Below are 70,916 nucleotides of genomic sequence, written 5' to 3' on the forward strand. Positions count from 1 at the left end.
GAGTGGCTGACACGCCAGAAGGCTGTGCTGCCATTCAGCGAGACCTGGACAGGCTGGAGAGTTGGGCGGGGAGAAACTTGATGAAATTTAACAAGGGCAAGTGTAGAGTCTTGCATCTGGGGAAGAACAACCCCATGTACCAGTACAGGTTGGGGGTTGACCTGCTGGAAAGTAGCGAAGGGGAAAGGGACCTGGGGGTCCTGGTGGATAGGAGGATGACCATGAGCCAGCAATGTGCTCTTGTGGCCAAGAAGGCAAATGGCATCTTAGGGTGCATTAGAAAGGGAGTGGTTAGTAGGTCAAGAGAGGTTCTCCTCCCCCTCTACTCAGCCTTGGTGAGGCCGCATCTGGAATATTGCGTCCAGTTCTGGGCCCCTCTGTTCAAGAAGGACAGGGAATTGCTTGAAGGAGTCCAGCGCAGAGCCACAAAGATGATTAAGGGAGTGGAACACCTCCCTTATGAGGAGAGGCTGAGGGAGCTGGGTCTCTTTAGCTTGGAGAAGAGGAGACTGAGGGGTGACCTCATCAGTGTTTACAAATATGTAAAGGGTGGGTGTCAGGATGATGGAGCTAGGCTTTTTTTCAGTGATATCCAGTGATAGGACAAGGGGCAATGGGTGTAAACTGGAGCATAGGAAGTTCCACGTTAACATCAGGAAGAACTTCTTTACTGTAAGAGTGACAGAGCACTGGAACAGGTTGCCCAGGGGGGTTGTGGAGTCTCCTACACTGGAGATATTCAAGGCCCGCCTGGACAAGTTCCTGTGTGATGTACTGTAGGTTACCCTGCTCTTGCAGGGGGGTTGGACTAGATGATCTTTTGAGGTCCCTTCCAATCCTTGGGATTCTGTGATTCTGTGATTCTGTGATTTTTATTCTGCAGGCTATTTAATATTAAAAAACTAAAACTGAAAAGAAAATGGTCTTCCTACCTTCTTGTGCTTGAAATAACACATACACTAGCGATTCCAAAGAATAAAGCTAAAAAAAAATGGCAAATGTGAGATGTGCTTTAATAAAATGCATGTGCTTTGTTTTAGTAAGTCTGGGAGAAAGTCCTGTTCTCCAGTGCAAGTGTATTAATGCCAGGGATGTCTTTCTATGCAGTATTATGGTGTACCTGTTTTTTTTTTTTTGCGATTAATTTGATTGGTATAGTTGATTTATTGGTGTGTTGTCTATAAAATATTCTGTTTAAAGTGTCATTAAGGAAACTGTATGTCTTAAATAGTGTTATTTCCTTAGGCTCTTTTTTGTCTGATCTGACTTCTTTAAATCATAATCATAGTCTTTTGAATGACAGTAATAAGACAATATTTCATAAAATTGGGTAATGAAGTCTCACACATACTTTACTCTTTATTACTTTTAGGAAAATTTTTTTTTACAAAAAGTTGTGTTACTGTTGTGAGGTTTAATTTTTTTGTCTTTGTGTCTTTAAAATAAGCCAAATTGTATTATACTTTAAAACTCAGAGCTAATATATATGTTTTTAAAGATGTTGAAAAGTATTAAAACTAAAATCAGTTGGGACTACTCTAAATCCAGTTTCTAAACTGTAGTATAATAAACATCCGTGTACATCCTGCAACTGGCTTCATGGAGGTGCACCCTGATGTGAAGTTCATGCATTTTAAGGTTGATACAAAATGAGCTCTACCTGGGTGCAAAACCTGCTTACATCTAGACATGAATCCATGATGTAATGCAGGATAACTGAGTGCTGTGACAGAATGTCCTGGTTTTTATATTCTCTTCCCTTGATATTTCCCTTATCATTATTATTATTGGTGGTGGTAGTAGTAGTGGTTTTGTATTATACCTTAGTTACTGGACTGTTCTTAACCAGTGGGATTTTGATTCTCCTCCCCATTCCTCCGGGTGTGTGGGGGGGTGTGGTGTGTGTGTGTTAGTGAGCGAGCGTGTGAGCGGCTGTGTGGTTTTGAGTTACTGACTTGGGCTTAAACCACAACACAGAAAATTACTGTTCTTGGAACAATTTAAAGAAACTCAACTCCTCCCTTACAGTGTTACACAAACTATATCTCTCCGTAATGGAGATGCTGTCCATTGAAGACAGTTTTTATTTCTGTTTTTTTGATTTACCTTGACTTTGTTTAAAAAGAAAAGTTGTTTCTTAACTGTGCATTTAACTAGTAAATTACTTTGGGTTGTAGTTTCTTCTGCAATGTTTATATTTCACCAAGTAATGTTTGTTTCTAATGTTTGTAAAAATAATATCACCAATAATTCAACATTAATGTTTTATAATAATGCCTTGTAATTTACCTAGCCTTGCAGTATTTCAGATGATTTTCCACTAAAACCACATCTAGTCACTGGTTGTCACAATTATTAAAAAATATATTTATAAACCGGTAGATTCTAGATGTCATGAAAGATTAATGATACAAATTGTGAGCATGTGGTGAATATAAACCTTTTTTTTTTTAACTGCCAAACCATGAGATCTTTTTTGTTGAGGATCTGAAACAATTATGTTCTATTCATCCATAGTGCATGTGTGAAGACATGTGATGTACCTGCACTTTTGAAGAAAAATATCCAGTATTTGGGCCTGATTTTCCAACTGATTTCAGGCAGTCTCCATTGAGAGTGTTCTCTGTGAAAGGTGCAGTATGCTGAGTTATGTTGGCAATCTGGTCTTCTGAAGTGTAACCATCTTTCAAGAAGATGAGATTATCAGTGAGCGTAGATGTATGGAGCTGTCTTTACAGTCTTGTATCTTTTCAGACATAGTTTAGCAGTCTGGAGTTCAGAAAGGGATATCTATACTTCAGTTGGCTTTACTCCTTCCCAGCTTTGCTTTGTGATGGTCACTAGTAACAATTGAAACATTCTTAAGTGCAATTCAACATTTAGCTGCCAAAAGCCAGTGTTAGAATGTACAGGAACACCAGTCTTTCCAGAGAGGAGGGAGGGATATATGTGAGGGAAGATGTGGGATATGTGAAAAGAACTGTGATATTTATTAAAAACAAAACAACAAAAAACAACAGAACAAAACCAAAAAAAACCAGTTTAAATTTTACAGTGCTGAAGGACTAGGAGGAAGGTTCCTAAACCCCATGTATATGCAGGAGAAACTGTGGGGAATCTGTTTCGTTAACAAGCACGTCTTCCTCCAGTGGTGAGGCAGAATTGAGTCTCCCTAGGTATTAGCTAGATGAATTGTAAGGACTCTTTCAAATATTCTTTTTCTGCTAATTGCTGAGTTCAAAGTATTTGCTTCTTGAATTGTTATAATCACAGAATCACAGAATCACAGAATCCCAAGGGTTGGAAGGGACCTAAAAAGATCATCTAGTCCAACCCCCCTGCAAGAGCAGGGTAACCTACAGTACATCACACAGGAACTTGTCCAGGCGGGCCATATGCTAGTTTTCAGTCTTTCACTGTAGATAGCATCTTACCTTACAATGGCCAGAATAGTTTCCAGCTGTCCTGGGTTCATCAGTAGCAATCTTTTTTTTTTTCTCCTTCTTAGTAGCTGGTGCAGTGTTTTTTGACTTTCAGCCTGGGAACAGCGCTGATAATACCGATGATTTTAGTTACTGCTCAAATGTTTGGTCTGACCAAAGACTTTGTGAGTCTCATGCTCTGCCAGGGAGGAGGGGAAGCTGGGAGGAAGCAGAGACAGGACACCTAACCCAAACTGACCAAAGAGGTATTTCATACCACAGCACATCATTCCTGGGATGTAATTGGGAGTTACTTGGAAGGGCTGGTTCACTGCTCAGTCGGGCTAGGTTTCAACGTGTGGTATTGTATTCTCTTCCCTTGTTATTTCCCTTATTATTCTTATTGGTGGTAGCAGTAGTGGTTTGTGTTATACCTTAGTTACTGGGCTGTTCTTATCTCAACCCATGGGAGTTACATTATTTCGATTCTCCTCCCTGTCCCTCAGGGAGCAGGGGAGGGGGGAAGAAAGGGCGGGGGGGGGGGGAAACCGTGTGGTTTAGATTTACAGCCTGGGCTTAAACCACGACACCATCTTTTCTTTAACAACTCTTTTTAAGCCTTTTTTTGTAATACAGATAAAAGCCATATAGCCATAAGGAGAAAAAGTGTTACATGTTTGTTCTCATGTAATTAATACAACTTATTTTTCTATATTCTTTCAGAAACATCTGCTTAGCTTTCTCATTATTATTATTATTATTATGTTTTCATGTGTTTCTTTGGAAAGGTGAAATAATTAAAACATAGCCCCTGATTTCATTTTTTTTCCCAGAGGGAATGTTTTCTGACTTAACATCTATCTAATCTTTTTGTTCAAGTAAAACTGAACTCTTAACTCACATAAATGAAAGAATTCAGAATTGCTTTCTGAGGGTGCCATTATATAAATATTAGACTGCAATAATTAGTATAAAAAACGTAATTTCACTTTTCTTTTTGGTGAGGCTTTGAATTTAAAACTGCTCAGTTCTGGGTGAAGATTATAATGAAGTCATGGTGATCTAAAATGAGAAAAAAGAATAATTTTAAATTGTTCTTTAGTCTTGGATTAATTTTTCTTTATTTTTCACTCTTGTATGCTACAGTAATTCATCTGACTACTAGTCAGAATGACAGTAAAAAGAGATTTATTAATAATAAGTGTTAAAATGCGTGAGGTATTCATATAGTAGTGCTACTAACCATGATGATAACAGTCCCTATTTGTTAATGTCCCTCTCTGGGCACTTTTTGGAATCTACCAACAATTTTTGGTGCGACTGTTGAGTTGAATTGGCTGAGGAGACTGGGCCATACTGAATGCTAAGGCCATCTCAAACGGGGAGCCCCTGTGACAGGCAGAGGCAGCAGGAGTGAGGAGGGTCAGGTGCAGAGAGAAGGGAGAGGACAAAGAAGAGGGGGAGAGAGCAAGAGCTTGTTCTTTCAGCAGCAGGGAACAGTGAGATCAGCTCAGGTTCTCATGCAACCTCATCCCGAGTGATCAAGCTGTTGTCATGGTCTAGAGCCATGGTTCCCAACCTTTTTTTTTTTTTTTTTTTTTTTTTGACCTCAGGATGACTGCCTCTACTTTAGATCGCATAGAAGCAGGGGCATGCGTTAAAGGACCATGATGTCCTTCAGTTACTTGTTACACCTATGGAAGATATGGGAAGTAGACAAAAAAAGTGTTTCAGTTGTAGATGAGGATGATACATTGCAGGGAAAAAAAGAGCCGTGCAATAGTGATGCTGCACCAGCCTTATCACTGGCTTTGCATTACCAGCTGTGGCACAAGTGGGGGTTGTCAGAACAGACAGGAGTTGCCAAGAGTACTTTAGCAGTGAAGAAGGGAGAGGGGTGATGGCTGAACACCAGAAGTGCTTTTGAGTCCTAAGAAGTGCAGACTCATCCTATCTTGTACCTTTCTCTAACCATGAAAATCAATCCACAAGTGCTTTACCTCCATTAAAATACATCTCTAAGAAAAATACATTCAATAGCATAAATAAACACTATAAACAAATAACAAATAAAACAGCCTAATAGCAGAGGATGTAGGATGCTTGTACTGCATTAAAATAGATCAAGTGGCTAAATTATGTTTTGTCAGGAAGAGAGGGATATCAATATTGTGAGGCAAACTCTAACCAATCCAGATATTGCAGGTTAAATTCTCCTGCCAAGGACCATTTGGCGAGCCAGCCAGGAGGCCTCTGTCCGGCTGCAGGATCGGCTGAGGGGCGGACATCCTAGGCGCCCCAGGCCGCTTGCCTGGAGGAGCTCCGCTTCTCATCCGCTCACTGCGGGGACAGACAACAACCTGTGCCGGCTGCGGAGAAACGGTATGCTTGTAAGGGTTTGTGTTTCTGTGTGACTGAGACGTAGTGTAGCTACAAAACGAGTGTGGAGTCCTAATCCACGGTTCCGTGTCTCCGCGAGGGGAGCGGCCGTAGACGGACGACGCGTTTGTGTTGGGTGGCATTTCACGTGGATATTGCATTTCACATGGATATTGTGGCTGTGTGCCTTGTGGGAGTATAACTGTATGTGACAGGTGGCATTTCACGTGGATATTGCATTTCACGTGGATATTGTGGCTGTGTGCCTTGTGGGAGTATAACTGTATGTGACAGGTGGCATTTCACATGGATGTTGTGGCAGTGCTTTTGGTGTAGATTCCAGTTTTATAGCCACTCTGGGTACCGGTGGGGCAGATACTGCTCGGGGTGTCTTACGAAACACTGGCGGGTGGGAAATTATAGTTACCTAATTGGTTATTCTCTGGGACCAGAAATAAAAATATTACTTTGTGGAGAAAAGCCACAAAATCCCAGAGGACTTCTGGGAAGTTAGAAAGGAAAACTGAGAAAGGGTTTGTAAAAGGTATAAAAATAAAATTTAAGGAGACGTGGTTACAAAGGAGAAAGTAAAATGGGAATTCAACAATTAGTGTCTCTCTTTTTGGGACAATCCACAGGGGATATTAGGGAAAATTTCGTAACCTCACATATGAGTGCATAATAACTTTTGAACAGTGGAACCTGCCGTGGATGCTAGGGCAGTGTAAATTTTGCTGGAATTGAAACTATGATCTAATGACAGGGGAGTTGATCTGCAGAACCCAGAGATATTATTTCACTGAATCCCCTGAGAATATCATAAAACTTGTGTGTAGGTGCTCTCATATTTTTTTAAGTGCATTTGCAGAGCACTGGGAAAGAGAAGCTATAGAGATTTGTAAAAGACTGAGATGGGAGCCTGTCAAAACATGGGAGTTATGAAGAAAAGCCCTTTGGGTTACATTTTGGCACATTGGAAAGAACTGGGAGGTTCTTCTGGGGGCTCGGTAAACAAGAAAACATCGGTAAAATATTGTAACCAATGGTGGCCTTTATATACTTTGGAAAATCAGGGAAAATGGCCTAAAAATGGAACTCTGAATTATAATACATTTTTTACAATTAATGTTGCTTTAGAGGTGGCCGGGAAAATGCGATGAAGCAATGTATGCAGATATGTTTCACTTTAAGAAACCACCTGGAGTGGCAGACAGAATGTGTAATTAATATAGCTCTGCCAGATCCCTAATTTTGGTTTTGGAAAAGGACAGGGAAAAACAGAAAGCTAAGCTGGAGAGATGTTGTTCAGCCTGTGATATTGGGACAGTAATCAAGAAAATTATGTATCACAGGTACCTCCGAGAGGAGCACCCTCTGCCTCTGTCCTATCAGGTATTGATAAGGAGGAGGAAATTGCTGTCACTGGCAACAAGCAGCACATTCACATTCAGAGTTAAGAAGGGGTTAAACCAGAAGTGCTGTTGCAGAGGCAGGCATCTGTAACCTCTGCAGAGCAGGGTGAGCACCTGAGGGGAAAAAAAAAAAAGGGAAAACCAAGGAGGAAAGGAGGGGAGCTCCAGCAGTTCCTGTGCAGACATGTTGACAGATGGGACTGAAGGATTGATGAATAAGTGTGGATGGGAGTGAAGGAGGAAGCATGGAGAGTGTATAGGAATCAGAAACAGGTAGAAAAGAAAAAGCTGGGTCGTGCTATAGCCACGGCAGCGCTGGTTGCTTTGAAACTGGTGGAGGAGGAACGTCGGGCAGAAGTGGGGGAGTGGCCTCCTCTTCTGTAGAACCGGATCGGTGTGAGTGCTATGAGGAGTCTGGAAGCTGGGAGTGAAACTGCCCTGGTTGGGGGGAGTGCCATGGGGTGGCTCTGGTGACTGAACTGGAACTAGACTGACAGGGACCAGGGGAATCTTCCCTAGCAGACCCACTGGTTATAATGGAACTAGGGGACAAAAGAAAAAAAAGGAAGTGGAATTTTTGGTTAATACGGGTGCAACGTATTCAGTTTTAAACAAAGCTTTAATGCCTTCGGGGACGATTTATATTATGATAAAAGGGGCTACTGGCCAAGGTGAAAAGGCTTATTTTTGTAAACTATTAAAATATCAATTGGGAAAACAATGGGGCATCCATAAGTTTTTGTATATGCCTAACTCCCCAAAAGCTCTTTTGGGGAGAGATTTGTTAGAACACTTAGGAGCGACAATTCCTTTCAAAGGAGGCGAGATCACTTTAAAAGTAAAGGACCAACAGAATATAGAGATGTTAAAGCTTAGTTTTGATCACTAATCATGTCGAGGGGGAAGTCAGATTGAAGATATACTGGATCAGGTATTCCCAGGGGTATGGGCTACAAACATACCTGGAAGGGCCAAAAATGCACCCCCGATGCAGATAAGCTCAAGGAGAGAAAACAGCCAGTCAGGATTAAACAATACCCCCTGAAGAGGGAAGATAGGGAAGGAATTTGTCAAAATGACTGAAAATTTCCTACAGCTAGGACTGCTAAAAGAGTGCCAATCTGATTTTAGCACCCCTATTTTACCTGTTCATAAACCTGATGGGTAATACCGGGTGGTACAGGACTTATGGGCTGTTAACAAAATAACTGAGGATGCTTACCCTGTAGTAGCAAATTCATACACTTTGCTAACATGCTTAACATCAGAGCTAACTTGATTTACTGTTCTAGATTTGAAGGATGCTTTCTTTTGCCTCCCTCTCCACGAAGCCAGCCAGAAAATCTTTGCATTTGAATGGAAAAGCCCTAAGAGTAGGTGCAAAATCCAGCTCATGTGGATGGTGTTGCCTCAGGGTTTTAAGAACAGTCCCACCCTGTTTGGAGAACAACTTTAAAAAGACTTAAGAGTCCTGGGAAGCCCCACCGGAAGAAGAGAAGTTACTGCAGTACATAGAGGACATCCTAATAGCTACCCAGACAGAAGAGGCCTGTGTGGCCTGGACAGTATGACAGGATGGTGTAGATTGTGGATCTACCATCATGGACTAATTGTTAAGCCTCTATATGCACTACAACAAGAATCTTCAGTGGACAAGAGAAATGACTTCATCCTTCCACCAATTAAAAAATGCCTTGAGGTCGGCACCAGCCTTAGGACTCCTAGGTGTGAGTAAACCGTTCTTTCTTTTCTCCCATGAGAAACAAGGAATTGGCTTAGGAATACTAGCACAGGACTTGGGCCTGTACCAGCGAGCAGTTACTTATTTTCTAAGCAATTGGACTCTGCAGCTGAAGGATGGCCTGGATGCCTCAGGGCTGTTGCAGCAGTTGTACCAAACATCCAAGATTCACCTTGGGCCAGAAAATGACTGTGCTGGTGTCCCATACAGTGTCTGCAGTGCTGAAAGTGAAAGGCGGGCACTGGCTTTCCCCACAAAGGTTTCTGAAATATCAAGCCATCATGGTGGAGCAAGCCACAGCAGAAACGGAGAACCAGTACACCACGATTGCCTGGAGACTATTGAGGCCACATATTCCAGTCGTCCGGATCTGAAAGATACCCCTTGATGACGTAGAAACCTGGTTTACTGATGGGAACAGCTACGTCATCAGTGGAAAACGGCATGCTGAAGTAATAGAATCCAGACCATTACCCATAAACACCTCTGCACAGAAGGTGGAACTGATTGCTCTGACTAGAGCTCTGGAACTGGCAAAAGGAAAAAACATAAATGTCTATACAGACTCAAGATACGTATTCGGAGTTGTGCATGCACATGGTGCCATCTGGAAGGAGAGGACTGTTGAATTCACAAGGAAAAAACATTAAACATGCACAAGAAATACTGAGACTGTTGGAAGAGGTCCAACTACCTGAGAAGGTGGCAATTATGCACATCAAGGCACACCAGAAGGTGAGCTCAGAATTAGAGGAAGGAAATGAGCTGGCGGACAGAGAGGCAAAAGAAGCTGCAAAAGGTGAGACAGCAATTGAAGGAGCTTTAATTCCTGATGGGAAAATTTCTCTACAAGGTAAGCCAAACTATAGTAAAGAAGATCAGAAATTAATTATAGGTCAAGATGGAGGGTGGGCTAGTACACCACAGGGAAAGATAATTGTTCCCTCATCTTCGTTATGGTCCTTAGTAAAGAATGCACATCAAAACACACTGGGGAGTCAATATAAATATTTGATAAGCAAAATTATTATTCAACAGGTAACTCACCAGTGTAATCTCTGCCTCCAAACAAACCCCAAAAGTAATCCTAAACCCAAAATGGGTCAAATTGGGAGGGACAACAAACCAGGACAACAGTGGCAGATCAACTTTACAGAACTGCCAAGAAAAGGGGGGTATAGATATTTGTTGGCACTAACGGATATCTTTTCAGGTTGACCAGAAGCCTTTCCAACTAGAACTGTGAAGGCCTGAGAAGAAACGCAATTGATACTAAGAACATATGCCTTGATACAGAACAAGGCATTTATCATTTTGAAATCCATCCAGACATTACTCAAAGGACTGTACTTGTATATATTGTACTTGTATATATTGTGTGTGTGTGTGCTTAAGAACTGCTTGTGTTTTTGTGAGGATAGATAATGATAATGAAATCGTGACTGTTAAGAATCATTCTAATTTTTGTATTTGTAATTTTACTAAGATCACTTTATGTGACTTTACATATTCAGCACCAGTTGTATCCCACCAACTAATAAAATCCAGACCTGATAAGAGGGGTCCAGGAAAACAGAAAGAAAACTTTAATTACCATCCATCATAACACGGAATAAACATGCAGAGTCCTACTAAGGGTAGGACCAGATACAAGCCACCACTGGTGAAATGTACTTTTGGGATGATCACCAACTGCAACTGACATACTGAATACGTTTTGTCACCCCATTATTGTTCTTGTAATGTTAGTTAGTATTAGTTTCGTATTGTCTATTGACTTATTTGTTTGGAACTGGCGAATGTTACAGCACATAATGATTTTGACCTCTCTATCAAATACACGTAATAAGGTGCTGAGAGATACCTTCCGCAGGAATTGGTCGAAAGAGGAACTTGTCTGAAGAGTAAAAGAATTTACTCACTTTATAGAAAAGGGGGGACTGATGCAGAGTGTTAACCAATATACAAGGGGGTTAGAGGAATTCACTTGCTTAAACAAAAGTATTGTCTGTTGTAAACACCTGTCATGCCTACTAAGCAGAACAATGTCACAAACTACTGATAAGGGGAGAAGCTGAGGCCTGGTTCTACTGATAAGCAACTATTGACAAGGAAAAGCGGACTCCTGAGTCTGTTGACAAGGGGGAGAAGCAGATGGTTTAGGGCTGGGATACCGACCAAACCGTAAGGCCATGCGTGAAGATTAAAAGGTGAAAAGTTTAAGAAGAGGAAGACTCATTTACTTCATCTTGAGACCCCTGCCCATGACCAGAAGGGGGCACTGCGCAGGCGCAAAGGACCTTCAAGCTCATTATAATACGAAGCGGGGATAGATACTAAATATGTATAGGCGTATCAGTAGTCTAATGCATATGTATGCCTTAAGGGAAAAGGGAATAAATGTAAAGGAAAAACGACCCCGGGGGTGCATACTTTGGAGGAACGATCCCCATGCACTTCAGCGCTGAATAAAGCATACCTACTTTACAATTTTAACGAGTTGTGGAGTCAATCCGTGTTGTCGTGGTTTAAACCCAACCACAAAAGCTCGTTCACTCACTCCCCCCCACCCCCTTTTCTCTTTCTCCCTCTTTCATTCCTTCCCCCCAACCCTCCCCGCTCCCGGAGGGATGGGGAAGAGAATCGAGAGAATGTAACTCCCATGGCTTGAGATAAGAACAGCCCAGTAACTAAGGCGTAACACAAATCACTACTGCTGCCACCAATGATAATATTGATAAGAGAAAATAACAAGAGAAGAGAATACCACCGCCGAACGAGTTCGACCCCCCCTGAAGACAGAGTGTGCCCTTCCGGGTAACTCCCAGTTACCTCCCTGGGCATGACGTGCTGTGGTATGGAATACCTCTTTGGCTAGCTTAGGTCAGGTGTCCTGTCTCTGCTTCCTCCCAGCCTCCCCTCGTCCTCGGCAGAGCATGAGACTCACAAAGTCCTTGGCCAGAATAAACACTACTTAACATCAATTAAAAACAATTTGTGTTATCTGCTCTCTTCCCAGGCTGGAAGTCAAAACACAGAGCTTGCACCAGTTACTAAGACGGAGAAAAAACGGCTCCTGGTAAACCCAGGACTTATTTCATACCATTCACGTTATGCTCAGATCCCATATTTTCAATATACCATCTCTCTTACATATACATTTATATACATCCACATACACACACAGACAGAGAAATCATTTCTTAGTTCATGGACCAATCCCTATAATGCTGTCGAGTCCATTCGGTCCATGATGTCAGGTTCCATCCCTTGTAACAGTCTTTCAGGGCAGGAAAGGCTGTATGCAGTGTTGGATCGTTGCCTGCTGATGCTGATTGTTCCTTCACTGCAGAACTTGTCTGGTTCTATCAGAATTAATTTTCTGTTGGGATGATTGTTGGAGGGAAGTCAGGGCCAGTCGCTGTTGACCTGAAGACATCCAGTTGATGGGCTATAAAAGTATTACACAGCAGGCAACAGCATACAATTAAGTTCATTGGCTGTTTTCCCCTAAAATCAAATCCCCTTGAGGTATACATCGGACTTCCCCATCTTCCCGCATTACCCACCAAGTATATCCGGGTCCCTGAGCAAAAGCAATCCCACGAGTGGGTTTGCAATTAACTGAAGCAGGAATAAGCTAGACTGTCTTCCCCAGCAAATTCTTCATGTGCACCACAGGAACTTTGTCCCCCTCTACAATATGTAAAAGTTCTGACTGGGCTGGGCCAGCTCTGTTGGCCGATCTTCTGGTGTTGACCATCCAGGTGGACTTTGTTAAGTGTGTATCCCAACACTTGAAAGTTCCCCCACCCATTGCTCTCAGTGTGGTTTTTAACAGCCCCTTTTACTGCTCGATTTTCCCAGAGTTCCGTGATTTTGCCAAGAATTTTTTGGCACTTTCGAACAGCAAGGTCATACTCTCCTTTCTCCACAAGGTGGTTTATATAGGCTAAGCCCATGTCCAAAATCTTTTGCTTTTTTATAGTTTTCTGACTGATCTCAGCTGCCATCAAAGCTTCTTTGTATTTCTTGTTTTCACGAAGCTAGTCAATGTGGTCATCTTGGTCCCACTCTTTAGCAACAACCACATCTCTTGGGCTGATGATATAAAAGAGTGATTCCCCTTCCAAATGCTCTAAATGATAATCTCTACATTCATTTTCCTGAAATCCTCGTACTGTTAGGGCGTCAGAAGAGATCTCTTCACAGGACTCTGGTAGGGGTTGTACGATATCCAGTCTAGGCCTTGCACAACACTCCACTTCCGTTTTGTCGGAAAACTCCTTTACGTGTGAGAGGACAATGAGCTGGTCACAGAGAGAGGCAAGTCCACTGATATAGAATTCTGTGTCAAACTGGAAAAATTCCAACGAGTGCATTTGGCAGAGCTTTGACCTGAAACCAGAAAGAAAAAACTGAAGCATGTGGTTAACAGGTTAAGTGAGATAAAACACCAGTCCTCAAGAACACAGAGAAGAATTTAGGCTAAAAGTTGTAAGAGATGAAAGTTACTTACTGTCGTTATCTCCACCCTTCGTGCCCCATGTTGGGCGCCAAAAAGAACTGTCGTGATTTAAACCCAACCACAAAAGCTCGTTCACTCACCCACCCCCACACCCCCCCCCCCGACCCTCCCTGCTCCCAGAGGGATGGGGAGGAGAATTAAGAGAATGTAACTCCCTCGGGTTGAGATAAGAACAGCCCAGTAACTAAGGCATAACACAAATCACAATCAGCTCTCTTCCCAGGCTGGAAGTCAAAACACAGAGCTTGCACCAGTTACTAAGAAGGAGCAAAACGGCTACTGGTAAACCCAGGACACATGTATCAATAGGTGTTTACAACAGACAATACTTTTGTTTAAGCAAGTGAATTCCTCTAACCTCCTTGTATATTGGTTAACCCTCTTCATCAATTAAAGGGAATGGGCCTTCCCATTCATGAGTTTCAAGATTACGTACTTTAACATGAGCTTTCCCCTGTTCAAAATTCTTAGAACCCCCGAAATGGCACTGTATAGGAGGTCCATCCTCTTCCAGCAATTTAAAAAATTCAAAACATAACAAACTTTCGCTATACATTCTTGTGGAGTTAACCCTGAACTTCCCCTTTTTTGTTTCACATATCTACTATCGATGCCTGCTTTATAACACTACCATCATATTAGAATCTTTCTAACTTTTGCCTTAGCATTTTCTAGCAGCTGCTGCAAATTTGCATGCTCTAACATCTCTTTTACAAGTGACAAATGCATACAATACAAGGTGTAGTTTCTTATTAGCAACTGGCTAGTAAATGCAGGCGGTTTATACACAAAATCACAGCCTCTAATAGCTATGTTACAAGCACACATATTCAAGTTGTTACTTTTCAGTTGCCCCCAAGTGATGTTTTGCAATCATTTGTTTTTCTCTTCCTCTATCTCATTTTGCTTGGGGTATTCATGGTCAGCTCCTGTAACTGAGGCATCGGGTTTTTCCTCTCGTCTGTCCAGCTCATGGTAAGGCTTGACAAACTTTGCAGGCAGCCGCCATGGACCTGTAGGTAGGAAGACACAAATATACCCCCTCCCCCAGGTTATCAGTTCTTGAGAAGAAGGCGAATTGAAGTGTCTCCTTAAAGCAGAGGCATTCTGATGCAAAAGGATTGTGAAGCAGCTGCAGAAGTAAACTGCAAATTGTTAACAATTAAGTATTTGCTGTGTCATTATATGCTTTTTATACTTTATAACTTTTTTATACTTTACATTATAACTTTTTCAGGTCTGCCTCATCTCGTTTTTTTTCTTCTTCTTCTTCTGCCACTCTGATACTGCTTGGGTGGTGGCTGATAAAGCTTGTGGTTGCCCTGCCCCTCTTGCTTTTTCAGTTAGCAGTTCTTGTTTCAATCAATCTGTTCCTCCAGGTCCTGGATTCACCCCCAGGTTACTTTAAACACACTAAGCAGGGCTCCTCCCATGCACCCAGCATGTTGCAGGGCTCTTTAGGCTTTGTTTGTGGTGTCTGTACAAACTGCCCCAATGCTTCAATAGATTGAAAGGGTTTTTGTTGTTTTTTTTTCTCTTCACATGTCCATCCTGGCCATTCCACCGGTGGAGCACTGGGAGCTGAATCGAAGGGCAGCTTCTTTTGAACATGGTTATCAAACAACTAAAAGGTCCTCACTGCCTATTTACGCCCCCCATTAAAAACTTTTATGCGAACCCGACAACAAAAAATACACAGAACACCATCTGCCCTCAACACACACACACGTGCACACAAGGGATCCCACAAGCACACCTCACACAATTACAATATTTGAAACACAAAATCCGGACAATCATTACCCCCACTACACGGCCCCATGTACAGAACGTGGTGCAAGTGATGCAGAGGGTTGACCAATGTACAGGGGGGTCCAACTAATGTACAGGGGGGTAGTATAGAGGGGTTGTACGGGGGGTATACAAGGGGGTTAGAGGAATTCGCTTGCTTAAACAAAAGTATCGTCTGTTGTAAATACCTATCATGCCTACTAAGCAGAACAAAGGCACTAACTGTGAGGTATAAAAGAATGATTCATGTCAGCAACTTAGGAGTTCTTGTCACCATTGCACTTTATGTGGAATCGGAACCCCTTGTGACTATTGTACCTTGTGTGGGATGTATAGGAATGATCATGATTATGATAAATGTTCCTGTCAATACAATGACGAGAGAGAAGAAACCAAGGAATAATCCCTCTTACTCAACCATTTTGTTTTTCAAAGGGTGCTTTGTTTAACTGCTTAAATGTTTTAAGGGGGTTACATAACTAAGAGATAGATACATCCTGTTACAGGATAAGTAACCAGATAAGGAATGGAATTTGTGGGGCTAAGATGGTGGTTAATTGCATGTGAAAGACATCTCCCCGTTAATGTATGACCAAGAAGTTCATCAATGTCTTCACTGGAGAAAGACCCCAGCAGCAAGAAAAGAATAATGGAAAGGGGCCACGTCGGCATCCAGGTACAGAAGAAGGGATTGGCTGAGACCCCGGACCAAGAAGTATAAGAGACTAGACCCCAAAGACCCCGGTGTGCACCTCTGGTGGAGCGGAGGCTCCCCGGCGCACCCAGCACTGCTTGTTTATCGCCTCTCGATATTAATCAATTGTAATAAAATAATTGAATCAGATCATGGCTAAGACGAAATTTTTATAACATAACTACTGATAAGGGGAGAAGCAGATGCCTGGTTCTATTGATAAGCAGCTATTGATAAGAAAAAGCAGATGCCTGAGTCTATTGATAAGGGGGAGAAGCAGATGGTTTATGGCTGGGATACCGACCAAACCCTAAGGCCATGCGCGAAGATTAAAAGGTGAAAAGTTTAAGAGGAAGACTCATTTACTTCATCTTGAAGACCCCTACTCACAGGAGGAAGACTCATTTACTTCATCGTGAGACCCCTGCCCATGACCAGAGTGGGGCACTGCGCAGGCGCAAAGGACCTTCTAGCTCATTATAATACGAAGCGGGGATAGATAGTAAATATGTATAGGCGTATCAAGTAATCTAATGCATACCTTAAGCGAATAAATGTAGAGGGAAAAACAACCCTGGGTGTTCATACTTTGGAGGAACTATCCCCATGCACCTCAGCGCTGAATAAAAAGCATACCTACTTTACAACTTTAACGAGTTGTGGAGTCAGTCCACGTATCACAAGGACCCTGTGAAGATGATCAGGCTAGAAAGGTCACAGTTCACCTGATACCTCTGATAGAAGGATAGACTCCACAACTCGTTAAAGTTGTAAAGTAGGTATGCTTTTATTCAGCGCTGAGACGCATAGGGGTAGCTCCTCCAAAGGCATGAGTGCCTCAGCATCCTTTCCCTTTACATTTATCCTCTAAAGTTATATATATGCATGAGGTTTCACAACACGCCTATATATATTCATGTCCTATCCGCGCTTCGTATTACAATGAGCTAAAAGGTCCTTTGCGCCTGTGCAGTGCCCCCCCCCCCCCCCCCCGGTCATGGGCGAGGGTCTCAAATGAAGTAAATGAGTCTTCCTGGAGCCTGAACTTTTCACCTCTAGCCATCACACATGCTTTTTAGGAGTCTGGTCAAAGTCCAAACCACAAAGCTGGTCTTCACTGGAACTAAGTAACTGTTCCTCCCCCTTATCAGTCTGTTTCTTCCCCTTATCAGACTGTTTCTCCCCCTTATCAATAGCCTATTGTCCTGGTACTGCATGGCAAGCTTGACAGGTATTTGCAAACAATGCTTTCTGTTAAACAGGCAAAATTTCTTTATCCCCTCTTGCTCAACCCCCTTGTATGACCCCCTTGTACAACTCCCCTGTACAACTCCCCTGTACATTGGTCAACCCTCTGCATCACCTCTGATAAGAGCATATGAGAGACCTTCCCACCATGGGTCTTGATCCGGCACATACATCACAGGGAAAGCACACAATACATCTGCATCCCCAGCCCGTCTTGCTTCTCCCTTTACAGCTGCCCATTTGTCATAAGGATCTGGGGGATACAATTCAGGCTCCTTTTCCAGATCCATGGGCCCCGGGTCAAAAGGACCACCCAGGTCAGCATCAGAATTATCAGGCAGCAGAACCACAGGAGCAGCAACAGCAGACTGATTTCTCGATCTCATGGCAGAGTCCAGCAAAGAGGGCAGTGGTGAGGGAGCCAAAGGTGCCGCTTCTGCCCCCTGTACTTGTGAGCCGGCATGAACTTTTACAGTTTCAGAAGTAGTTCAAATAATTTTATTCTTCCCCTCTCTCAACAGCCAGTAGCTGTCTTTCAGGGACAAGGAGTAACTCCAGCTGCTGTTTGGGAATGGTTCTTGCATCATAGCTCAGAAAATTGTACCAAAATAAATAATCTAGTAGTTTATTAACAAATTAAAGTCGTAGGACAGATGGATAGCTACTGCTCCTCATGACAGATGATAGGAACAAAACTTCTTATTTTTCTGCTTTGGGTTTGTGTTTTGGGCTTGCATTGGTGGCTGGTTTGTTTCTTTTCAGGTTAACAACTGCTGATGCCTGAAAAAGTACCTGGTAATTAGAACACCAAGCCTGATAAGACCCAAAACCTCTGAACAACATTTTCTTGCTACCAGGAGGTCTCTGCGTGAAGTCTATGCAATGAGGTGGTTTAGCTTGGGTGTATATGGGTGATGCTAAAATGAAAGTTAGTGATAAATAGCACCAGCCCTTTCCATAATCTTTCCATTAGTGCTGGCATCAAACATGTTTGTTATATGCTTTGCATCTATTATGAGCCCTACCATGTGTTGGATTACCCAGGTTCTGTGTAACTGTCACTGCGTATTTGACTGTACCAGTGTCGTGGCTTAAGCTCAGCCATAAATCACGCAGTCGCTCTCTCACTCCCCCCTTTTCTTCCCCAGCTCCTGGAGGATGGGAAAGAGAACTGAAAGAATGTAACTCCCACGGGTTGAGATAACAGTCCAGTAACTAAGGTATAACACAAATCACTACTGCTACTACCAATAATAATAATAATAATAATGATAAAGGAAATAACAAGTGAAGAGAATACAATACCTCACCACCAGCTGACCGATAAAACCCAGCCCAACCGAGCACCGTCTGATACCTCGTCCCACCCCAGCAGTGAACTAGCCCTTCTGGGTAACTCTCAGTTACCTCCTGGGCATGACGTGCTGTGGTATGGTGTCATGAAAGGAAGACTTGGACGACTCAATATGAGTTAACAGCAAGCTTCATTTATTGCAAGTCTTAACACCTATTTATATGGTTTCTAACTAGGTCACACATATTTTGCTAGATACAATGTAACTTTCCGAGGATGCTGTGTCCTTGGTGATGATTCGCTGTTCTGTCCTCCTCCTGGTCTTAAACCTGCTGATTGTGGTGTTTACCACATTCCTGCTCCACCAGCTGCAGCATATCTATGTGACCCTTTTTGACAAGCCAATCCCCCACACCTTTGAATAGAATGGAGGGGGCTGGGGGAAAAGATGAGAAAAAAAATTATAACAATAATAACAAAGCAGACAGCTTTGCTTTCCATCTTCTGCTAGCGCAAACATTTTTTCCAGGAAAGACAACTTCAGGTGTTCAAAAGGGAGCAGTCTCCACCAGTCTAGTGAACACAGCCATGAAAGCTAATAAAAAAAAAATCATTTTGAACATCTTTTTCCCATACTTTAGGCAGACCAGAAAAATGTGTTTCACTGTCTCTGTGTATATGTATATATATACACACACCCCTACATTTATATCACAGCACATTAAAATAAAATCCTTAAAACCACCTATATTCATTTGAATATATTCCTAGATAGAATAAGTTTTTTCATGTGAAAAGCTGTGGCTTTCCTAAGAAAAAAGTGTCCAGTTTGGCACAGTCTTTTGTTCTCCATACTCATACTAAATAAAATACATGAATAGGACTTAGCTAAGCACAGATTCTGCTTCACTTAGAATAAATTAGTTTCTCATGAAATAAGATAACTCACATCAAATAAAATCCTAGTTATACAGAGCTATTTTAGAGTGTAAATAAGGATGGTAATTTTAGCCCTGAAGTGAATTATATTTGTGGTCTTGTTTTCACATGGTTTTTCTACGCTGTAAGAGACCCATCAACAGTGAGCAGAAATCCCTGGGAGACAGTGTTACTCTGATAAGCATGTATGACTGTACGAGGGCTGAAGCTAAGGTACCTCACTGTGTTTGTACAGCACCTAGCACAAGTTATAATACAAATAACAACAATATAATATGGGTTAGGAAATTGTTTATTTCCTAACACTTGGAAGAAGATTAAAAAAATTAAGCCTGCTATCGAAACAGTCTACATGACCTCCAATAAAGCGCATGCTGCAGTAGCAGACATTGATTTGCAACTTGTCAGCTGAAAACTTCTAAACCGAATATACATCACAAGCAATACTGTACAACATGTATATCAACTCACACCATCCTTACCCATGTGGAACATACATTTTTCATGCCTACAACCTCCAAAGGAATGTAAGAGCATATACACAGAGTAACTTACATTTTACTCTAACACAGCGCAAAGGCTTCTTTATGCACATTTCCAAAACTGTCCAAACTACCTCAGTTTTATTTATGCCAACTACACTTGAGTTTTGGGTTTCTTGGTTTGTAATAAAAGCTGTATCTTGTTTCCTGGGAATAAACTGTGTTTTCTTTTAATTTAACATAAAATGAATCAAGGCTTGCAGCGTCTGGTTTCCTTCATAAGAGAGGCAGTTAAATGGCATCTGGACCTCATACATATCAGGTACTTATGAGTAGCTGGTTGTCCTGGGTTCAGCAGTAGCAGTCATTTTTTCTCCTTCTTAATAGCTGGTGCATCGCTGTGTTTTTCACTTTTCAGCCTGGGAACAGTGCTGATAACAGCGATGTTTTTAGTTACTGCTCAAATGTTTAGTCCGACCAAGGACTTTCTGAGCCTCATGCTCTGCCAGGGAGGAGGGAAAGTTAGGAGGAAGCAGAGACAGGACACCTGACCCAAACTGACCAAAGAAGTATTCCATACTGTGGGGGATTGGCTTGTCGAAAAAGGTCACGTTCCCATCAACGAGCTGAAACAAGACATCTGTGTAGAACACGGTGCAGACTTCTCATGCCAGATAATGAGGAACTGAAGGACACCGGCAAACAGCAACATACTATGACCAATCACAGCCAAGGGCACTAAGCGATAAGTGCATGAGAAAGAGGATGGTGGGGGGGTGCACGGTGTAGCTGCAAAAATGTAGAGCTTACGCAATGCCTTATTTGTGCCAGAACCAATCAAGTGCCTAGTATTTGCATATTTACTGTTATATTAACCGAAAGTAGAAGCCCAATAAACGAAGCTTGCTGTTAACTCATATTGAGTCGTCCAAGTCTTCCTTTCATGACAAATGGTGACCCCGACGTGATACTTGTCTTCGCTTGGATGGTAACAACACCACGGCCGTGAAAACTGGCACTTGGCTCCGATTTTGCCCCGGAGGGTCAAAGCGGCGCATCGCGCGAAAAGATGACCGTATAGACGGGATCTGGGCGCCGCCGGACTTGCAGTGGCTGTATCGACAGCATTGCACCAAGGAGGAGAAGCAGCCGAAGCCTCGTAGGGCAACAGAGCGCGAGCACCTTAAAAGGGGGTATGGAGAGGCAAGCTGCCCTGAATTTATTAAATTGCTTTTTAAAAAAGCGCTGTATTAAAGAGAAGGAGTTAAAGAAGGAATTAGCGGGGAGTGGATAAGGAATTGGACTTAACGAAGGGATTAAAGACTCTGTTAGAATACGCGAGAGTGTTAGGTTGTTTCGAAGATCCTAACGATGTATTTGATCCACCCAAATGGAGGAAGTTTGGGGATGAGCTTTGGAATAGAGTGATTGATGATAACAAGCAAGCGAAAAAAAAAAAAAGTGCTAAAAACTGGAGGACAGTTATTAATTGCCTACATAAGTATGCAGTACCTCAACTCTTCCGACATATCCTCTCTGCGAGAGGGATAGCGTATGATGAAGCTATGCTAAAAAGATTGTTGCTCTGGATTAAGGAGAAGGACTTAATCCAGGGGGTTGGAGAAGCCTTTGAGCTTGGGACGTGGGAAAAAATCACTAAGGAAGAAGTCTCTGTTTTATGGATGTTTTCAGTCCTTAAGGTGAAGGGAGCAACCTTTAAAGAGACAGACTTAAATTTAATGTTGAAATGGTCGAAGACGCATTATCCAGAGACTGATGAGTCTACCGTATCTGAGGTCTCTGTGGAATGGTGCACGAGTTAATTTGTGGGACGCAGCCACAAAAGGCAGTGACACTGTGAAACATTTGTTAGTCATTTGGAGAACTATATTAGAGACGTTAAAGTAAAAAAGTGAGATCGTGAAACCCAGTGCCCCCCCCCACCCCCACCCCTGGCCACCCCTGAGCCTCTGCCAGTTGCCGCCGTGTCTGCAATGACTGAGGACAGAGATGAAGACAGTCTTTTGGACCCGGACCCTATTGACCCCAAGAAGGAACCTGTGTGTGCTCATCAGGCTGCTGTTGCTGCTTCTGAAGTTCTGACGCCCGTTAATTCTGATGCTGACCTGGATGATCCTTTTGACATGGAGCCGGAAAAGAAGCCTGATTTATATCCCCCAGATACTCATGATAAATGGGCAGCTATAAAGGGAGAAGCGAGATGAGTGGGGGATGCAGATGTATTGTGTTCTTTCCCTGTGATATATGTGCTGGATTAAGACCCGGGGTGGGAAAATCTCTCGTATGCCCTTATCAGAGATATCGGGTGGACTGTGGCGGACCGTGGACTTAGGGTCCCATATACAACTCATTTGATACAGTCTGTCTGTGATACTCATGTACTAGAAGTTGGCAAAAATGTCTATGATTCTATTGACGCTTGGAAACCTTTATAGATATTGCTGGCCACTTCTGCTGACGTAGGCTGGCCACCTGTGTCAGAATGAGTGTGCATTTTGGTCAGTATAAAAGCCCAAGCCTCATGAGATGTGGGGGAGGCAGAGCCTCTGCGGGGATGTTCGCTAGGGCTGAGCCTGCCACCTCACACTGCGATGATGCTTCTTGGAGCTGGTTTCCTGATAGTCTTCACAGAGTCCTTGTGCCACGTTCTGTACGTGGGACTGTGTAGTGGGAGTAATGATTGTCTGAATTTTGTGTTTCAAATATTGTAGTTGTGTGGAGTGTGCTTGTGGGATCCCATACGTATGTGTGTGTGATGAGGGCAGATGGTGTTCTATGTATTTTTTTCGTTATAGTGTTCATGTAAAAGTTTTTAACAGGTAGTGGTTTAACATTTCAGGCAAGAAAGGGTTAATGCAAAAGTGTGGTTGCTGACAGGTATTTATGGTTGCTGCTGAAGCAGGCTGCTGTTTGTAGCCGTGCAGAGCAGGGTGAACAACTTTAGAAAAAAAAAAAAAAAAAAAAGAGAGAGAAGAAAAAAAGGTAAAGTTGCAGAGCACGGGTAGACAAATGCAAATCCAGGTGATAGATTGGAAATCTATTCAGAGAGAGGCTCTGTCAAACAATGATTTTGATTGTTCGCAGGCGTTGCAGGAAAGGATTCTCGCCTTTCCTGTTAAGTACCAGATTAACGCTCAAGGTCAGGCAGTAAATGCTGAAATGTCTCCCTTACATTGGAAATTGCTATCTCAGTTAAGGCAAACTGTTTTTTCTACAGGCATTCAGTTTGAACCCACTAGGCAAATGTTGTCATATATTTGGGGAACAGATTTGCTGTTATATTAAAAGTATTGTGAAATTAATCCTCACCCCTTCGCAGTTGTTGTTATGGAACATATATTGGCAGTAAGCCTGTCAAGAGGCGGTTGCAGTTCAGCAAGGCCAGGGAGATCCCCTGATTGGGGTGCAATTACAACACCTGATGGGAACTGGACAATTCTCCACTAAGGAGGCTCAAGTCCAGCTAGGTCCAGAATTGTTGAAAGAATCTATGAGACTAGACTTGTGAGCTCTATCACAGATTAAAGATACTACTGCAGCTCCTGACTACATGAAAGTGACACAGAAAAAGGACGAGCCCTTCAGTACCTTTGTGGATAGGGTAGCTGATGCTATAAGGAAGTCAGGTACTCCAGAATACATGCATGGTATTTTACTGCGTCAGTGTGCAATACAGAACTGTAATGATGCTGTAAGGCAGATACTTGTTCAGTTACATGCAAATGCCACTGTAGAAGAGATGTTAGAACGAATGGCACGGGTACCTATGGGACATCAGGCAATGTTGGTTGAGGCAGTAAAAGCAGTGGGAGAGGCAATTCACAAAAAAGTCATCTGCAAGTATTAGCAGCCTTGGCACCTTTGCAAGCCACCGGTATGGTCAAGGGTCCTCGATGTTTTAGATGTGGTCAAAATGGGCACATGAGAAAAGACTGCCACCACTCGGTTTGCTGCCCTAATTGTCAAATGGATAACCATTGTGCTGCTACCTGTCGACGCAAACAAAACTGGTCGGGAAACAGGCAACAGAGCGCCAAGACCCGTCGCATGATGATCCCAAGCATGAGTCCCACAGCCCCTGCGCCTCAACGTGTGTACGCAGCAAGTCAAACTCCATTGCCTTGCAACCAGCCACTGCCGACAACCTCAGAATGGACTTGGCAACCACAGTAGACACTACCTTGTAGTTTTTGTCATCAGTGTGACCCTACAGTAGAATTGTATTGTGGTGGTTGTCAGTCTATAAGATATCTTCACCAGAGTTGGCTGAAACAAAGACTTTTTGTATAGTCTGTCAAATTATCTTTTATGTAACTGTCCTGGGTTTACCAGAAGCCGTTTTGCTCCTTCTTAGTAGCTGGTGCAAGCTCTGTGTTTTGACTTCCAGCCTGGGAAGAGAGCTGATAATACCGATAGTTTTTAATTGTTGCTAAGTAATGTTTATTCTGGCCAAGGACTCTGTGAGTCTCATGCTCTGCTGGGGACGTGGGAGGCCAGGAGGAAGCAGAGACAGGACACCTGACCCAAACTAGCCAAAGAGGTATTCCATACCATAGCACATCATGCCCGGAGGGGGAACTGAAAGTTACCCGGAAGGGGCAGGCTCTCGCTCTTCGGGGGGGTCGAACTCGTTCGGCGGTGGTATCGTATTCTCTTGTTATTTTCTCTTAGCAATATTATCATTTGTGGTAGCAGTAGTGGTTTGTGTTATACCTTAGTTACTGGGCTGTTCTTATCTCAACCCGTGGGAGTTACATTCTCCTGATTTTCCTCCCCATCCCTCCGGGAGTGGGGAGGGTCGGGGGGGGTGAGTGGACAACCTGTGTGGATTGGTTTAAACTACGACAGTAACCCGCTTATAGCGCTTCAGAAATATTTAGCTGATTTTAGAAGTACAGATTTTGAATTACTCGAGTTATTTGAAAATCGAGGTTCACTTCATAGAGCTGCATATACGTTTGCTTTACAAGCTGCTTCGCCGTTATAGGTCTCATAATTATAGGGGGTTTATTACTTTGTTGTGCTTTACAATGTTATTCTGCTTGTTTACAATGACTCCTGACTCAATCCTTATTCCTTCTTAAATAAAAACAGGGGAATTGTGGGGGATTGGCTTGTCAAAAAGGGTCACATAGATATGCTGCAGCTGGTGGAGCAGGAATGTGGTAAACACCACAATCAGCAGGTTTAAGACCAGGAGGGGGACGGAACAGCGAATCATCACCAAGGACACAGCATCCTCGGAAAGTTACATTGTATCTAGCAAAATATGTGTGACCTAGTTAGAAACCATATAAATAGGTGTTAAGACTTGCAATAAATGAAGCTTGCTGTTAACTCATATTGAGTCGTCCAAGTCTTCCTTTCATGACACAAAGGCACGTCAAATACTTCCTGGTATCTCTAAAGAAACGGCTCATAAGTGAAGTGTCTGCTGACGCAGATGAATATTTAAACCACAACTGTGAGCACACAGTTTGGTTACAGTCAGGCATAGTATTAGGCTGATAACATCATAAACTACACAAAATAGTAATGCAATCCAAATATTTGTGCTGCCAGTGTATATTCTGGTCAGGTGTGCTCACTGTAATTATTTTTTCTTGGTAAAGTGTCTTGTTTTGGTTTTGCATTTTTTTCTTTTTTTTCCTACCTTTATCAAAGCAAATTCTTGTATTTCATATGTCAGCAGAGTTGCTGTTCTGTTTGACATTCTGAATGAAGTTTTGGGATGCTTGTGAAGAATGAGCTGGGAAAAAATTACTTTGTCTCTCTGATGCCATGGGTAGCTTGCAAGGCTGACATTCAGTTTGGAAATGTGATGAGTGACATTAGAGACCCTACATACATCCTTTCCATGCTAATTTGAGAGAATTTTCACATCATATTGTAAGGTTTAAACATATGTTATCACTCATGTGATACATAGCTAGTATTTGTTTCTTCCGGAAACTGAGAGCAAGCAATACCCAAGTTGTGAATTTTTGGGTGGGTGTGTTTTTTTGGTTGTTATGTTTGTTTGTTTGTGTTTTTTGTTTGTTTTTCCTCTTCTCTTAGAACAAAATTGAATTACAATCCTCCAAAGGATGATGGCTCAACATACAAGATTAAACTTGAAGGGATATCTGTCGACATCATGAAAGAGATACTAGATTACATCTTCAGTGGGCAGGTATGGTATTCAAAAAACTTTGCCAAATAGTTCAATTTTTGTCTAGTTAACCTGGGTTTTAACACTGCTGTCCTGAAAGATAAACCTGTTGAGGTTTAACCTTTGTGATAAGTCATGTTGGGGCTGTGCATGTGAAGTAGAGGCAATAGGCTCTGCAGTTGTCTCTGCTCTTCTGGTGCAGTGGGGCAGGACTCTGAGTCTGTCAAATGCTTATATTGGAATTTGTGGCTACCTTCAGTAACCTGCTTTAAAACATGCAGTCTTTGATAGCTGTAAAAAAGAACTGGTTTGAGAGCAACAGGGATTGAGACCTCATCCCTGGAGCACTGGAGCACTGGAGCACTGGAGCACAGTACATCAGGCATCCTCCCTTACTGACCCTCATGCCCGCCTCTGGTTGCATGTCCCTTCATATCTTTGTGCCAGTAGCCTAAAATGAACACACCGGCTAATTTGGAGCCAGATTGAGATTGCTGAATGAGTTTAACTTTCAGCAGAAAAAGAAAATGCAGATGTGGCTTGAAATTCTCTTCTGGATATGTGTTTTTAATAATTATTTATTTATTGATGCAAAATTCATTTTAGGTTCCCAGATGAGCATTTTTATGGTTACTTCAGGCACAAAGTTCTTGGTATCTTGTCAAGCAAATGCCTTTCAATCCCTGTGATTAATCTATAAATGTGTTTTATCATATCAGTTTCTCTTAAGTTTTATCCTGGTGTTAATACATTTTTCAACCACTGAGAATGAGTGTAATGAATGCAGACATGTCATGAAATTAATGAGTGATAGTAGCTATAACTTCTAAATTAATTCTTGCAGATCAGGCTAAATGAAGAAACTATCCAAGATGTGGTACAGGCAGCTGATCTGCTGCTTACAGACTTAAAAACTCTCTGCTGTGATTTTTTTAGAAGGTTGCATAGCTACTGAGAACTGTATTGGTATTCGGGACTTTGCACTGCACTATTGTTTGATCTGTTCACTACCTTGCCTCAGAGTATCTGGAAACTCACTTTCGAGATGTCAGCGGCACAGAGGAATTCTTGGAACTGACTCCTCAAAAACTGAAAGAAGTGCTGTCGGTGGAAAAGCTCAATGTTGGAAATGAAAAATACATCTTTGAAGTGGTGATTAGGTGGATTGTTGGGAACATGAAATAGACACATTTCTTCCAGGGATAAGCTTGCATTTATAAAACTAGTGGAATTTTGCCTGAAATGCAGACAGTGGGGTTGCAGTAACAGGTGAGGGCTATGTTGATGATATATCATCTACTCCCTTTATTATTTAATAGACATTAAGAAAAAAGGTAACTTTTTGGCATTTGGTACTTTCACTCCACAAAATCGAGATTATAAGTAGTGCATCTGTAGTGAAGCTTTGAAGACTTGGTCCATTTTTCTTAATAACATTGTGTTGCAAGTTTTGTTATTGCTTCCAAATATAAAAATACTCTTAAGTTTGTTTTTTTTTTTTTAATGAATATAGAGGCTTCTGTGATACGCTGATTAACTCCACAACTTGTTAAAGTTGTAAAGTAGGTATGCATTTATTCAGCTGAGGTGCATGGGGGAATGGCTCCTCCAAAGACATGCCACCTCAGGGTCGTTTTCCCTTTACATTTATCCTCTAAAATTATTCATATGCATTAGGTTACTCAATACGCCTATACATATTTATGTCCTATTCCCGCTTCGTATTATAATGAGCAAAAAGTCCTTTGTGCATGTGCAGTGCCTCCTGGTGGTCGTTGGGCAGGGGTCTCAGGATGAAGTAAGTGAGTCCTCGGTTTAAACTTTTCACCTTTAGTTGCTGTGCATGCTCTCTAGGAGTCTTCAGGGTTCTGGTTAGTATCCAAGTTTCAAAAGCTGTTTTTTTTTTTTACGAGAATTAAGTAACTGTCTTTCCTTATCAGTAGCTGATGCTCTGGTATTGCATGGTAAGCACGATAGGTATTTGCTGAGCGATATAAATGTTAAGCAATCAAGCAGTTTAACTTGGTATTCCCTTGTACAAACCCCCCTTATATGGTTTATATTTCCCTTTTATGGATATTTCTATACGGTTGTCGTGGTTTAAACCAACCCGACCCTCCCCGCTCCTGGAGCGATGGGGAGGAGAATTGAGAGAATGTAACTCCCACGGGTTGAGATAAGAACAGCCCGGTAACTAAGGTATAACACAAATCACTACTGCTACCACCAATGATAATATCGATAAGAGAAAATAACAAGAGAAGAGAATGCGATACCACCGCCGAATGAGTTCGACCCCCCCCGAAGAGAGAGTGTGCCCTTCCGGGTAACTCCCAGTTACCTCCCTGGGCATGACGTGCTGTGGTATGGAATACCTCTTTGGCTAGCTTAGGTCAGGTGTCCTGTCTCTGCTTCCTCCCGGCCTCCCCTCGTCCTCAGCAGAGCATGAGACTCACAAAGTCCTTGGCCAGAATAAACATTACTTAGCAACAATTAAAAACAATCGGTGCTATCAGCTCTCTTCCCAGGCTGGAAGTCAAAACACAGAGCTTGCACCAACTACTAAGAAGGAGCAAAACGGCTCTTGGTGAACCCAGGACATGCAGTTAGCAAATATCTCTGTCTGCTAAATACTGAGACAAAATACTTTGTCTGGTGTTCTTCTTTGAAGTAAGACTGAATCTTGAAAATTATTAAAATTTCATTATAATGGTGTTTTACACGTATCAAATGAATACCAAATGTGAAGGCAGGTTGACCCTCTGGAAAACATGAGGGTATTATTTCCTGGGTTGATTCAGAAATAGCAGAAAACAAATCTAAATTGCTTTAGTCTGAATGAAGGGTGAAAGCTTAAATAATATGCTTCTAAGCCTGTGAAGACCTTATACACATTGCTATTTAGCATATCTGTTTAGTTAAACAATTCCACTTGCACTGGGTATCATAATCTCTACTGTGCATCGTTACTCAAGTGACGCTATAGATTTTACCAGAGTGAACAGTACCTCTCTCTTATTTCCTTAGTGCATAGTTCATGTGATCTATACAAAGACTGCTTCTTTATATTAAACATTATGCAATTGCTACAAGGTGATTTATTTGTAATTGAAAAGTGCATTTCTTTCTTCAGCAATAGTTTCTGAAACAAATAAAGATGATTAATCCCCTCCAAACCAGCAGCTTCCAAAAGTCATCGTGAAGGATATAAGTACCTTCAGACTCCACATCACGTGTTCTTTTTGTAGTCACAGTGGAGGAATAATACTGTAATACCACATTGACGATGTATGTGTGTATTACTGTGAGAAGTCTAGAAGTGTTGGGTTGAGAGAGATTTGAGGAAAGGAGGAATATGTTTGCAAGATCATTTAGCAGTTCTGTGATATTGTGTGCAGTTCTGGTGTCCTCAACATAAAAAGGACATGGAACTGTTGGAACAAGTCCAGAGGAGGGCCACGAGGATGATCAGGGGACTGGAGCACCTCCCGTATGAAGACAGGCTGAGGAAGTTGGGGCTGTTCAGCCTGGAGAAGAGAATGCTGCGTGGAGATCTCATAGCAGCCTTCCAGTATCTGTAGGGGCCCTATAAGGCTGCTGGGGAGTGACTCATTAGGGACTTTAGTGATAGGACAAGGGGTAATGGGTTTAAACTTAAACAGGGGAAGTTTAGATTGGATATAAGGAAGTTCTTTACTGTGAGGGTGGTAAGGCACTGGAATGGGTTGCCCAAGGGAGTTGTGAGTGCTCCATCCCTGGCAGTGTTCAGGGCCAGGTTGGACATGATCTCGGGTGACACGGTCTAGTGTGAGGCATCCCTGCCTGTGGCAGAGGGTTTGGAACTAGATGATCTTAAGGTCCTTTCCAACCCTCATGATTCTATGGTTCTAATTCAGGGATAAATGCTCATGTTGTCAGGACTTCTGGTAAATGTTCTTTGTTGTCCCGTTGCTTTGCTTTTCTGGTGAAGTTTGTTCCTTGTGTTCCTGTTCTTCCCCCTACGAAGTACTAATGAAATAGGTATGCTATTTTCCCCTAGTTCTACATCCTGTGAATAGCTCTTCTCTACCAGTTGATTCCATCTTCTCACCTTTACATGCATTCTTCTGAGTAGTTTACCCATATTTGTCTTTTACTTAACCCATCTCACACCTCACACTGCTTCTCCCTTGTGAAACCATTTACTATCTGTTTGTCTTTAATTCTGGTTAAGCTTGACTTGCTCCTCTGATTTCAAAAGGGAATTTCAGAGTATGCACAACATGAGAGACAAACAGAAAATCTCTCTGTAATTATCTGTATTCATTCAGGCCCCAGCATGTGCAGTATAAGGGGTTCAGCCTCTTCCATTCCCAACCCCGGGTTTTCCCTAGTGCTAAGCAGAACAAAGTCTGAAGGTGTCCTAGGTTCAGCAGTAGCAGTAATTTTTCTCCTTCTTAGTAGCTAGTGCAGCACTGTGTTTTGACTTTCGCCCTGGGAACAGTGCTGATAATGCTGATGTTTTTAGTTGCTGCTCAAATGTTTGGTCTGGCCAAGGACTTTGTGAGCCTCATGCTCTGCCAGGGAGGAGGGGAGGCTGGGAGGCAGTAGAGACAGGACACCTGACCCAAACTGACCAAAGAGGTATTCCATACCACAGCACGTCATGCCCAGGATGTAACCGAGAGTTACCCGGAAGGGTGAGGTATTGGAGGGTTGGATGAGGTATCGGTCGGTGCTCAGCTGGGGGGAGTGGGGCGAGTTATTGGTCGGCTGGTGTTGAGGTGTTGTATTCATAGAATCATAGAATAGTTAGGGTTGGAAAGGACCTCAAGATCATCTAGTTCCAACCCCCTGTCATGGACAGGGACACCTCACACTAAACCATCCCACACAAGGCTTCATCCAACCTGGCCTTGAACACCGCCAGGGATGGAGCACTCACAACCTCCCTGGGCAACCGATTCCAGTGTCTCACCACCCTAACAGGAAAGAATTTCCTCCTTATATCCAATCTATACTTCCCCCATTTAAGTTTTAACCCGTTACCCCTTGTCCTGTCACTACAGTCCCTGACGAAGAGTCCCTCCCCAGCATCCCTATAGGCCCCCTTCAGGTACTGGAAGGCTGCTATTAGGTCCCCACGCAGCCTTCTCTTCTCCAGGCTGAACAGCCCCAACTTCCTCAGCCTGTCTTCATACAGCAGGTGCTCCAGTCCCCTGATCATCCTCGTGGCCCTCCTCTGGACTTGTTCCAGCAGTTCCATGTCCTTTTTATGTTGAGGACACCAGAACTGCACACAATACTCCAGGTGAGGTCTCACAAGAGCAGAGTAGAGGGGCAGGATCACCTCCTTCGACCTGCTGGTCACACTCCTTTTGATGCAGCCTAGGATACGGTTGGCTTTCTGGCCTGCGAGCGCACACTGCCGGCTCATGTTCATTTTCTCATCAACCAGCACCCCCAAGTCCTTCTCTGCAGGGCTGCTCTGAATCTCTTCTTTGCCTAGTCTGTAGCTGTGCCTGGGATTGCTCCGACCCAGGTGTAGGACCTTGCACTTGTCATGGTTGAACTTCATAAGGTTGGCATCAGCCCACCTCACAAGTGTGTCAAGGTCCCTCTGGATGGCATCCCTTCCCTCCAGCATATCAACCGGACCACACAGCTTGGTGTCATCGGCAAACTTGCTGAGGGCACACTCAATCCCACTGTCCATGTCAGCAACAAAGATGTTAAACAAGACCGGTCCCAACACCGATCCCTGAGGGACACCACTCGTTACTGGTCTCCAGCCAGACATCGAGCCATTGACCACAACTCTTTGTGTGTGGCCATCCAGCCAGTTCTTTATCCACCGAGTGGTCCATCCATCAAATTGATACCTCTCAATTTAGAGAGAAGGATGTCGTGTGGGACAGTGTCAAGCGCTTTGCACAAGTCTAGGTAGATGACACCAACTGCTTTGCCCTTATCCATCAATTCCGTAGCCCCATCATAGAAGGCCACCAAATTGGTCAGGCAGGATTTTCCCTTAGTGAAGCCATGCTGGCTGTCACCAAGCACCTTGTTGTTTTTCATGTGCTTTAGCATGCCTTCCAGGAGAATCTGCTCCAAGATTTTACCAGGCACAGAGGTGAGACTGACTGGTCTGTAATTCCCCGGGTCTTCCATTTTCCCCTTCTTGAAAATGGGGGTTATATTTCCCTTTTTCCAGTCATCGGGAACATCACCTGACTTCCATGATTTTTCAAATACGATGGCCAGTGGCTTAGCAACTTCATTCGCCATCTCCTTCAGGACCTGCGGATGGATTCCATCAGGTCCCATGGACTTCTGCGCTTTCAGATTTTGAAGATGGTCTCGAACCAGATCCTCTCCTACAGTGGGCCCAAGGTCTTCATTCTCACAGTCCCTGCGTCGACCTTCTAAGAACTGGGTGGTGCAGTCAGAGCCTTTGCCAGTGAAGACCGAGGTGAAGAAGTCATTCAGAACCTCAGCCTTCTCCAAATCCTGTGTAGCCAGTTCTCCCGAAAGCTTCCTCAGGGGGCCTATGTTGTCCCTAGTCTGTTTTTTGTTTGCTATGTACCTGTAGAATCCCTTCTTGTTATCCTTAACATCCCTGGCTAGGTTTAATTCTAACTGGGCCTTAGCCTTCCTAACCTGGCCCCTAGCTTCCCGGACAACATCCCTGTACTCTACCCAGGCCGCCTGTCCTTGCTTCCATTTTTTATAAGCCTCTTTTTTCCTTTGAATTTGCCTCAGCAGCTCCCTATACATCTGAGGAGGTCTCCTGGCCCTCCTGCTGCACTTCCTTCTAGTTGGGATGCAGCACTCCTGAGCTTGTAGCAGGTGATCCTTGAATATCAACCAACAGCCTTGGGCCCCCCTGCCCTCCAGGGCTATATCCTATGGAACCTTACTAAGCAGGCTCCTGAAGAGGCCAAAGTCTGCTCTTTTGAAGTCCAGGGCAGTGAGCTTGCTACACGCTCTTCTCACTGTCCTGGAGATTTCAAATTCGACCATCTCGTGATCACTGCATCCAAGACTGCCCTGGAGTACCACATTCTCAAGAAGCCCTTCCCTGTTGGTGAGCACAAGGTCAAGCATGGCACCTCTCCTTGTCGGCGCCTCTATTAATTGCAGAAGGAAGTTGTCTTCCACACAACTGAGGAACCTCCTGGATTGCTTGTGCTGTGCAGTGCCATCGTTCCAACAGATGTCAGGGTGGTTGAAATCCCCCATGAGAACAAGGGCCTGCGAGCATGAGGCTTTTGCTATTTGTCTGTAGAGTGCTTCATCCACAGGTTCTCCTTGATCAGGCGGTCTGTAACAGATTCCCACAGTAATGTCTCCCACGGCTGTTCTCCCTTTAACCCTGACCCACAAACTCTCTGTAAACTGCTCATCTGCCCCCAGACAGAGTTCCATACTCTCCAGCTTATCCCTATTATAAAGGGCAACTCCCCCTCCCCGCCTGCCAGGCCTGTCCTTTCTAAAGAGCCTGTAACCTTCCATTCCAACACTCCAGTCATAGGAGCCATCCCACCTTGTTTCTGTGATGCCTATTATATCATACCCCCATAGATGAGCACACATCTCTAATTCCTCTTGTTTGTTCCCCATGCTACGGGCGTTTGTATAGAGGCATCTGAGACGAGCTCCAATTGAAGCCGGCTTGTTGGCTGGAGCAGCTGGAATATATCTACATTGTTCCGAGTTATTTCCTTTATCGTTATTATTATTGGTGGTAGCAGTAGTTATTTGTGTTATACCTTAGTTACTAAACTGTTCTTATCTCAACCTGTGGGAGTTGCATTTTTTTCGATTCTCCTCTCTGTCCCTCTGGGAGTAGGGGGAGGGCAAGGAGGGGGGGGAGTGAGAGAGCAACTGTGTGATTTATGGATGACTTTGTTTAAACCACGACAGAAGGCTTTCTTTTGGTAATTGAAACTATTTGGAGATTTTCTTATTTGGATCAGCAGCTGGCATGTGAGATGGTTGTTATGCTTCCCTATTCAGTATTTTTAAATTAAGGAACAAATAATTTGTTTGGGGGAAAAAATGTTGTGGGTTTTTTTTTTTTTTAGTATTTGTATGTTAGTGCCCTTTATAGGAAAAGCACGTAAAATATTTACATTAAATTTCCTTAATTGTGTAATTTTGGGGGAGCTTTTTGTATTGACAGGTTTTCTATGCAATTTTTGCAATATACTTGTGTTAGAATTATTAGAAATATTTAAAAATGTGTATTACCACATCTTTCATGGTTGATCCCTTTACTATCATACCTTGTGAATACTACCAAGATTTTAATTAATCCTGTAAATTAATTTTCCCCCACAGATATTTGCGTTGAGTCAGCATAATGAGTTATAGCATGGGTATGTAGCTTTAAGGGAGTAAGCGTAGCGGCATAGCTTAACTATGGAAATATCTTTTGGGAGAAGGGCAGTTGCAGTGTTTCAAGTGCACTTAAAAGACTAAATTACAAAATTAATTTTTTTCTGGGATTTTTTTAAGCTGTTTGCATCCTGTGTTGTTTACACTCAAGCTTTATTTAAATATGTATATTTGTGCAGTATGTAATTCTCCTTTGTTCTGTGGGGATTATACTAATGTAACAGATATGAAAAGTTTTGCAAAGTGTCATATCTCAGAGGATATGACTTTGGGGGAAGGAGAAAAAAGATCCATTAGTGTTTTTTTCCCATTTAATTATGAACACGTTTTTGCATTAACTGAGACTAAATAACTGAACTTACAATTGAACTGTAAGTAAAATTAGTGTTTTGGGGTGGGGGGAAATAAAAAAGGGGTTTGCAGAACTGCAGGTAAAAATATCGTTCAGATGCCCTGCAGTGCAATTGCCTTAACTGCCTATGCAATGTATAACCCAAGTTTGATACATCAGACCCTTCTGTTATTGCTCTGACTTTACCTTTTCTTCTCGAGGTGTTATTGTAAGGCTTGTTAAGTAGAACTTTCCCTGGAATAGTAATCAAATGACACATCCATTTTATAATTTTATGTTTGAATTTTTGTTCTTGTTTCTGTTTTGTAAGGGATCCTACCTCGTTCATATAATAGAATCATAGAATCATAGAATCATAGAATAGTTAGGGTTGGAAAGGACATCAAGATCATCTAATTCCAACCCCCCTGCCATGGGCAGGGACACCTCACACTAAACCATCTCACCCAAGGCTTCGCCCAATCTGGCCATGAACACCGCCAGGGATGGAGCACTCACAGCCTCCCTGGGCAACCCATTCCAGTGCCTCACCACCCTAACAGGAAAGAACTTCCTCCTTATATCCAATCTAAACTTCCCCTGTTTAAGTTTTAACCCGTTACCCCTTGTCCTGTCACTACAGTCCCTGACGAAGAGTCCCTCCCCAGCATCCCTATGTTAGCGTAAGAATAAACACATAACCACAGGAATGGTTATATGAGGTGCTTTATTGCAGCGCTGGGAAACCAGGGGCGCTTGCCCAAATCTGGCTTCGACCTCGTCACATCGCGTTCGCAATTTATACACTAAAATTTGGTTACTAATACATATTTAACACGGATTGCATCATTAACTACTACATATGTATCAAGGATTGCCACATCAGTCTATTACGACATCAGCCTCTTCTGCGCTTGCGCAGCCTCTTCTGGTGGTCGCATTGATGAAGTAAGGAGTCTTCCTCAGATGAAGTAAGAAGTCTTCCTCGCTCTGTCCTCCTTCACCTTTCTGTTCTTTGGATATATCCCAACCATTGTGTGGACGCCAGTATTGTCTTGTTCTCACTTGACTACCCTGGTGTGTCCATTAGTTTCTACTTCGATAGACTTTCACAATACTTTTTAAATCCACCCGTATGCCCTTTACCGTATGTAATTATGTTAGCTCTTACCACCTAGCCTACCATTGTTATCATTGGTTACTGAATAACTCTGGTACAAAACTACAAACTGTCCTGGAAAATTACAGTATTTCCAAACCCACACTACTGATTTATAAATTTTCAAATATAATCATTTCTAATGTTTAGTTATCGTAAAATTTTGCCTTTTTCTCTAACATTTCCCCCCTTTGAAAATACTTCACTTAACTTAAGTAAGTATTTTCATTCTCTTAGGTAGCTGTCTCCTGATAAGTCAGTGGAGGTGTAGGGTATTTCAGATGTTTCCTAGTTACTGCCTCTATGATTCGATGGGTCCATGCCCTGTTTTGGACTATTTCCTTTCGAATACAAAGATACATCAAATATAGCATTAAAAATACAATCAGTATCACTATTATAGTTTGTACGAGGGAATGGACCCATCCTGTGAGGTGAAGGCCTAGATCATCAAAAAGTGCTCCGATCCAATTTTGTTCAATATATTCTTTTTCTTTTTCCGTTTCTTTTTCAATGTTGTACAGCTGGGAAATGTCGTATTCTATATCTGTGGTCACGTTAGGAATGTGAATACAGCAGTGATCCACTCTGTCCTTTAAATATCCACAAACGCCATGTTCCTTAAGTAATAACATGTCTAATGCCATTCTGTTCTGCAAGGTCATTTTGGTTGTTGCCTGCAATTGTAAATTTAAATCTCTGAATCCTTTTTTTGTTATTCTGGCTAACCTTTTTGTTTGACTAAACAGGTTGTCAATCATTTCTCTGTTTCGATATGCTGCCACTGGGGCAAGTAGAGATTCAAAAGCCCATCCTATCTTAACTCCTGTTGAGGGCTCCTGCCAAATGTCTTCATCATTATTGTCGTTATTATCTATATCTCTTCTTGTTCGAATTTGTAAGATTTCTAATTTGCCTTTGAATGGTGACTTTTTCCAAATTGGACAAAGAGTCGGTAATCCTAAAGTAATTTCTTTAGCTGGACCTTCCATGGGTAGGTGGGTAGTCCAGGTTCCGTCACTTGCTGCCTAAACGAAATGTCCCATACTATGCACTGTTGAATATTTACAATCTATATTGTCAACGGGGACTTGTATTACTTTTCCTCCAATTTTCAGTCCTCAGCACGCGCATCCTGCCTTTAAAGCAATCTTGATTGGAGGTATTGTAATTTTCTCAGGGTCAGTGTCACAATCTAAGGTTCTGGTACAATTCCACCAAGGAACATTTTTTATTATATTTTGACTAACCCTATTTATGGACAGTAAGTTACTGATGTTTATATTTTCTGTTACATTTTTTTTTCCTGTCCATCTAAGACACCAAGAGATGTTCCCAATATATTGGAATTTCTGTAAAATGCTCACTGACCAAATTGTATTCCAGTCTTGTTTTGAACTATTTGTTTTTCCACATTCCCACACCCTTTTTTTGCCTGTTTATCTTGATTTCTTTTTTATAAATGCATTTTCCCCATTCATCTCTTACAGAGGTAAATTGAGCATTTTGGTATCTCTCACAAACTGATCTTAGTACTAAAACTGCAGGATCTCCAAAAACACCTTCTTCTCGATATTCTGTCATTGTCATGTTTTCCGTTACCTCCTTTTCCTGACAAGTGATTGCTCTGTTAATTTCTGAAAGTGAGAATGTTATTATTCCCCATTCAGTTGGTTCTCCTGCCGCTTTGGGTATTGGTAAACAAGCTGTTATTCTACTTGTGTTTTTCATCTTTGCAAAATCTTCAATCAGTCCTATCATTAAATTTTCCTCAGGATTTCGATGATACTATTGGATTATTTGTGTTGAATTTACTGATCTTTTAGTCCTTTTTCTTGTAACCTTAGTTTCGTTATGGCTAATTGTATATCCAGTCCTATAGGACCAATTATCTTTTTCCCAACTACCCTTGTTGGTGTTGGTCCTATTGGAGTGGTTTTTGTCAACTTGCAAGTCAGAATGGCATCTTGTTTTAGGTCGTTTTAAAACATCTTTCTGAGGGATTGCTAGGATAAAAACAGCTGTCAGCTCTGTTAACAACCATATGAAAATCAAAGTTTTATAATAGAACCCAGGCATCTTATTTACATTCCAGTTTTAGTTTTGTAGGGCCTAGTACCTGTGTTTCCCAGATTTTTGAAACTTTCTTTATTCGTGTATAATGTATCCAAGAATCTATTCCTTTTACCTTCACTGCTGTGAATGTGGTTAGCAATACTTGATATGGTCCGTCCCACCGTTCTTTTAATGGTTCTTCATTCCAGTTCCGGATGTATACTTGGTCTCCTGGTTGGATATCATGTGCTGGATTTTCCAGAGATAGTGGCCTATTCCACACCAGAGTGCTTCGCAGTCGAGTTAAGGTTCTACCGAGAGATAGCACATAATTATAAACATCCTGATTCCCTTTAATATGGGTATTAGGGTTGGGTTCCGGTGCCTCATATGGTTTTCCATAGAGGATTTCATAGGGGCTTACTGACATTTTACTTCTGGGTTTTATTCTAATTCGTAGCAGAGCTATAGGCAATGCTTGTGGCCATTTTATTTTGGCTTCCTGACATATTTTACTGATTTGTCTTTTTATTGTTTGGTTCATCTTTTCTACCTGTCCACTAGATTGGGGCCTCCAAGGAGTGTGTAAGTTCCATGATATTCCTAATAGTTTACTAACTTCTTGTACTGCGTTGGCAATAAAATGTGGACCCCTATCTGATGATATTCCTAAAGGAACTCCAAACCGTGGAATGATTTCTCTAAGTAACCATTTCACCACTTCTTTTGCTTGATTGGTGCGACAGGGAAAGTCTTCTGGCCATCCAGAAAAGGTGTCAACCCCTACTAACAGATATTTGTATCCTTGTACTTTTGGTAATTCCGCAAAATCAACCTGCCAATAATCTCCTGGCTCCATTCCTATTTTAATTTTTCCTATTTCAATTTGTCTCCTTACTATCGGATTGTTTTTTAAACAAATTTCACATTTTGATCCTACTGCTTTTGCCATCGTTAACATCTGTGTGGAAATTATTCCTCGTTTTAAATAAGTTACCAATGCCTCTGCACCCCAATGACATTTCTGATGTTCAGTTTGTAGAATTTTTCGCATTATTGCTGGTGGCACTATTACTTGTCCTGTTGTTGTTACATACCACCCTTCAGAGTTCTTTTGGGCTTTTAAGAGTCCTGCTAATTTCTCATCCTCTGTTGAATAGTTTGGGCTTTGTGGGAGATAGGTATTGAGCGGGCTTACCTTCAACGGTATCAAAGACATCATGCTCCATACTTTCCATGCTACTTGGCGGGCTGTTCGATCTGCTAATGTATTTCCTTCGGATATCTTTGAAGTTCCTCTTTGATGTGCTTTGCAATGCATGATGGCTACTTGTTTAGGTTTTTGCACGGCAATTATTAATTCTAAAATTTCTTTCTGATATTTTATGTTAGTCCCTTGTGAAGATAAAAGTCCTCGTTCTTTCCATAATGCTCCATGAATGTGTACCACACCAAATGCATATTTTGAGTCTGTCCATATATTTACCTTTTTGTCGTTGCTCAGTTCTAATGCTCTTGTAAGAGCTATCAATTCTGCCCGTTGGGCTGATGTTCCAGGAGGCAGTGCTTTGGCTTCGATTATCTTTTGCTGCGTTGTCACAGCATATCCTGTGTATCGTGTCCCGTTTTCCACAAAACTGCTTCCATCTGTAAAGAGTTCCCAGTCTGGTTGTTCCAGAGGTACATCCTTCAAGTCCGCCCTGGTTGCATATGTATGCTCGATGACTTCTATGCAATCATGTTCAAGAGTTCCTTCTTCTAAGTCTGTTCCTAGAAAAGCTGCTGGGTTTAACAGGTTAGTAGTTTTCAAGCTTATATCATCCTGTTCCAATAGGATTGCCTGATATTTCATCATCCGGCTAGGGGACAACCAATGTCCCCCTTTTTGTTCCAGAACAGTGGTTACCATATGTGGCACAAATACATCAATGTGTTTTCCCAAAGTTAGTTTTCTAGCTTCTTGAATCAAAATAACAGTTGCGGCTACTGCTCGCAAACAGGAAGGCCATCCTGCACTCACCGGATCTAGTTGTTTTGAGAAATATCCCACTGGTCTTTTCCAGTTGCCAAGTTTTTGAGTTAACACTCCCAATGCCAATCTCTGTCTCTCGTGGATAAATAATTGGAAATCTTTTGTCAGATCCGGGAGCCCCAGTGCTGGTGCTTTCATCAGTGTCTCTTTTAATTTCTGAAAGGCTTTTCTCTGTTGTTTGTCCCAAGCAAAGGTATGTGATTTTTGGGCCTCATATAGGGGTTTGGCAATTAGTCCATAGTCCATTATCCATAGTCTGCACCACCCCGCCATGCCCAAAAATATTCTCAGCTCATGCAAGTTCCGTGGTTCTGGGATAGCACAAATTGCCTCTATGCGATTTATTCCCAGCTTTCGCTGTCCTTGTGAGATTTCACATCCCAGATATAACACAGTCATGCATGCAATTTGTGCCTTTTCTTTTGAGACTTTATAACCATTTAAGCCTAGCTGATTCAGAATTTCAATTGTTACCTTTATGCACAGGGATCTTTGTTCTGTTGCAATGAAAATGTCATCTACATACTGTAACAACAGGTATTGTGATCTTGGTACTTGCATTTTTCCTTGGGTGGTCCATGTTTCCAAGTCTTTGGCCAGTTGGTTTCCGAATAGGGTCGGACTATTTTTGAATCCTTGTGGAAGTCTGGTCCATGTTAATTGTGTTTTCCGTCCATTCTGTGGATTTTCCCATTCAAACACAAATAGTTTCCTGCTACTTTTGTCAAGGGGAATGCAGAAGAAGGCATCTTCTAAATCAATTACTGTAAACCATTTGTATTTTTCCTTCACAGATGTTAGCAATGTGTACGGGTTTGCCACTACTGGGTGGATATCTTTTGTTATTTCATTTATCGCCCTCAGATCTTGTACTAATCTATATTCGCCGTTTGGTTTCTTTATTGGGAAAATTGGTGTGTTATATTCTGATTCACATTCCTCTAAAATCTTGTATTTTAGAAATTTCTCAATTGTTTTTATGATTCCATATCTTGCTTCTAGCTTCAATGGATATTGTTTAACCCTTACTGGTTTAGCCCCGTCTTTTAACTCTACTCTTATTGGCTGAGCTGTCTTTGATTTTCCCGGGATCTCTGTTTCCCAAACTGTTGGTATTACCGCCTGCTCCATGTCTTTTGGAATTTGTGGAATAGGTTTGTCTTTGAGAACTAAAATTTGTCCTGTTTTGGATTCCAGGATTTGCATTATCAATTCGCCATTTTCAAAAACAATTGTAGCATCCAATTTACTTAATAAGTCCCGTCCTAATAGAGGAATGGGACATTCAGGCACATATAAAAATTCATGTGTCAATTCTTTTCCTTGAAATCGTAATTTTAGGGGTTGCAAAAATGGTCGCACTTCTTCTTTCCCTGTGGCTCCTACAATTGTTGTAGCTTTCTTTCCTATTTTTCCATGCAAGTCATTTAAAACTGAGTAAGTGGCCCCTGTATCTATTAAAAATTTTACTTCCTCCTCTCCTAGTTGGATCTTTACAAGGGGTTCTTTATTTTCTGCTCGGCTTAGTCAGCTTTGATTAACAAAATCCCCCAACACCATTGTTTTAGCCATGTCGGATCCTGCAAGAGGATTTCTTGTTGACATAAATTGCCCCTCTTTTGATGGACATTCATTTTTCCAATGTCCTTCCTGCTTGCAAAGGGCACATTGATTATATCCTATTCTTTCTGTGTTTGTTCCTAATTTTGGATTATAGAATCCTCTGCCTCGTCCCCGTCCTCGCATACTTCCTCGTCCTCTTCCCCTGAAGTTAGAGAACCCTTGTTCTCTTCCCTGTATTACTGTCAGTAGATTTTGGTGTTGTTTCCGAGAGTTTTCTTTTTCTCGATTATTGTACACCTTCCAGGCTACCTCTAACAGCCTATCCAGGTCTCGTAACTTTGCCCCTTCTAGTTTTTGCAGTTTCTTTCTAATATCATCTTGAGACTGCCCCAGGAAAATCAAGGCTAATTGTGCTTTAGCCTGTTCTGTTTCCACATCTAAGTCCGTATATTTCTTTGCTGTCTCTTTAAGTCTCTCTATAAAGGCCGATGGTGATTCCGCCTTTTCTTGTCTAACACTGTACAATTTTGACCAGTTTATTGTTTTGGGCATAGCATGCTGTACTCCAAAAACTACCCAGTCTTGATATCTCCGTAAATTTCTCATTCCTTCTCGTGTGTTATAATCCCACATTGGATCTTCCATCGGGAAGTTTTGATCTATGTTTCCCCCAACTATTCCCTGCCTTATATCCTCCCGAGCCCTTTCCCGAGCGCTTTTTACCACCATTTCTTTTTCTGTTGAGTCCATAAGGGTATCTAAAAGCACTTGTATATCATCCCAGTCTGGGTTTTGGGTTTTCATAATCATCTTTATCACTTGAGCTACTTTATCAGGATTTTCTCTATATGTTCCTGCCGATTGTTTCCATATAACCAAATCCCCAGGAGAGAAAGGTATTTTAACGTATACTGGTCCCTCAACTCCGACTCCCTGTCTTAAAGGAGCAAGCACTGCGCTAGCTGCCTGAGGCTGTGTTTCTCCTTCTCGCCCTCCCCTCCGGCGAGTTCTGTGTGAAACTGGGGTGACAGGGGAATTTATTTTCCTACCTCCCCCATTTTCACCCTCTTCCTCACTCTCAAGATCACTATCGCTTTCTCCCTGCTCCCCCCTTTCCTCATCTGTCACTAGCGGAGCTATTAACAAGTCAAGATCCTCCTCATCCTTTTGATGTCTCCGACTATTCCCTAAGGCAAGGCATTTCACACATTCCTTTCCTCCAGCACACCCCTTGCATTCTTCAGCACTGCTTGCTTTAACAACCATTATTCCACAAGATTTCTGCCACTTATCATTGTTTCTTAGGATAAAGAAAAGATCCACATATGGTACTTCATCCCATTTTCCTTCCCTTTTACAATACAACATCAACTGCATGATAGTATTATACTGTAAGGTTCCATTCTCAGGCCATTTTTCTTGATTTTCTAATTCATATTGTGTCCACCATACATTGCAATAATCAATTAGTTTGCTTTTCCGCATACTTTGCCCAAATCCACCCTCCTTCCAATGGCTTAAAATACAACCTAAAGGAGATGATTTAGGAATTGGCGACATTTTATAATTACAAGATGATTTCTAAACAGGCTTCACACACACACCACTATATTACAAAACTTATACAGACAGATGCTGATCCCGCAGCACAAATACCAATACCATAACCACGTTTGCCGAACCTGCAGAGCTTTCGCTACTGTCTAACGGACGGCGCCTAGGCTTTTACCCCGAGAGCTCTCTAGCCCCAACCAAGCGCAGCTTTCACCGTGTCTAACAGGCAGGCTTTACTACTAGCCCAGCCAAACGCAGCTTTTCGCTGCGTATAACAGGCAGGCTTTTACCAGACCTTACCAAAGGTCAATACACCATACTCTTACTAGAAATCAGTTCTGTAACTTAAATAAAGCACCTTTCTTACCATGTCAGAGGTCCGTCGTGAGCAGCAGAGGTCGGTCGCGGTCGATGGCTCCCCGAGAATCTCTCGGTGCCGGCTGGAGCGGGGTCGAAACGCGATCCGCCTCAGCAATGCCCGCGAGGTCCCATCTGGGTCGCCAAAATGTTAGCGTAAGAATAAACACATAACCACCGGAATGGTTATATGAGGTGCTTTATTGCAGCGCTGGGAAACCAGGGGCGCTCGCCCAAATCTGGCTTCGACCTCGTCACATCGCGTTCGCAATTTATACACTAAAATTTGGTTACTAATACATATTTAACACGGATTGCATCATTAACTACTACATATGTATCAAGGATTGCCACATCAGTCTATTACGACATCAGCCTCTTCTGCGCTTGCGCAGCCTCTTCTGGTGGTCGCATTGATGAAGTAAGGAGTCTTCCTCAGATGAAGTAAGAAGTCTTCCTCGCTCTGTCCTCCTTCACCTTTCTGTTCTTTGGATATATCCCAACCATTGTGTGGACGCCAGTATTGTCTTGTTCTCACTTGACTACCCTGGTGTGTCCATTAGTTTCTACTTCGATAGACTTTCACAATACTTTTTAAATCTACCCGTATGCCCTTTACCGTATATAATTATGTTAGCTCTTACCACCTAGCCTACCATTGTTAACATTGGTTGCTGAATAACTCTGGTACAAATTACAAACTGTCCTGGAAAATTACAGTATTTCCAAACCCACACTACTGATTTATAAATTTTCAAATATAATCATTTCTAATGTTTAGTTATCGTAAAATTTTGCCTTTTTTCTCTAACACCTATAGGCCCCCTTCAGGTACTGGAAGGCTGCTATTAGGTCCCCAGGCAGCCTTCTCTTCTCCTCTAGGCTGAACAGCCCCAACTTCCTCAGCCTATCTTCATACGGGAGGTGCTCCAGTCCCCTGATCATCCTCGTGGCCCTCCTCTGGACTTGTTCCAGCAGTTCCATGTCCTTTTTATGTTGAGGACACCAGAACTGCACACAATACTCCGGGTGAGGTCTCACAAGAGCAGAGTAGAGGGGCAGGATCACCTCCTTTGACCTGCTGGTCACGCTCCTTTTGATGCAGCCCAGGATATGGTTGGCTTTCTGGGCTGGAGCGCACACTGCCGGCTCATGTTCATTTTCTCATCAACCAGCACCCCCAAGTCTTTCTCTGCAGGGCCGCTCTGAATCTCTTCTTTGCCCAATCTGTAGCTGTGCCTGGGATTGCTCCGACCCAGGTGTAGGACCTTGCACTTGTCGTGGTTGAACTTCATAAGGTTGGCATCAGCCCACCTTACAAGTATGCCAAGGTCCCTCTGGATGGCATCCCTTCCCTCCAGTGTATCAACCGGACCACACAGCTTGGTGTCATCGGCAAACTTGCTGAGGGCACACTCAATCCCACTGTCCATGTCAGCAACAAAGATGTTGAACAAGACCAGTCCCAACACAGATCCCTGAGGGAAACCACTCATTACTGGTCTCCATCCGGACATTGAGATGTTGACCACAACTCTTTGTGTGTGGCCATCCAGCCAGTTCTTTATCCACCGAGTGGTCCATCCATCAAATTGATGTCGCTCCAGGTTAGAGACAAGGATGTTGTGTGGGACAGTGTCAAACGCTTTGCACAAGTCCAGGTAGATGACATCAACTGCTCTACCCCTGTCCATCAGTTCCGTAGCCCCATCATAGAAGGCCACCAAATTGGTCAGGCAGGATTTCCCCTTAGTGAAGCCATGCTGGCTGTCACCAAGCACCTTGTTGTTTTTCATGTGCCTTACCATGTCTTCCAGGAGAATCTGCTCCAAGATTTTGCCAGGCACAGAGGTGAGACCAACTGGTCTGTAATTCCTTGGGTCTTCCATTTTCCCCTTCTTGAAAATGGGGGTTATATTTCCCTTTCTCCAGTCGTTGGGAACTTCACCTGAAGTTTCCATTTCTTTCTCTTTATACCCCCTCATTTTGTTTCTAAAATATTGCAGAAGAAATACAGAAATGGTTCTTTGAACAGGATTCTCAGCTGAGGCTCTCAATACCTGGGAGCAATGGCTCCCTGTGCCACCTCAACCACATGGTACCTGCCAGGGCAGCTGTGTGCTGTGTTTGTGCCCGAGGATCTGGGACTCATGATGTCTGTGCCACAGGGGATCACAGTCGTTTGTGAGCTTTTACCCCAGTCTGAGAGAAGAGCACCTCACCAGCTTTGTCCTGGGAGGAACAAGTGAGAAGTGACAATGCAGCTGGCAAAGGTTCTGGAGGTGCTGTGGAGGTGTTGGGATGTGGGAGCAGCCCTGGCTTTACTGAGCCAGGTTGTTCCCAGGGCTGGTGCCTCCTTGGTACAAGGTGGCATCTGTATCTCCTGCAGAGCCAAGGTGTCAAAGTAGGCTTTCACTAGGCTGAGTTTCCAGGTGAAGAGAAAGGTGATATGGGAAGGAGGGAAAGCTTTGCAGAGCAGGTAACTGGCTCCTGGCCTCCAGAATCTCAAATCCAGCAGCAAGTCCTACTGTCTGCTAAGCTCTGTGATGCTAAGTCAGCCCTTTGGCATAATCATTACTGAAAATATAAGATTAATGGAAGAGTTAATTGCTGTTCAGAATTCAGTACAACCCTTTACTTTCTGTCTGGAAGCTGCTATAAAGATAGATAGAGTAAAAAATTAGTGCAGGGTCCTGGGAAAGTTGAAAGTCATTTGAGATGAATTGTTGCCACTCACCAGACTTTGCTGCTCCAAGTGAAGGCAGTGGTGGCAGGATCAGTGATACTATTTTTGCCTTTTCTCCAGTGTATTTTGGAGCTCTGTTATGTGTGGTCTCTAAGGAATCGTGAACCCCAACACCGTGGGCTGGGCTGAAGGAGTTGGCTAACGGGTAATTTACAGTAAGAGCAAAAGGCATTTTTAAACACTAGGATATGCTTATTGCAAGGAAAGGGCAAGCAGCACTCCTGTCCTTCCAGGGAAGGGGAAGTGTTGAGCATGACTTCAGTTTTTTTTCAACTCCTTTCCAAACTCTGACAGGTTTTTTTTTCTTGCTGAGACATGTCATTGGATTAAATCAGGGAGTTAAATAGATGTCAATCCTGGGTCACAGGTGAAAAATATTAAATGCCAGGCATGCAGTGTTTTTCCATAGCATATGATGTATGTTCAGGAAAGAGTGCTTTGAAATTAGTCTGTTTTGCTTTTTTAAATATACTAAGAGCCTGTCCAGAAGCTTTTAATTTTTAAGGGCAACTTTGATGTTTTCTGTCTTGAAGAGGAAAGCAGATTTCCCTCACAATACCCCACCCTGCTGCTTCTGCAGCACGTCAGGCCCTTACCATTGTGGGCTGCTTTTTAGCTTGGATTCTTTGCTCAGAAGGGGCTGGATCCGTCCCACTGCTGTCCATGGTGCCTGTTTGAACTCTCCCACCCTAGGAGAGTGCCCAGGGATGCCTGCCCTTGACTCCTGAAGCGAGTGCAGGGTTCACCTTGCCAGCAGTGGGGCCCTGATGTTCTGCACAGCCTGCACTGCTCTCCTGTTCCTTAATCATGCCCTGGGACTAGAAAAGCCTTTAAATGAGACACATTGCAATTTACTTGCAGGACAGACAATAAGGATGCCTTTCACAGCACCTAGGCATGAGAGGTTTTGCTGATACTGTAAATACTTGCTTGCCTGTTTCAGTCAGTTGTAGGAGTAACAAAGAAAAGAAATGCTTTGAAATGCTAAAAGCTGCCTGACCAAAGAGAATCCCAGAATCCCAGAATCACAGAATCCCAAGAGTTGGAAGGGACCTCAAAAGATCATCTAGTCCAACCCCCCTGCAAGAGCAGGGTAACCTACAGTACATCACACAGGAACTTGTCCAGGCGGGCCTTGAATATCTCCAGTGTAGGAGACTCCACAACCCCCCTGGGCAAACTGTTCCAGTGCTCCGTCACTCTTACAGTAAAGAAGTTCTTCCTGATGTTAACGTGGAACTTCCTATGCTCCAGTTTACACCCATTGCCCCTTGTCCTATCACTGGATATCACTGAAAAAAGCCTAGCTCCATCATTCTGACACCTACCCTTTACATATTTGTAAACATTGATGAGGTCACCCCTCAGTCTCCTCTTCTCCAAGCTAAAGAGACCCAGCTCCCTCAGCCTCTCCTCATAAGGGAGATGTTCCACTCCCTTAATCATCTTTGTGGCTCTGCGCTGGACTCCTTCAAGCAATTCCCTGTCCTTCTTGAACAGAGGGGCCCAAAACTGGACGCAATATTCCAGATGCGGCCTCACCAAGGCTGAGTAGAGGGGGAGGAGAACCTCTCTTGACCTACTAACCACTCCCTTTCTAATGCACCCTAAGATGCCATTTGCCTTCTTGGCCACAAGAGCACATTGCTGGCTCATGGTCATCCTCCTATCCACCAGGACCCCCAGGTCCCTTTCCCCTTCGCTACTTTCCAGCAGGTCAACCCCCAACCTGTACTGGTACATGGGGTTGTTCTTCCCCAGATGCAAGACTCTACACTTGCCCTTGTTAAATTTCATCAAGTTTCTCCCCGCCCAACTCTCCAGCCTGTCCAGGTCTTGCTGAATGGCAGCACAGCCTTCCGGTGTGTCAGCCACTCCTCCCAGTTTTGTGTCATCAGCGAACTTGCTGATGGTGCACTCAGTTCCCTCATCCAGGTCATTGATGAAAATATTAAACAGCACCGGTCCCAGCACCGACCCCTGAGGGACTCCACTAGTCACAGACCTCCAGCTAGATTCTGCGCCATTGACCACAACTCTCTGCCTTCTTCCTTTCAACCAGTTCTTGATCCACCTCACTACTTGATCGTCAAGCCCACACTTCCTTAGCTTATCTATGAGGATGCTGTGGGAGACAGTATCAAATGCCTTACTGAAATCAAGAAAAAATACATCCACTGCTCTACCATCATCCCTCCACCTAGTCACTTCCTCATAGAAGGCTATAAGGTTGGTCAAACATGACTTCCCCCTCATAAAACCATGTTGGCTGTTCTTAATGACCCCCTCGTCCTTGATATGCCTAGTGATGGAGTCAAGAATAAGTTGTTCCATCACCTTTCCAGGGATGGAGGTAAGGCTGACCGGTCTATAATTACCCGGGTCCTCCTTCTTGCCCTTCTTATAGACTGGTGTGACCTTTGCCATCCGCCAATCCTCAGGCACCTCGCCCGTTTCCCACGACTTACCAAAGATGATGGAGAGTGGCCTAGCAATGACCTCCGCCAGCTCCCTCAGCACCCGTGGGTGCATTCCATCCGGACCCATCGATTTACAGATGTCCAGATTGCATAGCTGATCCCTAACCCAATCCTCATCTACCAAAGCAAACTCCTCCTTTGTCCTGACTCCTTCTGGGGCTATAGAAATCCGGGGCCCCCGGGGAGAGTCTGCAGGAGTAAAGACAGAGGCAAAGAAGGCATTCAGCACCTCTGCCTTCTTTATATCCTCTGTCTCCAGGGCACCCACTTCGTTCAGCAGTGGGCCTATATTGCCTCTTGTGTTAGTTCTATTTGCTATGTATTTGAAGAAGCCCTTTCTATTGTCTTTAACCCGACTAGCAAGATTGAGTTCCAAGGAGGCCTTAGCTGTCCTAATTGCCTCCCTACATCCTCTAACAACTGTCTTATATTCCTCCCAAGCGGCCAGCCCCTCCTTACATAATCCATAGATTCTCCTTTTCCACTTGAGTTTGCCCAGCAGCTCCTTGTTTAACCACGCCGGTCTCCTAGATCCCTTACTTGATTTCCTACTCATTGGGATGCTCCGATCCGGAGCTTGGAAGAAGCGGTCCTTGAATGCTAACCAACTATCTTGAGCCCCTTTACCGCCTAGTACCCTTTCCCATGAGACTTCCCTTAGCAGTTGACTGAAGAGGCCAAAGTTGGCCCTTCGGAAATCCAGAACTGTGGCTTTGCTAGGTATTCTATTCCTCCCACTCAGGATCCTAAACTCCACCATCTCATGGTCACTGCAGCCAAGGCTGCCATTGACTGTCACCTCTTCAACCAAACCCTCCTTGTTGACGAGTACTAAATCTAGCAGCGCTGCTCTCCTAGTTGGTACGTCCACCATTTGCATTAAGAAATTATCATCAATGCACTCGAGGAACCTCCTAGACTGTGAATGACTGGCTGTGTGAGTCTTCCAGCAAATATCGGGGTAGTTAAAGTCCCCCACGACGACTAAGGCATGTAGTCGCGAGGCTACTTCCAGTTGCCTGTAGAAAGCCTCATCAACTCCTTCGTCCTGATCAGGAGGTCTGTAATAGACCCCCACAACTGTATCACCCGTGCCAGTCTGTCCCTTAATTCGTACCCACAGACATTCCACTTGCTCCTCATCCGACCCCGGACAGAACTCAATACATTCTAGTTGCTCTCTCACGTAAAGAGCAACTCCACCGCCTCGCTTCGCTGACCTATCTTTCCTAAAAAGGACATAGCCATCCATGACCACATTCCAGTCATGTGAACTGTCCCACCATGTCTCTAATTGCCACTAGATCATAACCTTTAGCCTGCACACAGACTTCTAACTCCTCCTGTTTATTCCCCATGCTGCGTGCATTGGTGTACAGGCATTTTAGGGAGCCAGTCCTAGTACCCTTTTTCCCCTGCGGGACAGGGTCTAAAAAGCTATCCTTTCCCACAAGTGAAACAAGAGATTGATAGTCCTCCTTAGCCCGCCATCCTTCAATCCCTAGCATGTTCCTCTTGGGCTTGTCCCCAACAGGCCCAGTTAAATCCCCTCCCCCCTTCATAACTAGTTTAAAGCCCTGTCAATAAGCCCTGCTAACTCCTGCCCCAAACCCCTTTTTCTTCTCTGGGACTGGTGTATCCCACCTGTCACCAGCAAACCAGGTGTCACATACAGCAGCCCGTGACTGAAAAACCCAAACCCCTGCCTTTGGCACCAGTCACGTAGCCATACATTAACCTGCAGAGTCTTCTTATATATCCCTTCACCCTCGCTTGCAACAGGTATGGAGGCAAACAACACTTGCGCTCCAGACCCTTTAACCAGCCGTCCCAGGGCCCTGAAGTCTCTCTTCATTGCCCTTACTTTCCTCGTAATAATTTCGTCACTGCTAACCTGAAAAACCAGCAGCAGATAGTAGTCAGAGGGCTGCACCAGTTCAGAGAGTTTCTTTTTAACATCTCTAATCCGAGCCCCAGGCAGGCAGCAGACCTCCCTGTGGGGTGGATCCGGTCGACAAATGGGCCCTTCTGTTCCCCTCAGAAGGGAGTCACCCACCACAATTACTCTTCTTTTCTTCTTGGTTGGGGAAGTTCTGAGGCATGGGGGTGAGTGACTAGCCCTGGGTGACTCACTAGATAGATCTGCCTCTCCATCTCCATTCACCTGGCCCTGAATTTCCAAGACCTCGTACCTGTTATTCAAGGGCAATTGGGAGGGAGGAAGGGATTGTGAGGGTTTTCGCTTACCTCTCTGAGGAGGAACCTCCCTCCATCCATCCTTGTCCATTAAGCTCTCTCCTTCTGTCTGATGGTAGGAGGGAAGGGGATCCATAACTTGTTGAACCACTTCCCTCTGCCCTTGCCTTAGGGTGTGGTTCCACCAATCTATTTCACTTTCACACTCTCTAATGGCTCTCAACCTTTCAACATCCTCCCTCAGTTCAGCCACCTGCCTGAGCAGGTCATTTATTTGCTCACAGAGAACACAAGCAGTATCACTGGCTCCCTCCAATACAAGTGCCAGGCTCAGGCATTCGCTGCAGCCAGAGACTTGCACAGCTGCATGTCTGCAGGAAGGCTCAGTCTGGATACCCACATTAGTACTCACTACAGCTTTCGATCGTGTTGTAACCATGATCTATCTGGTCAATCAATCCGTCTACGTCTCTCAGCACTCCTTCCCCCTCCTGTACTCCAGGCGAGTCCTCTCGATGAGGCGGTTGGAACGCTTCCCTGCGCGCTCCCCTGCCCGCTCGCCTGCCCGCGCGAACTGCCGCGCAAACTGCCTCGACCCTCTGCCTCGACGCTCTCTGTTTGACTGCCGCGCAAACTGCCTCGACGCTCTCTGCCGGCTCTGTTCGCCGCGCTCCCTGGGAAGGTTTTTTGCTCCCAGCTGGTGCCACTCCTCCTGGCTCCGCCCCCTGTGAGTCAGCCCATCGCCGGAGCTGAGCTTCCGAGTCCTGGGCAAGTCCTGTTGAGGACTTGAGGCTCCCTCCTCAGTGGCTCTTGTCGCTCTGAGTTGAGGCTCCTGGACGCTGATCTCTCCCCTCTCCGCTCCGGTGTTGCAGGCGTCCTCTCTCAAGCTACTCACCTCAGCGAGGTTGTTACCATGCTGCCTCATACCATTTCTACCTGTGAGCAGTACTGCTGGCTGCAGTCTCCATAAGGTAACTGGGCAGTGGGTTAGGTATGACCCTGTGGCATGCTATCAATGCCCACTTGTAGTTCACCTTGGTTTTTCTTTCATCACTGGATGTGGTGACCTTGCAGGGAGGGAGAAGGCTGTGCTGCACTGCTCCTCCCAAAGGAGTGGGCTTTTCCTAGATTGCTTCTCCTTGATACGCTTGTGTCTGAGGTGACTCACTCTGGCACTGGGGAGAGGGAGATGCTCCCCCAGGGACTGCTTGGTCTGAAATCTGAATGTCTCTTTGGGAAGGGAAAGATATAAGGAAGAGGTTCATTACTGTGAGGGTGGTGAGGCACTGGAACAGATTGCCCAAAGAAGTGGTAAATGCTCCATCTTTGGCAGTGTTCCAGGCAAGGTTGGACAGAGCCTTGGGCAACATGGTCTAGTGTGAGGTGTCCCTGCTGCCATGGTTTAAGCCCAATCGGTAACTCAGAACCATGCAGCCGCTCACTCACTCCCCCCCTTCTTCCCCCCGACTCACGGAGAGATGGGGAGGAGAATTGAAAGAATGTAAATCCCACAGGTTGAGATAAGAACAGTCCAGTAACTAAGGTATAATACAAACGCACTACTACTACCATCAGTATTAAGAATGATAAGGGAAATAACAAGGGCAGAGAATACAAAACTAAAAGGAAAAAACAATAAACACAAGTGATGCACAATACAATTGCTCACCACCTGCCAACCAATACCCAGCCTGACCCGACCAGCAATCTGGGCCTTCTTAGTAACACCCCCCAGTTTATTTAATGGACATGATGTGCTGTGGTATGGAATACCCCTTTGGCTAGTTTGGGTCAGGTGCTCTGTCTCTGCTTCCTCCCGGCTTCCTGTGGCCCTCTTCACTGGCGGAGCATGAGACTGAAAAGTCCTTGATGGGAGTAAGCATTACTTAGCAAGAACTCAAAACATTGGTGTATTATCAGCATTGTTAGAAGGCTAAAGTCAAAACCACAGCACTGCACCAGCTACTAAGAAGAAGAAAAATAACTGTTACAGATGAACCCATGACAGTATCCACTCCGTAATTCATACCATTCACATCATGCTCAGATTCCATTTTTTTCAATATACCATTGCTTTTTGTCTCATAAATATATATACACATACACACAAAGAGAGAGATGTCATTCCTTAGTCCATGGACCAGTCCCTATAAAGTTGCTGAATTCATTTAGTCCCTGATGTCAAGCCCCATCTCTTGTAACAGTCTTTCAGGGCAGGAGAGATGATGTGTTGTGTAGTGTTGGATACTTGCCTGCTGATGACACTGATGAACTTGTCTGGTCACTGCTGACCTCATCTGATTTCATCAAAGTTTATTCTTCGTGGGGGTGGTCATGGGAGGGAAGTCAGGGTCAGTCGATGGTGACCTGAGGACAGTTCTGCTGCTGCTGGCTTTTCCCCATGACTTTATTCTCTGATGATGATCATGACAGCACATATCTTCTTTTCAAAGCCCAGAATGGTGGAGATAGCCATCAAGCCGATGGCCTACAGAGGTGTTAGATAGCATGAAACAGCATATAGTTGAGTTCATTGGCTGTTTTCCTTCAAAATTAAATCCCCTTGAGGTACACGCCGGACTTCCCCATTTTCCAGCATTACCCACCAAGTATATCTGAGTCCCTGAGCAACAGCAATCCCACAAGTGGGTTTGCCTTTACCTGAAGCAGGAATAACCCAAACTGTCTTCCCCAGAAAATTCTTTATGTGCACCACAGGAGCTTTATTCCCCTCTACAGTATGTAAAAGTTCTGATTCATCTGGGCCAGCATTGTTGGCAGATCCTGTGGTGTTGACCAACCAGGTGGCTTTTGGTAAATGTGTATCCCAATGTTTGAAAGTCCCACCACCCATTTCTCTCAGTGTAGTTATTAACAGCCCCTTTTACCGCTCGATTTTCCCAGAGGCTGGTACATGGTAGGAGATATGATATACCCACTCAATTCCATGCTCTTTGGCCCAAGTGTCTATAAGGTTGTTCCAGAAATGAGTCCCATTGTCTGACTCAATTCTTTCCAGAGTGCCATGTCTCCACAAGACTGGTTTTTCAAGGCCCAGGATAGTGTTCTGGGCAATGGTGTGGGGCACAGGGAATGTTGCCAGCCATCCGGTGTTCGCTTCTACCATGGTAAGCACATGGCACTGGCCTTGGTGGGTTGCTGGGAGTGTGATACAGTCAGTCTGCCAGGCTTCCCCATATTTGTATTTCAGACATCATCATCATCCATACCAGAAAGGCCTTACCCGCTTGGCTTGCTTAACTGTAGCACATTTCACACTCGTGAATAACCTGGTCAAGTGTCCACTGTTAAGTCCACCCCTTGATCACGAGCCCATCTCTGCCCTGATGGCCTGAAGTGTCATGGGCCCACCAGGCTAAAAATAATTCACCCTTATGTTGCCAATCTAAGCCCATCTGACCCACTGCAGTCTTAGTAGCTTTATGCACTTGTTGGATGTTCTGGTGTTCCTCAGTGGCCCGACTCCTGGGTACATGATCATCTAGGTGGCATACCTTCCCCACCAGGTTCTGCACCTGAGCAGCAATAACTTGCCACAGTGCAGCAGCCCAGATGAGTTTACCTCTGCATTGCCAGTTGCTCTGCTTCCATTGCTGTAACCACCTCCACAGGGCATTTGCCACCATCCATGAGTCAGTATAGAAATAAAGTACTGGCCACTTTTCTCGTTCAGCAATGTCCAAGGCCAGCTGGATGGCTTTCAACTCTGCAAACAGACTCGATTCACCCTCTCCTTCAGCAGTTCCTGCAACTTGTTGAGGAATCCATACAGTTTCCTTCCATCTCTGATGCTTTCCCACAATATGGCAGGACCTATCAGTAAAAAAGGAAAAAAGAGGCTTCTAAAAGGTGGAAGCAAGGACAGGCGGCCTGGGAAGAATACAGGGATGTTGTCTGGGAAGCTAGGTCATCCACCTGTATCTTCTATGCTTATATATGTAAGCATATATACTTATATATATATAAGTATATGTTTATACTGAGTTTAGTTCTGTAGTATGAGACCTCTAAACATGTTAAATCATCCCCATAGTCCCTCCTTGAACACTTCTACCCAGTGCCCCAGTCCTTCTAACTTCACCCAACATTTTATTTCTTGTTTCACTGTTAAAATTTGGTGTCCTGGGTTTAGCAGTAGCAGTAATTTTTCTCCTTCTTAGTAGCTGGTGTAGCACTGTGTTTTGACTTTTGGCCTGAGAACATTGCTGATAACACAAATGTTTTAGTCTGACCAAGGACTTTCTGAGCCTCATGCTCTGCCAGGGAGAAGGGAAAGCTGGGAGGAAGCAGGGACAGGACACCTGACCCAAACTAGCCAAAGAGGTATTCCATACCACAGCATGTCATGCCCAGGATGTAAAAGAGAGGGACCCGGAAGGGCTAAGGGACTGTAGGGTTGGATGAGGTATTGGTCGGTGCTTGGTCGGGTGGGGTTGGGGGAGTTATCAGTCGGCTGGTGCTGAGGTGTTGTATTCTCTTCCCTTGTTATTTCCTTCATCATTATTATTATTGGTGGTAGCAGTAGTGATTTGTGTTATACCTTAGATTACTAAACTGTTCTTATCTCAACCCGTGGGAGTTGCATTCTTTTCGATTCTCCTCTCCGTCCCTCCGGGTGTAGAGGGAGGGCAAGAAGCGGGGGGAGTGAGTGAATGAGCTGTGTGGTTGGGTGTCGACGCAGGAGTCACAGACAACGTGGAGACGATCAATGTGATCAAGCGATTGTCAAATTTATTGCGAACACACTGGGTTATTTATACTGTTAGAATTCTGCTAGCTTGCATTATGTCATTTAGTTACAGCAATATTATTGGCTATTATTCAAAGGTTTACATCACCAGTTTATCGATAATGATTTTGTTGGTCAGCACTTTGTCTTCCCAACATAGTTCACTTGCCGGCCACAACTTCCCAAAAACATCCTCGTTCCACAGCTGCACATCCTGTTTCCTAACAATGAGACTTACTCCTTCACTAAATCATGTCCACATCATGCTCAAGGTTACATATCAGCAACAACTAAACCTATTATAGAAATAAAACCGCTGACAATGCCTTTCCATATAGCACTTGGGTTTTTCCACTCAGACCATCACGAGGCCTGGTCTGAGTGGAAAAACCTGAACCCCATCACAAGGCCTCTTGCAAGGCCTCTTGCCTCTGCTCACAGCCATTACCATCTTTCAAACAAATCTCCCTTTTTGTTTTTGAGCAGAGGCATCCCATCCAATTCAGATCTCAGTTTCCATCTCCAGTTCATATGTCTGTGCACATATCGGTTCGTAGATCGATTCGTAGATGTAGCCATTGTCTTCCATAAATGTGCTGAGAAGTCCTCTCGCTGGTGCTCTCCGTTGAATCAACCACACCTTGGACATCATCTTCTCAGCCAGTGCTCTTCCACAGGCAAATACTCCACAACATATGAACAAGATTACCACAAGCGTTAACAATAACTGAAACAAACTATACATCAATGGTTTGAGCCATCCAACAATCCCCAAGTTCTGCAACCACTCTTCTAAACACGTCTAAACCTTTATTTTATTCACATTCTCTTGCAATTCCTGAATCTTAGCATGGAAAGATTCCGAATGATCGGATAAATTAAAACAACACATTCCATCAAAATCATCACACCCATGTCCATGTGCTAACAACAAAAAATCTATAGCGGTGCGATTCTGCAAAATAGCTTTACGATTGCTATCAACATCCTTCATCAAATCAGTCAAAATATCAGATGTGAGGTTAGCTTGCTTTGTGGCCCAGCATGCCAATTTTTGCAAGTTAGCGTTAGCAATTGCTGCTGCACAGCCAGGGCAAAATATACTGGCCAACAAATTTTCTGCTTTTCCTATCAAAGTTACTGAATCCTTACAGGTGGCTGGCAGAGTGTCTAGAGCGCGTTTGCTCTGGGTGTTATTCTTCGTTCTGATTAGTTCCATCGGAGGTGCTAAGAGGCTAAGCCTTCCCAGATAACATGGCCCTCCAAGTGGGAATCGTGGAATGTCCTGCCAAGCGCGATCACCACAGATCAAAAAGATTCCTTTAGGCAAGGCTAACGACATGTTTGGAAAAAGTTCATGTTGACCATACTCTTCTAATCCCACAGCTCCTCCACACCACACTCGGGTGTCGGAAGCATCCCGTATCCCATAGATACCTGATCTAGACACATCTGTCCACACCTCAAGTGGCTTACATAATACACCAACCCTAGAAAACATACATCTAACTCTACCTATCGGGGTATCGATTACAGAAGCGCTAAAGCCGAAGCACAAGCCATCTTTAGTTCTGTTTACGGATCCTGCTAGATGCAATTCCTGTGGATCCCACGTCAAGGTTTTATTTAAATGCTCAATTAGCAAAACGGACATCCAAGCCAATGTCCGGTTTGCAATATTACCACGGGTACAACCTCCACACCAAACCCGTTTGTCAGCCTGGGGCTGCTGGCAGGCCGTCTGATTTCTGCGACACCATTAATCAGCGGCGCTAGCCTTTTCTCCTTCCTGTTGCAATATGGTAGAATTGGCTAATGAGACGTTGCTTATATAGCCCACAAATTTTTCAGGCTCTAAAGAAAATATACCAATTAAACAAGTGCAAAATGGGTCAGACACAGCTGTTAAAGACATACAAAAATTGGAAGTGTTGGTTCTCTTTGCCCATGTTACCCACATATTCTGCTGCTGTGTTGCTGCATCAATGAGCGGATCATCCAATGTCACGGTGACCGTGACAGCCATCATCAAGATCCTGACGCGGATCAATATGGCTTCACCCAGCGGCTTGGAACCCATATCGGGCCAGCGTCTGTGGAAACACAAGCATATCCTCTCCCAGTCATTATGACTTCAACCGGCCCTTTCCACATACCTGAACTCAGTTCCTTATACATGACTCGGGCACCTGTCATTTTCACACATCCAGATGACAAGGCACTACTGTGAACAACAATAAGTGGTTCCGTGCGGTCTCCTGTTAGCCGCAAAAAATTCATAACGTAAGTAGCTTTTGCTAAACGGTCTGCGGGTGGAGCAGGGGCTCCCCCTTTTTGTTTTTGCAATAGCGCTTTCAAAACTGCATGAGTGCGTTCAACTATAGCTTGACCTGTGGGAGAGTGTGGCAGTCCTGTAGAATGACGTATACCCCATAAGGCACAAAAATTAGCAAAATTGTGAGAGGTATATGCAGGACCATTGTCTGTTTTGATAGCTAAAGGCACCCCTAGGGCTGCAAAAGCTATGTGCAAATGGCGAATTACGTGTTTGGCAGACTCTCCAGTCTGAGCCGTTGCCCAAACCGCCAAAGAAAAGGTATCAATAGAGACATGAACATATTTCTGACGACCAAATTCTGAAATGTGGGTGACATCCATCTGCCAGAGCTGCAGGGCAAGAAGGCCACGAGGGTTGACCCCCAGCCCCAAACCTAGGCCAGATTTCTGACAGGCAGGACATGATTGCACTATGCCCTGCATGTCAGAAACAGACAGGTTGAACTGACGAACTAACACTTTAGCTGATAGATAGAAAAAATCATGAGATTTACATGCCTGTTCAAATAAGTTCGGGGCAGGTCCAGCCCAAATAGGAGCTGCAACTAATTGATCTGCCTGCAAGTTCCCTTGTGCCAGACCCTCAGAAAATTGGTGACTTCGTATATGAGTGATAAAATAAGCTATCTGCAGTTGATTGATAGCCTAGAGCAACTGTAATAACATAGACACCAAAAGCGAATTCCTGACTGAGCAAATAAGAGATCGCTCTATACGCTGAACTATTCCCACAACGTAAAGAGAGTCAGAAACAATATTAAGTAGCTGGGTGGGCCAGTGCAAAAAGGCCCAAACTACTGCTTTTAGTTCCAAGGTCTGCAATGAATCAGCTGTTTCACCATTAAGTGGCACTGCCACTGATCCTTGGAGTACCATGTAATCACAGCACGCCGAGACTTTTGCCCAGCATCAGTGAAAACAGTCAATCCTTTTACTGGTGTTTCAGACCTAACTGGAAATTGTTCAAATGTTTGAGATTGCAACAAAGGTAACAATCGAGACTGAGGATAAGAATTGGTGATGTTTCCTGGATAATCTGCTAAGGCTACCTGTAAGGGGAGTGAATTTCCCAACAAGTAGCTTAAATAATCCTGAGTTATTGGCAGTGTGATAGAGGCTGGTTCCCTGCCAGCAATATCAACCACTCAGTTGCGACCCTTCATGATCAGTTGGGCAAACAATTCTGGGCGTGTCCATTCTAAAATACGCAGTTGCCCTTCAGGCAATTGACCAATGATTCCAAAAGGGTGGATAGTCTGTGAACTAGAATTGAGGATAAAAAACAGAATTGGTAGTTCCTGAATTCTCCGAGAGGCTACTGCTGAACTGACCTTGTCTATAATCTCCTGCAATGCTTGTTTTTGAAAATCAGATAAACGCCGAATGGTGTCGGCTTCTGTTGATTGACCTAACAATGACATTAATGGTGCTAGGTCATTGTTAGTGATTCCACAGATAGGACGGACCCACTGAATATCTCCCATAAGTTTCTGAACATCGGTTAGAGTTTCTATTTTACTGGTTATTACGACTTTCTGAGGCTTAACTGAACTTTCAGTTATCTGCTACCCCAGATAGTTCCAGGGAGCCTGTCGTTGAACTTTTTCGGGTGCAATGACCAATCCTCTGTCCTTCAACACTGCAGTGATGGTTGTTAAAATATTATCTGGCAAAGTTTCTGCTGCAAACAGAATGTCATCCATATAGTGATAAATCAAACAGTCATGATACTGTCTACACAAGGGAATCAATGCCCATGCCACATATGTCTGACAAATAGTCGGAGAATTTTTCATGCCTTGTGGCAAGACCACCCAATGATACCGTTTTGCTGGGGCCTGTTTGTTAACACTAGGTACTGTGAAAGCAAATTTCTCACAGTCCTCTGGATGAAGCTTTATAGTGAAAAAACAATCTTTTAAATCTATTATCAACAGACTCCAATTCTCTGGGATCACAGTTGGTGAAGGCAACCCTGGTTGCAGCGCACCCATATCCTGCATAACTGCATTGACTGCTCTGAGATCATGCAACAGTCTCTATTTTCCTGATTTCTTAGGAATAGTGAATATTGGGGTGTTCCAGGGACTGGTGGAGGGGACTATGTGTCCTGCTTGCAGTTGCTCTTCCACCAGTTCCTGGACCCTTTGTTAGCCGTTCATCTTTAAGTGGCCACTGATCTATCCAAACTGGCTTCTCTGTCAGCCAAGTCAGTTTCAGGATAGGGGGCTGCTCTTCAGTGACCGCACCTAAAAAGGTGATGTGATTAATTTGGCATGCAATTGGCTCAGAATGTCTCGTCCTATCAGTGCTACAGGGAGATTCAAGACATATGGTCTAATAGTGGCTGTGCCTCCATCTGAGAGGGTACAGCGAATGAGGTCCTGACTAATCCAAGTCTGCTGGCAACCCCCAACCCCCATAATAGAGGCTGGTGCTAGAGTCAAAGGCCAGTCAGAGGGCCAATTGTGTGTTGGAATGACTGTGATATCTGCTCCTGTATCTAGAATAGCAACCAATTTGATTGACCAGCCATTATGGTGACTCAAGCAGACAGACTCAGAGGGCTTCCCTTTTGAAATTTCCTTTGCCAGTAGGACCTCAGGCTGACCTGTAGAACCAAAACCTCCTGTTCCTCGTTCTTGTTCACTCTGACACGGCACCTTTGCTTCAAACGGTATTAATTGAGCAATCTTTTCTCCCTTTGGAATGGATACCGGAGGGTGCAATGTGTAGACCATAAATTTGATATTATCACAAAAATCTGCATCAATCAATCCTGGTATTACAAAAATTCCGCGACGCGACACCCAGGAGCGCCCTATTAATAATGCACTTAATCCATGTCCTAGTGGACCCCAAAGTGCAGAATCAATCAGGCGCACCTGAGTATCCAGCAGAGCGACATCTACTGGGGTTGCCACGTCCACTCCGGCGCTGACGGCTGTGGCTGAGGTGAGGCTGTCCAAGCACCCTGCATTTGTGTCTGAGTGCGGGGGTAAGCGCTCGATTTCCCGTTTCCCGGACCCTTACATTCTGCCGTGTTATTTGTAGGGTTTTGGCACCGTACACACCATTTGGTTCCAGTTTGATTACCCATCTGGTTGTTGAGTTGTACCTTCGCCCGACATTGAGCTCGGATATGACCCAACTTTCCACAATTATAACATCTTTTATCCTTCCCTTTTCTTTTTCCCCGGACAAGTGGTTGGACAGCGACACCTACAGCCTCAGCCACATACGCTGCTTTCTGCTTCTGTCCCATACGTTCTACTGCGTCAAGCATTTGAGCAGTAGATGTCCCTCTCGGCAAACTACTCAAAATCTGTTTTGTCTGATCATTGGCCCCGTCAAAGGCCATGATATCTAGCATTTTCGCTTTCATTTCATCGCTAAAATCAGGATTCTTCCTCAAAGCATCAAACAGCCTATCAATAAACTGTTGGTATGATTCTGTTGGTCCCTGCTTAATAGACCAAAACCCAGGGGTAGACCTTCCCTCAGGCAAGGCAAACCAGACCTTTAGCGCTTGGTCTTGAGCTGCAGCCAGGACAGCCCTTGGCAGATTAGCCTGCGCTTGTGGATTGCTATATTGACCCCTTCCCAAAAGGATATCAGCTGTTACCCCAAACAATGGATCGCCTTGCTGTCGAGGCTGACCGGCAACCCCTTGGCAAGCTTGGTCCCACCTACTAAAAAACCAAAGCTGCAGATGTGGAGGAAGTAACGTTTGAGCGATCAGGTGAATGTCATATGGTTCTAGAATACAAGCAGAAAATATGTGAGCAATTATAGACTGAGTATAAGACAAGTTCAGCCCAAGTGTAGTCACTGCCTGCCAAACCTCCTTAACCACTTTTATGTCAAGAGCCTCCCACTCCTTTGTCCCCTGCTGGGTAGTAAACACAGGGTAAGCAATAGGATTCATATCAGCAAATTCCCTCTCTACAATTGCATCCCTGATTAACCCGTGCCAGCAATGTGCCAGATTATCCCCACCTCCCAATCCCTTCCCCGATTCCTCCCCCAAAATCCCTTCTTTCTCAAAAGGCTTATCTGAGGGTGGAATGGACAACCCAGGAATGGATACTGGTCCAGAACCTCCCCCAGTCTCAATGGCCTCCAGCTTTCTCAGGATCAGTTGAAACTGCTCGTTTGTCAGGCCAGCCATCCTTTGTTGACGGGCTGAGCAGACTGATTGGTCGGAATCAGAGTCGGAGTCAGGAGGAGGAGGAAACCAGTCCGGATCCAAGTCCAAGGATCTCGGACCGGGGTCTATTGCTGAGTCAGGGTCTCCCTCCTCTGGAGCTGGGACGGAAGGGGTCGCTTTCTCCACCTTGACCGCGTTATGTGATCGCTGTCGCGATTTTGTCTTTCCCGCCGGCTGTGATGGCCTTTGTGGAATATTTCCACGCACAACAGGAGGCGCGAACGCCATAGAGGCTGCACTCACTCCTGAGTCCAACGGAGTCGGTGGGGGTGCAGTAGCTACGAGCACGGACGCCATTGCCGCTCGCTTGGATTTCATTTCTTTTAAAGTCTCTATCATCAGCCTCCACAAAGTGGAGAGCTTTCGGGCCTGTTTTGTCCCTTTACTGCTCTCATCCCAGAGTGCTTGTCCTATGCGCTCCCACTCGGGGATCTCGAAGGCGGCTTGCACAGTGGGGATAAAGTCATGATCACGGGCCCATTTTAGCAGCCCATGTAAGGCTGCACTATCATACTGCACGCCTCTCTTAGAGAGAATATGTTGGAGGAGCTTCACTATTGCCTGTTCCTCTTTGGATAGCGAGTGCCCCATCTCCTCCCCGGCCGCTCACCTGATCAGGGTGAGATTCCTGAAGTTTGCAGGAGGTCCTGGCTTCCTCCAGTGCCGGGGCAGCGCTGCTTTCAACCGGCTCTCCGCCCCCTCTTTCTCCGTCGGTCTTCAAACTCGGCTCTGCGAATTACCGATCTGAGGGTCCCTGTTCAGGCGCCACTTGTCGACGCGGGAGTCACGGACAACACAGAGACGATCAATGTGATCAAGCGATTGTCAAATTTATTGCGAACACACCGGGTTATTTATACTGTTAGAATTCTGCTAGCTTGCATTATGTCATTTAGTTACAGCAATATTATTGGTTATTATTCAAAGGTTTACATCACCAGTTTATCGATAATGATTTTGCTGGTCAGCACTTTGTCTTCCCAACATAGTTCACTTGCCGGCCACAACTTCCCAAAAACATCCTCGCTCTACAGCTGCACATCCTGTTTCCTAACAATGAGACTTACTCCTTCACTAAATCATGTCCACATCATGCTCAAGGTTACATATCAGCAACAACTAAACCTATTATAGAAATAAAACCGCTGACAATTCCTTTCCATATAGCACTTGGGTTTTTCCACTCAGACCATCACGAGGCCTGGTCTGAGTGGAAAAACCTGAACCCCATCACAAGGCCTCTTGCAAGGCCTCTTGCCTCTGCTCATGGCCATTACCATCTTTCCCACAGTTGGGTTTAAACCACGACATTTGGATAGTCTTTAAAACTGTAATGACCTTTGTTCTTCATTGCAGTATAAACAAGAGGCCAAACCCCAGCTGTCTGTACTCACAAATAAGACCCAGGACACACAGAATGCCCTTATTCTGCTACTGTTGACAATGGTAAGCTAGCCCAACTCCACGTGTTACATTCACTAACTCCTGCACCACCTCCCTTTCCTCCCATCACCTGTGTAGATGTGGTAAACAAATGTAAATTGATACTTGCATCGGTGCAATTTGCTGATGGACTTACCCAAGTCACAAGTCATTTTGCAGTAACAGCTGTACCATCCCTAATACTCTCAAGGTCTTACTAAAGGCTTCAAGAGCTATTGCTAGATAGGTGGTGTTTCCTTGGTGGCTTATTCTGCTTTTGTATCTTAAAGCTTTCCCTAGCATTAGTGAAAAGCTCAATCAAAATGCACTATTTTTAGCCTTTTTTTTTATTATGAAAAAATAGCCTTACATACTGGAAGCTCATAGAAAATGCCTCCATGTTGCAATACTGTAGTAGCTCAGAAACTCTGATTTTGATGGTCAGCTGCAGCCTTGGGGACTATCAAAGTTATATGTGTGATTTTGTGGGGGTTTTTATGCTTTTTTTTTTTCTGGTTATGATGCATTTCTTCTAGGTAAATGGTACAGCCTGTCCATTACTGACCATCTGTTCTTTTCAGAGAATTCTCTGGATTTGTCATCTTCTTCCTCTGTTGCATATCAGCTGGGTACTGTCCTAAGCAAATTGCTGCCCTTCTCTTATTCTGTTTCCCCTTGGATTTTAAAGCCTCTAAGGATATTCTGCTTTAAAAAAATCAGCTATACTCAGCTGATAGGTAAAGATTACAAAGTGTGTAATTACTACAGTGTACCCAAACATCTGATTCTTTCAGCTTATATCTGGGAATCTATATATCATGAAAGATAACTATGTTAAACTGATGCTTCTCTGTCCTTTGTATTTGTTTTCTTAGACTTCTGTCGTGGTTTAAACCGATCCACACAGCTTGTCCACTCACTCCCCCCCTTCTTGCCTTTCCCCTGCTCCTGGAGGGACAGAGAGAATTGAAAAGAATGCAACTCCCACAGGTTGAGATAAGAACAGTTTAGTAACTAAGGTATAACACAAATCACTACTGCTACCACCAATAATAATAATGATAAAGGAAATAACAAGAGGAAAGAATACAACACCTCAAAACCAGCCGACCAATAACTCGCCCCACTCCCCCCAGCCGAGCACCGACCGATACCTCGTCCAACCCTGCTGTCCCCACCCTTCCGGGGTAACTCTCGGTTACATCCTGGGCATGATGTGCTGTGGTATGGAATACCTCTTTGGCTAGTTTAGGTCAGGTGTCCTGTCTCTGCTTCCTCCCGGCCTCCCCTCCTTCCTGGCAGAGCATGAGACTCACAAAGTCCTTGGCCAGACCAAACATTTGAGCAGCAACTAAAAACATCGGTGTTATCAGCTCTCTTCCCTGGCCAAAAAATGAAAACACAGCACTGCACTAGCTACTAAGAAGGAGAAAAATGACTGCTACTGCTGAACCCAGGACAACTTCTTAGGCCAAGGACTACATTATTTTTGCAAGGTGTTTAGCACAACAAAGCCACAACAAGCACTGGATGATATCCACTATCATCAGATGAGAGTTTGTACTTTGCTATAAACTCTGCTCATATTAAGGTAAGGAAAGGACTGAAGACAAGTGAGAGAGTTTCAGCTGCCTTTTGTTTAACGTTGGTTTGAAATGATTGTAACACAGGAATTTATTACTAAAAACAGTAAGGATGTTATTTTATCTTCTCTTTTTTGACTCTGATACCTCTTCACCAGAGGAAGTATCTGTGGATACTAATCCTGCTAATTCTTGATGCTCTTTCCTATTTGGCTTTTTTTCTCCCTCTGGTCTTTCAAAACATAATCCATGTCTTTTGGCATTTCATACACTTCTAATTTTACTTCCCCAGCATGTTGGTTCAGTGAGTTAAGATATATTTCTCTGATCTGTGGACTACCTTTTTCTTTTTTAACTGTTCTTCCTCTGTTTTGGGGAAACTTCATCTTGCTGTGACAAGTTCTCAGCTGTGCATCATATTCTGTTTTCCTTTGACTTTTAATGCTTATCTATGTTACAGTGATGTTTTATATGTAAGAGATAATAGAGCCTTTTGGACCGATGAGCACTCAACTTGGAATGGCTGGTAGGATGTGACCTGTTGATGAAACGGGAAATATTAGCTGGGGGTGGGAACAGTAATGAAGACTTTTCATTACATCTTGCCAAATGACAGTTTTTTACATACATCTTGATGGCAGTAAGTACTAAAGGAAAAAGGGATGTCAGCCTGATGAATTTTGTTGGGAGCTCTTCTTTTTCTAGGGCTTTTTCCATGCCTGGGTGTGGTTGGCCCTGGAAGAACGTAGATGCTTTTAGGGAAGAAGTTCACCACTTAGGGCTGCTGTCACTCAGAAGGGTGAATACAGGGGAAGGACAGCTGATACATTAGCTGCACTATCTGATCAGGTGCAGCAAAGCAGAAAAGACATTTCTGACTCTTCCTCTTCTTTATATCATATGCTTATTTCTTTCCTATCTACTTGTTTGTTTTAGTTGCTTCTTTGTTTGTTTGTTTGATTCAAACTTAGACCTGAGGTTATAGACTTGAGACTTCCTCTTTTCACTTAAATAAATTCTTTCACCACACCATGTCTGTTAATGCTGCTTCTGTTCAGATGTATTTTACCTACTTTGTATAATTCTCCATCCTACTAGTATCAGATCAGGTGAAAGTCAGACTGGAGCACTGTTCAGATCAGCAGATGGCAGGCTCCTTCTAGCAATTGATACCACCAGCTTCATCCTACACCCCTCTACATCAAAACATCTGATGGTGACAGGCAGGAAAAAAGTACAATTTCTGCATCATGTACTCAAAAGTGTGCATTATGTCAGTGAGGAATCAAAGATATTTGTCACCAGAGTCTGCGCAGCACGCAGTTAGCCCCGTAGTGTAACGTGCATCAGCTGGGAAAAAAGAAACACAGCTACTACTGAGTAAAACAGAGAAAATGAGAAATCTGGATGTAAGAGAATTACAAGTTTACATCGGAGTCTGGTTTCCTGCTTACTACTCCAACTGTGAGGTGTCCTTCAAAATTAGTATTAGGCTCAGAAGTGGGTGATGAGAAATTCAGGGAAAAGAAAGAGAGGCTTGTAAATGCAATCTTTATTTTATGCGTGCGATCAATGATATCCTAATCAAGCCTTTCCTTCCCTTAGGGCCAACTACAGGACTGCTCCTTGCAAGGTGGTTTCTTTGATTTTTATCTAGTTAGGTTTTAAATGTCCATCACCCCTTTTGGGAAACAATTCTGTCTCCCAAAGTTTTACAATTTACTGAATCTCCTTAACACCACCATGCTGATTAATTTAAACAAACTTCAAATGCAGGCTGCTTAGCATTACTGAGACAACATCTCTTTTATGTTTTATATGTTTGCTTGAATGTGTTGTATTCCCCAGTTTCACTAAAGAATGGTTTAAAAGTATTTTTAACAATACAGTGTTGTTATGAAAATGATCTGACTAGTGAGTTTGATAGCAGGGATTTGCTCTGAGTCAACAGTGGCAAGTTGCAAGCATTGACTAATGAATTTCATAACCACACAGCACCTCTGTGCATAAGGGAAGAAAGCTCCATTATCTCTTATATGCATCAGGGATTCAAACATGAGAGGGACAGCTGCTGTGTGAGTCTGAATGGATATTGAATACAAGCTGGGAATTCTGGGTGCTTGCTTCCCTGCCTGGAAAAATTGTATCACGCATCTCTGTATGGACAATTCCGAGGAACATAGTAAGCAGACAAGAGCAGCAGGGGTTTTTGACAGAAAGTGCAAATGTGGTAGGCCCTCACAGCCTCCGACAGAAAACTTCAGTGAGAGACAAATAAAAGGATTGACTTGGGGAAAGAGGTTGACAAAACACCTGTTAATACCATAACATTCTGTAAAATAAATCGGGAATAATTAAAAGGTGTAATAAGGGCTTATTTTATTCCTTTTTCTTTTTTTCCCTTTTCAAGTATACTACAAATCCAGCAAAGCCCCTCTGGGGACAATGCTCTCTCCCCTGGTAAGTGCATCCCCTGCTGAGGCATCTCAAGGTTTGTATCTGGCCCATGCCACTGCATGGATTTACTCTCAAGCAAGGCGCCTTTAGGCAGTATTTTTTTCCTGTGTAGTTTTTGCCATATCAAGTGTTTTCTCATGGGTTTTTCAAGCCCCCTACTGCTATGCAACCTGTGTCGTTGGCACTGAGCACTACTCACAAATTGCTGTCTTTTCCTTCAGAATGACACATTTTTTGTTTTAACACATGGTTATGAGTGGGTGTTACCAAGCTTCTTAAGAAGCTATGTCAGGACAGTGCTTCTGTTTTGGCACTCAGCAATGACTTCTGCAGAACACCTGGTGGGCTTGAGCATAGACAGGCAAGAGACCAAATGCTGAAAAGTGTTTTTTCTTAAGACTGGAGTCCCATCTGGTATTTGCAAACAATTGTGTTTCTGGGCATTCCTGGTTTTATGGGCATAAAACTGAACAGGTGAGTGTTCTGAATAATACAGATCACAACTGAAGTAGTTCTGAGGAAGGGAACAAAAAGATAGACACAGAAGTCTATCTGCTTTAAACTGCATGGTGAGTATATCCCAGTTTTCCAGGCTATGGTGTCTTTCAGGAAGTGATGATTCTCTTTACAAAGCCTATTATGAAATTGTGGTGAATAATAAAAACAGAGCAAGATGCAAAGAAAGGCAAATGAAAAGGCAGAGCTCAGGAGTAGGGCATGGGACTGGCAGGTGGATCTGAACTGTACTTCTGCCACTGACCTCTCTTCTGGAGGAACCATCTTTACCTCTGCCTACTTCCCCACCAGCCTGACTCTGGTTTTGGTCTAATTGCACTGATATTTCTGCAGAGCAGAACAAGTCTCTCTTTCCTCCTTTAAATTTAACCCATATCTAGAGGCCTTGACTTAAAAGAACTTCTACTTGGTAGTAATATCAATGACAAACTACACAGTTTTTATTTCCAAAGCCCATTTTTCTCTTTTAGCACAGAAATTAAGTGATTTTTTTATAGAAAATCTCACAAATTCTCAGATTATTCAAAACTGATAGCACACCCACAAGCACCTTGTGAGTAGCTAGAGGTACATTTCCACTGATGTACCATTTATTGTGGATTATTTGTTCAGGGATTATTATATGAATGAATATCTCCCAATTTCACAATGAATTTATGATTGGATTTGCACACAAAAATTAGGTTCTGGGGAGAAAACAGTAATCCTCAAACATTTGAGGTGTGGACACCTCAAATACATGCTTGGCAGTATTTCAAGCATGGCAGCATGCCTGAGATTTCTAATGGGCCACATGGAGACAGAAGAGAAAGTGTGGAAAAACACAAAGCCAGGAATGCAATTCATCTGACTCGTGTTGGTGTAATTTATAACAGATACGAGGAGGGGTGTTAGTTTCCATGTGTTCAGCCTTGGGTCATTCTCCTGGGTTTACCAGGAGCCGTTTTGCTCCTTCTTAGTAACTGGTGCAAGCTCTGTGTTTTGACTTCCAGCCTGGGAAGAGAGCTGATAACACCGATTGTTTTTAATTGTTGTTAAGTAATGTTTATTCTGGCCAAGGACTTTGTGAGTCTCATGCTCTGCCGGGACGAGGGGAGGCCGGGAGGAAGCAGAGACAGGACACCTGACCCAAACTAGCCAAAGAGGTATTCCATACCACAGCACGTCATGCCCAGGGAGGTAACTGGGAGTTACCCGGAAGGGCACGGTCTCTCTTCGGGGGGATCGAACTCGTTCGGCGGTGGTATAGTATTCTCTTGTTATTTTCTCTTATCAATATTATCATTGGTGGTAGCAGTAGTGATTTGTGTTATACCGTAGTTACTGGGCTGTTCTTATCTCAACCCGTGGGAGTTATATTCTCTTGATTCTCCTCCCCATCCCTCTGGGAGCGGGGAGAGTCGGGGGGAGGGGGGGGGGAGGTGAGTGGATGAGCTGTGTGGATCGGTTTAAACCACGAGAGTTCTTTTTGGCGCCCAACATGGGGCACGAAGGGTTGAGATAACGACAGATCTGACCGGATTAATAGTCACTCGTCACAATGCTGATTTATTGGCTCTCAAAGCTGTTCCTCTTGATCTCACAGGTTCAGAACGCTGTATATTACATACAGCCGGTATTTGCTGCGTTGGTGTTTTTCAAGTGTGGGGCTTGGGCTAAGGTTTTTGTCTCATTGTACTTTATTATAATGACTTGTAATACAATAGAATCATTGATCATGAAACTGATCGGTCTTATGTTCCCAGTGTGGACACCACCTTTATACTTTGGGAGGTATATAATAACAATTTCACATTTTTTTCTCCTTTTCGGGTGGTCAACCTGTGAAGGAGACATTCTTTTACCCTCCTAGCCCCCCTCTCAGACCATTTACAGCATCATTTGAGAGTTTTGAAGTTCTTGAATGGCCTTTTAATATTGTTGAGACCTGTTTGCTGATTGTGATGGGGATCACCATATTGGCACGCATACAGGGTGTGTTTTGCCCACAACCATTTCGTCTGATTTCAAGAGTTAAGCAGAGTCAGGTTTGGGCCTTGTCTGGGGTTAAACGACGATATAGGAGGACCAAGAGATTTTCCCCGGGGCTGGACAGCCGTGAGTGGCAGGGTGTGTGGGATAGTATGGGCAAGTATCTAGGTCAGTGGGCTCCTCCAGTACTTTGGAATTTCACCACCGAACAAGTGTAAAATCCGGAAGAATTAGTAAAACACTTAAATGAGGTGTGTTGTCAGTCTGGCCATACCAGAGACAGACAAATCATGGCAACGTGCTGGGGCTTGGCCTATGCTAACAGGGCCTTGTTCAACACTATCCAGCACCTTCAAAAGGAAAAAAAATGCCCCTGCAACTGAGGTCAAAGCAACAGTCAGCGCAGCTACTCCAGCTCCAAGCACAGCAGCTACACCACCCCCAGCGACAAGTACAGTTGCTACTCAAACCACAGTAATAATCACTGCAGCTAAACCAGAGGACCAATTTGTACCAATATCGGTTGCCCCTGTAAGCAAGAGAAAAAGCAAAAAGGAGGCAAGAAGGGTGAATCAAGATGAAGAAACAATGTATTCACCACCCGGTCCAGTATTAGAGCAGGAGACATCATCACATGACGAAGAAGAAGAAGAGGTGACTTCTCGACCTCGGACCTCAACTGAGCTACAGAATATGCAAAAAGATTTTACCCATCA

At 43.7% G+C, this 70,916-nt stretch overlaps 1 protein-coding gene across 1 annotated transcript; it reads right to left on the reverse strand.

Moving 5' to 3' along the window:
- Positions 1-38,051: 38,051 nt before the first annotated feature.
- LOC136004463 (uncharacterized) lies at positions 38,052-57,784 on the reverse strand. Its single transcript, XM_065660948.1, has 4 exons — positions 57,622-57,784; positions 43,543-43,667; positions 41,807-42,992; positions 38,052-41,323 (listed from the first exon to the last, which is right to left on the reverse strand). The coding sequence occupies exons 1-4, from the start codon at positions 57,782-57,784 to the stop codon at positions 38,052-38,054; spliced, it is 4,746 nt and encodes a 1,581-aa protein (XP_065517020.1).
- Between the last annotated feature and the right edge of the window lie 13,132 nt (positions 57,785-70,916).

Source organism: Lathamus discolor, chromosome W, assembly GCF_037157495.1.
Source record: "Lathamus discolor isolate bLatDis1 chromosome W, bLatDis1.hap1, whole genome shotgun sequence".
Lineage (NCBI taxonomy): Eukaryota > Metazoa > Chordata > Aves > Psittaciformes > Psittacidae > Lathamus > Lathamus discolor.

What these genes read in the sequence shown, in the direction of transcription:
- LOC136004463 (XM_065660948.1), bottom strand. Translation starts at nt 57,784, where the DNA reads ATGGGTTCCAAGCCGCTGGGTGAAGCCATATTGATCCGCGTCAGGATC. An exon ending in AACCAACACTTCCAATTTTT is followed by an intron (nt 43,668 to 57,621) that starts GTATGTCTTTAA and finishes TTGGCGACCCAG; the next exon opens with ATGGGACCTCGCGGGCATTG. An exon ending in CAGGGGAAGAGGACGAGGAA is followed by an intron (nt 41,324 to 41,806) that starts GTATGCGAGGAC and finishes TTCCTCTATTAG; the next exon opens with GACGGGACTTATTAAGTAAA.